The sequence below is a fragment of the Oncorhynchus gorbuscha genome, linkage group LG15 (genome assembly GCF_021184085.1).
Source record: "Oncorhynchus gorbuscha isolate QuinsamMale2020 ecotype Even-year linkage group LG15, OgorEven_v1.0, whole genome shotgun sequence".
In the NCBI taxonomy this organism is placed as follows: Eukaryota; Metazoa; Chordata; class Actinopteri; order Salmoniformes; family Salmonidae; genus Oncorhynchus; species Oncorhynchus gorbuscha.
This window is the reverse complement of record NC_060187.1, coordinates 42,935,686-43,003,405: the sequence shown is the minus strand read 5'-3', so window position 1 is coordinate 43,003,405 and position 67,720 is coordinate 42,935,686. Positions and strand designations below refer to the sequence as shown.

Sequence of the window (67,720 nt, the reverse complement as noted above, 5' to 3'; positions counted from 1 at the left end):
CCCCCCCTCAAAAAAAGTTAGTCCGCTCACAATGTAATACACATTTTCTGTCCACACCCTGATTATTCAAAACACACAACTATCCTCACATTTCTATATTGTTGACAGAGTAGTAGTAGAAATAAAGAAAAGTCCCCTGAGAACTGGAATTATTGGGGAGCAAATGTCACCGGTAAATGTTGTCATTGCTGGTGGTGACCAATATGACAGCCTCCATTTTGCTGAGTCACATCTCACAGGGTCCTTCTAAAAAGAAATCAATATGGCCCCAATTCCGACCCGAGTTAAGCGTGCTTAAATGGAACGTAGTAATTCCATTTTTATGCACTTTTCTCTATGCTTATTCTGACCTTGAACTTAAGCATGAGAATAGCATGCTGTTCACCTGCTATTTGTTTTGGGTGGAGATCAAATAAATGATGGTGTGTCAACAGATGCTGTATTCTGACCTTGACTTAATTCCCTAATAATTCTTCCACCTTTACATATGAGGAAATAATGAATAAGGTCTAGCGAACCTACCGGTTTCAAGTGGAAAAAGCATTACTTAATTTTTTTCCAATAGAAATAACACCATTCTCCATGCACTGTCATTTACAACTTGATAAGCGCCAGTTAAATGTGTAATCTGTCTGGATAAGGAAATAAATATAAATTACACTTGTTTTAGATATATTTTACCTTCCAATTGCTGGAGACAAATGTGAAACCAGTCATATATGGCTTCAAACTGAAGCATATCAACTTTCCCAAAGTAAAGTTTATGAAAGGCCGTGCTATTATGCAGAATTTAAATTGCACAGCCTTTTAACTCTCATAGCTGGGCACTCGGATGTCTTAATTATAGGCTACCACGACTTTCTGTTTCCTATTTCTATCATGTTAAATATTAGCCACTATCAGTATCGACCGTTAGTAGGCTTAATAACACACATATACAACAGCTAGTTTACTGTTAGTTCCCTTCAGTTGGTATAGCATACATTATCATTCCATTTAATGACATTGTTTTGTTTACCTGCATTTGCTTCCTCTGTAAACGCTGTCATGGCCATGTGGTTGTTGCTGAGGATCATTAGTAACAGTTAGGCCAATTAAATCGTTATGGAGCGGAGTGCAGACCAGGCATTAACAGTTTGAAGCCTACGCATGGTGCAATACTCTGCTGTCATCACACAGTACCATGGCTAGTGCAGGCAACAGACGAGGGTATTGTCTACTATTGTACACTATTCTCCCTATTATAATTCTATGTACACTAATCTTCAAACATTACCATGGGTTAAATAACAATGTGGCAATTTTCTGAATGAATCAAACCACTGTTTTCTTTTCTGCGTAAAGGCTCTCCAAACTTGTTTTTATGATTTCATAAATACTTTCCTAACCCTAAATAATCTACAAAATCAGAGTATTTTTTGGAATCTACCAAATGGTGCTGAAACAGAGAATGATATGCATATATTTAGATGGCTTTCTTTCATTGATCACTAATATTCAATATATTCTATTGAGTCTCAACAAAACACTAACTAAAAGTTACACCATATTTAAAGAGATGGCTTAAGATAAATGCACTGAAACCCCTATTGAATGACAAGGGAAGCATGCCTGCAAAGCCCTTTACGTACCTTCATAAGGTAAGTCTGAATACTAACTACTGACAAGTGTGTATGAAAGGCGTGCGTAAGAAAGGCATTTCTTAAGTCCAAATCGGGCCCTATATAGCCTTTAATCAAAAGTAGTACACTATATAGGAGATAGGGTGCCATTACAGACACAACCATGCACTGTTCAGCTGGGAGCCATGCGTTCCAGAATGTGGGGTGTAGATGGAATGTCCTCCCAGTCTTCATACCCCTTGACTTATTCCACATTTTGTTTTTCAAAATGGATTAGATTTTTTCCTCTCAGCAAATTTAGTGAAAATGAAATACAGAAATATCTCACTTAAATATTTACACCCTGTTGATATGACACTACAATACAAATTGAGTTCAGGTGCATCTAATTTCCATACACCATCGCTGATGTCACTACAACTTGATTGGAGTCCACCCATGGCCAATTCAAGTGTTTGGACATGATTTAGAAAGAAACACACTTGTCTATATAGAAAGGTCCCACAGTTTACAGTGCATGTCAGAGCAGAAACTATAACATGAAATCTAAGGAACTGTCCGCATATCTCCAAGATGGGGCATATACTGTATCTGGAGAAGGGTATGAAACTATTTCTAGAGTGTTGAAAGTTTTCTAAAGCACAGTGGTCTCCATATGGAACTACCCAGACTGCCTAGAGCTGGCCATCTGACCAAACTCAGCAACTGGGCAAGAAGGACCTTGGTCAGGGAGGTGACCAAGAACCCAATGACTACTCTGAAAGAACTACAGTGTTCCTTGGCTGAGATGGGAGAACCTGCCAGAAGGGAGCCAATCTGGACTTCATGGGAGAGTGGCCAGACGGAAGCCACACATGACAGCATGCCTGGATCTTGCATAAAGGCACATGAAAGAGATCATAATTCAAAAGATTCTGTGGTCTGATGAGACAAATTTCTTTGGCCTGAATGCAAAGTGCCATGTCTGGAGAACCAGGCAAAGCTCATAACCCATCTAACACCACCCCTACCGTGAAGCATGGTGGTGGCAGCATCATGCTATGGAGATGCCTTTCAACGGCAGGGACTGGGAGATTGGTAAGGATTGACGGAACAGTGAGTGGAGCGAAATACAGGCAAATCCTTAATGAGAACCCACTTCAGACAGTGGAGGCTCCTCAGAGGAGGACCATCCTCCACACAGAATTTCATAAAAATAGTGAAACAAAGAGACTAAATATATTCACGTCACCAAATAATTGATTAAAACACATTGTTTTGCAATGAAGGTCTACAGCACTCTAGGGTAGCATCATGGTGTAGCCGGAAGACAGGTAATGTCCATCCTCCTCTGGGTACATTGACTTCAATACAAAACCTAGGTGGTTCTCACCCCCTTCCATAGACTTACACCATAATTATGTCAACTTCCAGAGGACGTCCTCTAACCTATCAGAGCTCTTATGGCATGAACTGACATGTTGTCCACCCAATCAAAGGATCAGTGAATAAATCTATACTGAAAAAATATATAAATGCAACATGCAACAATTTCAATGATTTTACTGAGTTACAGGTCATGTAGGCAAAACAGTCCATTTAAATAAATGTATTAGGCTCTAATTTATGGATTTCACATGTATGGGCAGGGGCGCAGCCATGGGTGGGCCTGGGAGGGCATATACCAAACCACCTGGGAGACAGGCCCACTCACTGGGGAGTCAGACCCAGCCAATCAGAATGAGTTTTTCCCCACAAGTTTTTTTTCTTCATTCAGACAGAAATACTCATCAGCTGTCCAGGTGGCTGGTCTCAGACGAGTCCGCAGGTGAAGAAGCCGGGTGTAGAGGTCCTGGGCTGGCGTGGTTACACGGGCTCTGTGGTTGTGAGGCTGGTTGGGCATACTGCCTAATTCTCTATAACTAACATTCAATTAACATTCAATTCTCTGGCAACAGCTCTAATGGACATTCCTGCAGTCATATAGAGTGGCCTTTTATTGTCCCCAGCACAAGGTGCATCTGTGTAATGATCATGCTGTTTAATCAGCTTCTTGATATGCCACACTTGTCAGGTAGATGGATTATCTTGGCAAAATAAAAATGCTCACTAACAGGGATGGAATGAGAAATTGAGAAATAAGCTTTTTGTTCATATGGAACATTTTTAGGATATTTTATTTCAGTTCATGGGACAAACACTACATGTTGCATTTATATTTTTGTTCAGTATAGTACTGAAAATGTAAACTACAGCTAGCTAGCAAAAATGAAAGAGAAGCGAGAGCGAGAAGTAGCTATCTTTCTGTCTTCGGCTGCAACACTCACTACCAAGTTAAAAACTGCCTCTGGAAGCAACGTCTGCCAAAGAACTGTTCGTCGCGAGCTTTATGAAATAGGTTTCCTTGGCCGAGCAGCCGCACACAAGCCTAAGAACACCATAAGCAATGCCAAGCGTCGGCTGGAGTAGAGTACAGCTCGCCGCCATTGGATTCTGGAGCAGAGGAAATGCGTTCTCTGGGGTGATGAATCACGCTTCACTACCTGGCAGTCCGGCGGATGAATCTGGCAAAACGCTACCTGCCCCAATGCATATTGCCAGCTGTAAAGTTTGATGGAGGAATAATGGTCTGGGGCTGTTTTTCATGGTTTGGGCCCCTTAGTTCCAGTGAAGGGAAATCTTAACGCTACACTGTATTCGATTCTGAGCTTTCAACTTTGTTGTGACAGTTTGGGGAAGGTCCTTTCCTGTTTCAGCATGCCCCCTTGTGCAAAGTGACGTCCATACAGAAATGGTTTGTCGAGATCGGTGTGGAAGACAGCTGATGTGTTGTGAAGTCAAAAAGTGAGAGGTGGAGAGCGCATAGATGTGAGAAGGAATTATCCAACAATCAAAGGGGTCAACTGTGTTTGCGTGATCAGGGGTGTATTCATTCCGCCGATTCTTAAATGGCAAGAAATGGGGATAAACATCAGTGGTGTAAAGTACCACTTAAGTCGTTTTCTGGGGTATCTGTACTTCACTTTACTATTTATATTTTTGACAACTTTTAGTTTTACTTCACTACATTGCTAAAGAAAATTGCACTTTTTACTCCATACATTTTCCCCGACACCCAAAAGTACTTGTTACATTTTGAATGCTCAACAGGGCAGGAAAATGGTCCAATTCATTCACTTATCAAGAGAACATTCATGGTCATCCCTACTGCTTCTGATCTGGCAGACTCATTAAACACAAATGCTGTGTTTGTAAATTATGTCTGAGTGTTGGAAATTGTGCTGTCTGGTTTGCTTAAAATAAGGAATCTTTTATCATTTATACTTTTACTGTTGAAACTTAAGTACATTTTAGAAATTCTATTTACTTTAGATACTTAAGTATATTTAAAACCTAATGCATTTAGACTTTTACCTAAGTCGTCATTTACTGGGTGACTTTCACTTTTACTTGAGTCATTTCCTATTAAGGTATCTTTACTTTTACTCAAGTATGACAATTGAGTACTTTTGCCACCGCTGATAACCATACCTGAATTTGTCCAATAGAAACTATCGTTTGCATCTTTTGGACTAATGATTACACCCTAGATCAGCTAGATGCAGGCAAGATTGTGCGAGGCAGTATTGAAGTTGTCAATGTCTGTCACCTTGATTACTCAAATTTCTCTCCACCTGTGCACCTACAGTGGGGAAAAAAAGTATTTAGTCAGCCACCAATTGTGCAAGTTCTCCCACTTAAAAAGATGAGAGAGACCTGTGATTTTCATCATAGGTACACTTCAACTATGACAGACAAAATGAGGGGAAAAAAATCCAGAAAATCACATTGTAAGATTTTTAATGAATTTATTTGCAAATTATGGTGGAAAATAAGTATTTGGTCACCTACAAACAAGCAAGATTTCTGGCTCTCACAGACCTGTAACTTCTTCTTTAAGAGGCTCCTCTGTCCCCCACTCGTTACCTGTATTAATGGCACCTGTTTGAACTTGTTATCAGTATAAATGACACCTGTCCACAACCTCAAACAGTCACACTCCAAACTCCACTATGGCCAAGACCAAAGAGCTGTCAAAGGACACCAGAAACAAAACTGTAGACTTGCACCAGGCTGGGAAGACTGAATCTGCAATAGGTAAGCAGCTTGGTTTGAAGAAATCAACTTTGGGAGCAATTATTAGGAAATGGAAGACATACAAGACCACGAATAATCTCCCTCGATCTGGGGCTAAAGATCTCACCCCGTGGGGTCAAAATGATCACAAGAACGATGAGCAAAAATCCCAGAACTACACGGGGAGACCTAGTGAATGACCTGCAGAGAGCTGGGACCAAAGTAACAAAGCTTACCATCAGTAACACACTACGTGTCCAGGGACTCAAATCCTGCAGTGCCAGATGTGTCCCCCTGCTTAAGCCAGTACATGTCCAGGCCCATCTGAGGTTTGCTAGAGAGCATTTGGATGATAAATGCATTAAAAATCCTACAATGTGATTTTCTGGATTTTTTTCCCCCTAATTTTTTCTCTGTCATAGTTGAAGTGTACCTATGATGAAAATTACAGGCCTCTCTCATCTTTTTAAGTGGGAGAACTTGCACAATTGGTGGCTGACAATACTTTTTTGCCCCACTGTATGTTCTAAACTTTAATTCATAGGCTAGGTTGTAGAAACCTCATGATGGGTATAGGGAAACTCTGAGTATCATGTAGTAACCTAAACTTATCGATGTTCTATTGAGCTGGGTGAATGGAATATGAATGACAGTCATCCAATATGCTGTAATAGAAATAAGGCCATGCTCAAGGAAAAAAAGAATCATCCTCCCTCAACTTAAATGACGCTGATGGTCACAGAGTGCGAACAAGCTTTGACTGTGACGAAGATTTACAAGCATATAGCCAAAGTACCGCTGGAATGGCTTCAGAACAAGAATGTGAATGCCCTTGAGTGGCGCAGCCAAAGCCCAGACTTGAATCCCATTGAAAATATGTGGAATGAATTGAAGGTTGCTGTTCACCGCCGCTCCCCATCTCCACGTCGCCAAACGTCCTTCTAAAAAGTATTGACTCAGGGGTGTGAATACTTATGTAAATTATATATTTCTGTATTTCATTTTCAATTTTTAAAAATACATCTACAATCATAATTTCACTTCCTCATTATGGGATATTGTGTGTAGATAGGGAGGGGGAAAAATATATTTAATCCATTATGAATTCAGGCTGTAACACAACAATATGTGGAATAAGTCAATGGGGTATGAGTACTTTCCGAAGGCACTGTAAATGCAGCCACAGTGTCACTTAATGACAATAGGAATGGATAGAAGCAGGCACAAAACACAAGTAAATGTAGATCCTCTTTTGCCAGAGAGCAGTATCATCCATTTCTCAATACAGGAATTCTATTATCAGGATGCTGCAATGCAATACTTCTCTAATTGATTCCCTAAGGTCCCCACCCTTTCTCTACTTCCTGCTTGTGAGAAGGGTATTCTAATAAGGGGGGTGGGGTTGTCATTAGTGTGCTGCTCACCATTGCAGCGATAGCGTAGGTAAGCCCAGATTATGTTCTCCTGGGAGAAGCAGAAGACACCCAGTCTGCCTCCTCTCATGGTGGTGTCTATGATGATACCTGTGTCTGCCACTATCTGAGGACCCTCAAAGAAATGCACTCTGAACATGACACACACATGCATAGAGCGAGACCAGTTAGAAATACCAAAATATGACAAAGGTTGCGTTTACACAGGAAGTTCAATTATGATCTTTTAACCAATCAAATCAGATCTTTTGCCAAAGATCAGAATTAGGCTGCCTGTGTTAATGCAGCCGAAATAAGACCATCTCCAACCCGAATAGTTGTGTCACAACTGGATGATGTAACCTGTTGTGGTAAAGAATACAATATGGATAGTATGATGTATGTATGTATGATGATGATGTATGATGATAAGAGAAAACATGCACGATAGTAATTACATGTTGTTCAAGTTCAACAGTATGTGGTCGCATATGTCAGTCCAATCAGTTGCACAAATAATGCCACAAATTGTAATTTAAAGGTCCAATGCAGCCGTTTTTACCTCAATATCAAATAATTTCTGGGTAACAATTAAATGCCTTGCTGTGATTGTTTTCTGTTAAAATTGTTTTAAAAATGAACAAAAATAGCTTCTTAGCAAGGAGCAATTTCTCAAACAAGAATTTAGCTAGGACTGTCTGGGAGTGGCTTGAGTGGGGAGGGGAAAACTGGATACTTGCTGTTATTGGCAGAGAGGTTTGGAACTCTCTTTCTTATTGGTCTATTAATTAATTTACCACATGGTGATGTCACCATAGAAGGTCAAAACTCCCTCCCACTAAAACAGGCTAAAATTTCAGGCTGTCTTTTCAAAAAGCTTTTACACTAAAATGGTATTATTTAAATTTTCACAGTATCATTCCAACCTCATAGTGTGGAACTATATATAAAATATAGGAAATCACATTTTTGACTGCACTGGGCCTTTAATGTATTATGAAAGGAGAAGGTCACGCCATCGTTGGCAGACTGCACCAAAAGCCATCAGACGCCTACGAGGTGTGTCTGATAGCAGCGCACTACCTGATGTAGCCATCTTGGGGCCTGTGTTGCAAGAACCAGCGGTAGGAAGTCTTGTCCTTCCAGCCCACGTTGCGGACGTTTTTCCACAGCAGCTTCACCTGGTCACTGGTGTCGCCAGTGTGCCACAGGGAGTTGCGTAGATTCTCCCCTGGTCCCGTGTTGGACTTCACAGCCTAGTCGACCACACAATTGCACAGGCAGCACTTTTACAGAACTGTAGATCTCTTCCAATGTATCAATCTGGGCAGGTGTATTTATATTTCAACTCAAAATGTATCTATTTTCCATTGAGCTGTTTTTAGTACAGAGATAGACTTAATATTAGGTAACTGGCCCTATGAGTATTACTTAGAAAGGGCTAGTTGTGTGTAGGTCAGTCTATTAATAGAGTAGTGGCATGTTTGCATGAATTTGAACAGATGTATATAGGATCTAAATTTGATCACCCTGTAGTTGGAGGAATTCAAGGTTTAAAAAGGCTTCTAGAGTTTACAATTTCCATTTAACATTTTAGACTTGATTTGCCCTAACAAAAAATGTAAAGTCATACAAAAATGTCCATTAATTATAATAAAAAATGAATCAATATTTTCTGGGTAACAATTAAGTACCTTACTGTGGTTGTTTTAAATTAAAACGGTCAAAAAGAAGGAAAAGAAATGCTTCTTAACAAAGAGCAATTTCTCAATCAAAGAATTTTGCTAGGACTGTCTGGGAGTGATTTGAGTGGGGAGGGGAAAACTGAAAATTTGCTATAATTGTAATAGAAAAAACAGAAAAATATGATATATTAAAACGCTGTGTTTATTGTACGTCTGATTAAATCACCATAGAAGCATATCAGAGTTGCGGATGTTCCTTCCCAATTATGTTGAACCAACGTGGAATAGATGTTGAATTGACGTCTGTGCCCAGTGTTTTTTTTTCTTCCATTAATTATAATCCACACAATAACTCAAATTTCCTGTTGCTGCAGGATTATTTTCCTGCCGTGAGAACACAAGTGACTTTTACTACATGACTAGATAATAGTCATATAAGATGTGCATATAGGATTTTTTTGTACCTTCAGTTGGATCCCTGGTTCTGCCACAGCTCTGAATGGATTGGCCTGCCAATAGATTTGCTCAACCTGTTTCCACATCACCACGTAGAAGGAGGACGAGTCCTGGTAGCCAAAGATGAACCCTGCATAGTCGTCGTCCATGACGGTATTCACATGGAAAGTCCCTTCGAAGTCAACACCGTTGAAAGCTGTGTAACCTTGAAGGAATGCCGTGAGTTTGGGTTAGGACGTCATGTTTGAGAACGTCATGTACAACTCGGTTTATTGAATGAATCCGACTTGAGACAGCGTGATTGTTGCTCTTACCAACAGCCAGTCCAGGGTCACTGTTCATAGTTTGGACGATCTCTCTTCCCTGTGGAAAAGAGAAACAGAGAAGATTATAGAGCTTAAGCAGTTAACATGTCTCTTCCCACTGGTGACACATTGGATGAATCAACGTTGTTTCCACCTCATTTCAACGGAATTACATCGAACCAACGTGGAATAGACGTTGAACTGACGTCTATGCCCAGTAGGTTGGCACTGATTTGTATCTACTGTAACACCCTTGGACTTATTGTATAAGATTTAATGCATGCATCAATACAGATTTGATGACCATTTTATTGCAAACTTGAAGTCTATTTGAGTTTTAAAAAGGCTTCGAACATTTAGAATTTCCACTTAGAAATTTCAGACTTGATTTGACCTAAGAAAAAATGTACAACCCCTACAAAAATTGCTACAGGATTGTTATCCTATTATAACAAACTGGCTGAAACTATGACCAAAGTCATTACATAACGTATAAAATAAGTCATGGCGTACCAATAGATTGGAACGCCACGCACAGGTCGACACTGGTTAAAGGCAGGGAGGTAACAAGAACGCTAGTAACACCGCTATACCTGTCCTTATTGGTGTCACAAGGGTCTCCGATCAAATCGTTGTCCATATCCAACTGTATCAAACACAAAAAATATCACTCGAACATCGACATAGTTTGTCATTCTGGTAGAAAATGCAGTAATGACTAGGATTAATACAAGTACATGGAAATCAGAAACCAGACCTGGTCAGGGTTTTGAACATAGGGGCAACTGTCACAAGCATCTCCGACTTTGTCCCCATCTCGATCCCTCTGGTTAGCATTGGGAACCCTTTTGCAGTTGTCCAGATTATTGGGGATTCCTAGAAGGAGGTAACAGTAGTTGACATGTCAATTGACATGAATGACCGCAATGGCAGAATTAGGCTTGTCACGGTCCAAACCTCGACATGCATACTTCCTGTCGCCATCAATGTCTTCGTCACATTCGTCACCCAATCTATCAACATCAGTGTCTTTCTGGTCGTTGTTTTTGATCATACGGCAGTTGTCACAGGCGTCTCCAAAGTCGTCTTCGTCCACATTTCTTTGGTTGACATTTGGTACCAGCACACAGTTGTCCTACCAAAGAGGCATCAGAGCCTGTCTTTACACTAAGTTACACAATCAGTGTAAAGACCTGTCGTAAACATGGCACAGCAAAGAATCAGTTGCTGGAGAAAGAGATCAGTAACCTGTGTATTTAGGATTCCATCGCCATCTGCATCCTCATCACAGGCATCTCCTTTGCCATGCTTGTCTACATCCTCTTGGCCAGAGTTGGTACTGTTAGACAGTTATCCTAAAAGTATGTATATAAAGCATATGACAATGACTTAGTTTTTCCACTTTATTTTCCCTTTGCGTTCAAAATAGTATAGTCGTAGACTTCCATAGCCTTTTCAAGGACATTCAAGTGTATTACCTTGGCACAGTTCCTCTCGGTGCATTCCAGTTTCTCATCATCAGGGAAGCCATCAATGTCCATGTCAGAGCTGCAGAAGTAGCCATTGCCAGCCCATCCCAATCCCATCCCATCCCAATTCACACTGTGAATCAGGATCAAGTCAAAGTTATGGACTGTACTCTATTGAACATGGAATGTCAATTTGCATTCAATTCCATTTCAGCTACAGCAGCTGAATCAATAACGAGCCATCTGTATCCAAAAGAATGCTATAGACAACGTGTATAAGGAGTAGTATACATTGAGGCTGTATTCAAATTCATATTGATCCATTGCATCAGAATTGTATCGCATTACCTGACACTCTATTTTCCCATCTCGTTGGACAGTGCACTCTCCGCTGGCATGGCAGGGGTTGAGCTGGCCATTACCACACGCTCTCTCAGGCTTACAGCCCTTGCGCTGATCCCCCACATAGCCTGCCTTACAGGAGCCACACTTAAACGAGCCCTGACAACAACACGCACAACCACCACAGCAGAAACTTAGTTCCCCCCCCCCCCCCCCCTCAAAACCTCAGAGAGGAAAGACCTCTGGATTTCCTAATGAGATATATATTTGGGTGGCATCGACTTTTAATGATACTTACAGGTGTGTTCACACAGTTGGAATTTTCCATACAACCTCCATTCTTGGGTCCTTCGCACTCATTGATGTCCTTACAGACCTGGGTCGGATTCAAATACAAAAGAAAGCCCTAATGCATAAATCTTCCATCTTCAAGCAAAACCTTGCATGTTGCCAGTGAGTCGTTCCATGTAATTTCAGCAAGCCATGATACACACTATCTCAGATTGTTCTGAAATTCTTCCTGTAGTTACAAACAGAGAAGATTTTATCTCAGAAATGTTGCTTAATTGAGTGCATCCAAATTAGCCATTTTAATTGATAAGATTCTGTGTCCAATAATGTCCAATAGATATAGTTCCCAACATCCGATTTGGACCAAACTTTTTCCTAACAGTAAGTTAGACATTAGGAATCCCCAAAAAATGGTCAACAGTCAATCACTGACCCTCTACACTCCATACCAAGTCCACCCCAACAACCAGTACACAGTATCAGTTCTCTGTTTGACAAGTAGTATTAAACTGTGTATTGCTTCTCCATGACTATGTCATGTTTTCCCTGTGAATCTGGTCATGTTTTTTTCCTCCTGTTCAGAGAAATGAGTCATGTGAAAGTATCAGGTTTTACTACTGCGCTGAACAAAAATATAAACGTGACATGTAAGGTGTGCGTCGCATGTTTCATGAGCTGAAATAAAAGATCCCAGAAATGTTCCACACGCACAAATAGGTTATTTCTCTCAAATGTTGTGCACAAATGTATTTACATCCCTGTTAGTGAGCATTTCTCCTTTGCCAAGATAATCCATCCACCTGACAAGTGCTGCATATCAAGAAGATAATTAAACAGCATGAACATTACACAGGTGCATCTTGTGCTGGGGACAGTAAAAGGACACACTATAATGTGCAGTTTTGTCACGCAACACAATGCCACAGATGTCTCAAGTTTTGAGGTTAGCGTGAAATTGGCAAGCTGACTGCAGGAAAGTCCACCAGAGCTGTAGCCAGAGAATTGAACGTGAATTTCTCTACCATAAGTCACCTCCAATGTTGTTTTAGAGAATTTGGTGGTATGTCCAACCGGCCTCACAATCGCAGAGCCCGTGTAACCGCGCCAGCCCAGGAAATCAAAACCTGGATTCTTCACTTGCGGGATCGTCTGAGACCAGCCACACGGACAGCTGATGAAACTGTGAATTTCTGCTCAAACTGTCTGAAACTGCCTCAGGGAATCTGACCTGCGTGCTCTTCACGGATTAATCCCGGTTTCAACTGTACTGGGCAGATGGCAGACAGCATGTATGGTGGTTTGCTGATGTCAACGTTGTGAATAGAGTGCCCCACGGTGGAGGTGGGGTTATGGTATGGGAAGGCATAAGCTATGGACTATGTACACAATAGCAATTTATCAATGGCAATTTGAATGTACAGAGATACCGTGATGAGATCCTGAGGCTCATTCCCGTGCCATTCATCCGCCGCCATCACCTAATGTTTCAGCATGATAATGCACAGCTCAATGTCACAACGATCTGTACACAATACCTGGAAGCTGAAAATGTCCCCGTTTTTCCATGGCCTGCATAGTCACCAGACATGTCACCGATTGAGCATGTTAGAGATTCTCAGGATCGACGTGTACGACAGCATGTTCCAGTTCCCGCCAATATCCAGCAACTTCGCACAGCCATTGAAGAGGAGTGGGACAACATTCCACAGGCCACAATCAACAGCCTGATCAAGACCATTGGTTACATCAGTTCCATGTTATGGTCTCTAATGAACTTCAATAGTAAATGTCCAAAACACAAATGGTAAATAATGCAAGCGACTTCATTGACTAATTTCTCTGAACAGGGGAAAAAAACATCATCAGATTCACAGCGAAAACATTTACATAGTATGGAGAAGCAGAACTCCAAGCCACAGCTTCATACTACTTGTCAAATATAGAGAACTGATACTGTATACTGGTTGTTGAGGTGGGATTGGTGTGTGTGTGTGTGTCAGGGGGGGGGCTTTTGACACCCAAAAAATGAATTCCTCTTACTCATTGGTAGGAAGAAGTTTAGTATATATCGGATGTTGAGTACTATTTTTATTAAATATCTGAATCCTATAAATCAAAATGGCCAATTTGGGTGCAATCAATTAGCTTAATTTCGCAGAGATAAAATTATATTTCAAGAAAATGTATGTTTCAGGAATGCTAATTGTATCTGTTAATTAATTACCGAAACGATTTCAGAACAATCTGAGATGGCGGGTGTTGAAATCCTCTTTCGTGTGTTTTTTGAGGTGGAAAGGCCCCAAAGCCAAGCTCATAAGCTTCTTTGCTTGATTCAAAATTGCTACCTGTTTGTTGTTAGTGGCGTAGGAGAGGCCTATTCCCTGCACCCGGGGGGCGGTGTAGCCAGTGGGACAGGGGCCACAGCGGAACCCTGGAGAGGTGTTGATGCAGCGCACACCCATGTGGCAGGGCTTCACGACACACTACACACACAGGAGGAGAGCAGAGAGAGGGCAGTAATGTACATGTTCAATATTTGAATTGGAATTTGCTATTGAGATAATCTAACAGTTGATTTAAAGAGTGACTGCCTTTTAAAAGTAACAAATCCATTTGAAAATGGCCTGTGGCAGCAATATGAGCCAGAAACAGTTATTCTAGTGTCAATATTGACTACACAGTGTAAATAGGATAATTTGGTCATAAAGTCAATCTCCTCTAAAAACGGATAAATTAAGGTTGTGTTTTCATTTGACAGTGTCCATTTCCCCACTAACATGGGGTGAACAGCTGCAGTGATTGCTGTTAATCCAATAGCATAGACAGTGAGACAGACCTTCTCAGCAGCTCCGACTTTGTTTACATAAGAAAACATGTTTTTTTAGCTTGAGAAATACTGTACCATACACCTTAATTAGATGTAAAATTGCACAACTGAAACATCCTCTGCAAAAACATCAAGATTAATTCACGATTTCTTGCGTTATCTTACAATTATTCTGGGGATTTTGAGGAAGTTAAATAGGCTTCCGAATTTACAGTGTGTCATGAGGGACAAACATCATTAACCAAACGTGGAATCGTCAGGAAACACACCGGCAAGACTGAAATCCAGGTTTTCAAATGAGCAACAGGAAAGCACACATGCCAGTCCGGGTGTTCAGAGGCTCTTTAAAAACCTAACAATATACACAATAGTAACACGTACTGTGTAAATGATCGTATTTCAGTTTAGACCCACTACAGCAGAGTTTCCCCAGTGGCAGTGCGGGTGTTTTTATTTGGCCCCCCCAAGTTTATTTGGCCCCACGGAGCAAAAACAAATAATTATGTTGTATTATTTGGGGGGAATTGTCATTGTTGGACATAAAACACTGTAAAAACCATCAGGAAATCAACTCAAAGTCATTTTAATTTTGGAAATCTGTTCCGAAGTATTCCCACTCATAGTAGAAAGATGTGATTGCACCCCGAGGACCGAGTTTGGGAAACACTGATAAAGTTGATGATCCCTGAAACTACAGAATACTACGTGACCTTTTAGGGATCCTATCCTACCTCATCCACATGTGTGCAGTGGGTACCATTAACCTCCATGCCCTCAGGGCAGGGGCCACACTTGATGCCCCCGGCGGTCTCAATGCATGTTACCCCCATGTGGCAGGGGTTAGGGTCACAGGAGGTGCGAGGGGGACCTTGCATGCCTAGGTGGGAGAGGATGATACACCAACCATCAACCAAGTAGACCTGGAGCACTCTCCTGTAAGATGTCTCCATCTACTGCAGGTAATGAAACATGGCATTTTCTATTTGTTTACATTTCCATTACAGATTCATTTACCATTACATATTCAGATGTTTATGTATGCACTGTACATATTTTTTTAAGTACATGAGAGCACAATGGTATGATTAATGTACCACATTTACATACAATTGAGATAGCAATCATGCTGTTGATATTGATATGTGTATAATGTACAGTGCCTTCAGAAAGTATTCACACCCCTTGACCTTTTCCACCTTTTTCCAGCCTGATTTTAAAATTGATGACATTTAGTTTTAGTCTACACACAATACCCCATAATGTCAAAGTGGAATGATGTTTTTTGAATGATTTAAACAAATGAATTAAAAATGAAAAGCTCAAATGTCTCGAGTCAATAAGTATTCAACCCCTTTGCTATGGAAAGGCTAAATAAGCTCAGGAGTAGAAATGTGCTTAACATGTCACGTAATTAGTTGCATGGACTCACTCTGTTTGCTTAACAGGATTTTTTTATGACTACCTCATCTCTGTACCCCACACATACAATTATCTGTAAGGACCCTCAGTCAAGCAGTGAATTTCAAACAAAGATTCAACCACAAAGACCAGGGACATTTTCCAAAGCTTCGTAAAGAAGGGCACCTATTGGTGGATGGGGTAAAAAAAAAGCAGACATTGAATATCCCTTTAAGCACGGTGAAGTCATTAATTACACTTTGGATGATACATCAATACACAGAGTCATTACAAAGATACAGGAGTCCTTCCTAACTCACATGCCATAGAGGAAGAAAACAAATAAGGGATTTCGCCATGAGGCCAATGGTGAATTTAAAATAGTTACAGAGTTAAATGGCTGGGATAGGAGAAAACTGAGGAGGGATCAATAACATTGTAGTTACTCAACAATACTAAACTAATTGACATAGGGAAAAGAAGGAAGCTTGTACAGAATAATATTCCAAAACATGCACCCTGTCCTGGATACAAGTGGTTTGTTTGGGGCAAATCCAATACAACACATTACTGAGTACAACTCTCCATATTTTCAAGCATAATGGTGGCTGCATCATGTTAGGGGTATGCTTGTAATGGTTAAGGACAGGGGAATTTTCAGGATAAAAAATAAACGGAATACAGCTAAGCACAGGCAAAATTCTAGAGGAAAACCTGGTTCAGTCTGCTTTCCACCAGACACTGGGAGACCAGACACAACTTTCAACAGGACGAAAATCTAAAACACAAGGTCAAATCTCCACTAGTTGCTTACCAAGAAGACAGCGAGTGTTCTTGAGTGGCCAAGTTACAGTTTAGACTTAACTCTACTTGAAAATCTATGGCAAGATCTGAAAATGGTTGTCTAGCAATGATCAACAACCAATTTGACAGAGCTTGAAGAATTTTGAAAAGAATAATGAACTAATGTTGTACAATCCAGGTATGGAGAGCTCTTAGAGACTTACCCAGACAGACTCACCACTTTAATTGCTGCCAAAGGTGCTTCTACAAAGTATTGATTCAGGGGTGTGAATAGTTACGTGTATTTGATATTTCTTTATTTCATTTTTAATAAATGTGCAAAAATGTCTAAAAACATGTTTATGAAAAAATCAAAGCAAAGGGTGGCTACTTTGACGAATCTAAAATCTAAACTATATTTTGATTTGTTTAGCACTATTTTGGTTACTACACGATTCCATATGTGTTATTTCTTGGTTTTGATGTCTTCGCTATTATTCTACAAAGAAGAATTTTTTTTAAAAATAAAGAAAAACCCTTGAAAGATTAGGTGTGTCCAAACTTTTGACTGGTACTGTAATTATATATTAAATATGTACATATTCATGTATGTACTGTTTTAAAAATACAGTAACTTTATTTTGTGCCTCAAAGAGCGCCAGCCTGATTAACAGATACACCACAATGTTTACTGACATTCAACTGGAATATCTATTTCTGCAGGCAGTGTCATGTTTTGTCATTGATTATCATGTCTTGTCCCTGTGCTTCCCCTTCTATTCATTTCCCTCTGCTGGTCTTATTAGGTTCTTTCCCTCTTTCTATCCCTCTCTCTCCCCCTCCCTCTCTCACTCTCTCACTCTCTCTTCTCTCTATCGTTCCGTTCCTGCTCCCAGCTGTTCCTATTCCCCTAATCAATCATTTAGTCTTCCCACACCTGTTCCCGATCCTTTTCCCTGATTAGAGTCCCTATTTCTCTCCTTGTTTTCCGTTCCTGCCCTGTCGGATCCTTGTCTAATATTCACCGTGCTGTGTCTATGTATTGCCCTGTCGTGTCGTGTTTCCCTCAGATGCTGCGTGGTGAGCAGGTGTCTGAGTCTGCTAGGTTCAAGTGCCTTCCCGAGGCAACCTGCAGTTCTTGATCAAGTCTCCAGTCTGTTCTCGTCTTTACGAGTAGTATTATGCCTTTTGTTTTGTAAAGTATCTTTACTGGATTAAAAACTCTGTTTTCGCCAAGTCGCTTTTGGGTCCTCATTCACCTGCATAACAGAAGGATCCGACCAAGGAATGGACCCAGCGACTACAGATGCTCGTAACACTGCCGTCGAGATCCAAGGAGCCATGCTCGGCAGACACGAGCAGGAATTGTCTGCTGCTCGCCATGCCGTGGAGAACCTGGCCGCTCAGGTTTCCGACCTCTCTGGACAGTTCCAGAGTCTTCGTCTCGTGCCACCTGTTACTTCCTGGCCTGCCGAGCCTCCGGAACCTAGGGTTAATAACCCACCTTGCTACTCCGGGCAGCCCACGGAGTGCCGCTCCTTTCTCACCCAGTGTGATATTGTGTTCTCTCTCCAACCCAACACATACTCTAGCGAGAGAGCTCGGGTTGCTTACGTCATTTCACTCCTTACTGGCCGGGCTCGAGAGTGGGGCACAGCTATCTGGGAGGCAAGGGCTGATTGTTCTAACAATTACCAGAACTTTAAAGAGGAGATGATTCGGGTTTTTGACCGTTCAGTTTTTGGTGGGGAGGCTTCTAGGGCCCTGGCTTCCCTATGCCAAGGTGATCGATCCATAACGGATTACTCTATAGAGTTTCGCACTCTTGCTGCCTCTAGTGACTGGAACGAGCCGGCGCTGCTCGCTCGTTTTCTGGAGGGACTCCACGCAGTGGTCAAAGATGAGATTCTCTCTCGGGAGGTTCCTTCCAGTGTGGACTCTTTGATTGCTCTCGCCATCCGCATAGAACGACGGGTAGATCTTCGTCACCAAGCTCGTGGAAGAGAGCTCGCGTCAACGGTGTTTCCCTGCTCCGCATCGCAACCATCTCCCTCCTCTGGCTCAGAGACTGAGCTCATGCAGCTGGGAGGTATTCGCATCTCGACCAAGGAGAGGGAACGGAGGATCACCAACCGCCTGTGCCTCTATTGCGGATTTGATGGACATTTTGTCAATTCATGTCCAGTAAAGGCCAGAGCTCATCAGTAAGCGGAGGGCTACTGGTGAGCGCTACTACTCAGGTCTCTTCATCTAGATCCTGTACTACTATGTCGGTCCATCTACGCTGGACCGGTTCGGGTGCTACATGCAGTGCCTTGATTGACTCTGGGGCTGAGGGTTGTTTCATGGACGAAGCATGGGCTCGGAAACATGACATTCCTTTCAGACAGTTAGACAAGCCTACGCCCATGTTTGCCTTAGATGGTAGTCATCTTCCCAGTATCAGATTTGAGACACTACCTTTAACTCTCACAGTATCTGGTAACCACAGTGAGACTATTTCTTTTTTGATTTTTCGTTCACCTTTTACACCTGTTGTTTTGGGTCATCCCTGGCTAGTATGTCATAATCCTTCTATTAATTGGTCTAGTAATTCTATCCTATCCTGGAACGTTTCTTGTCATGTGAAGTGTTTAATGTCTGCCATCCCTCCCATTTCTTCTGTCCCCACTTCTCAGGAGGAACCTGGCGATTTGACAGGAGTGCCGGAGGAATATCATGATCTGCGCACGGTCTTCAGTCGGTCCCGAGCCAACTCCCTTCCTCCTCACCGGTCGTATGATTGTAGTATTGATCTCCTTCCGGGGACCACTCCTCCTCGGGGTAGACTATACTCTCTGTCGGCTCCCGAACGTAAGGCTCTCGAGGATTATTTATCTGTGTCTCTTGACGCCGGTACCATAGTGCCTTCTTCCTCTCCGGCCGGGCGGGGTTCTTTTTGTTAAGAAGAAGGACGGTACTCTGCGCCCCTGCGTGGATTATCGAGGGCTGAATGACATAACGGTTAAGAATCGTTATCCGCTTCCCCTTATGTCATCAGCCTTCGAGATTCTGCAGGGAGCCAGGTGCTTTACTAAGTTGGACCTTCGTAACGCTTACCATCTCGTGCGCATCAGAGAGGGGGACGAGTGGAAAACGGCGTTTAACACTCCGTTAGGGCATTTTGAGTACCGGGTTCTGCCGTTTGGTCTCGCCAATGCGCCAGCTGTTTTTCAGGCATTAGTTAATGATGTTCTGAGAGACATGCTGAACATCTTTGTTTTTGTCTATCTTGACGATATCCTGATTTTTTCACCGTCACTCGAGATTCATGTTCAGCACGTTCGACGTGTTCTACAGCGCCTTTTAGAGAATTGTCTCTACGTAAAGGCTGAGAAGTGCTCTTTTCATGTCTCCTCCGTTACTTTTCTCGGTTCCGTTATTTCCGCTGAAGGCATTCAGATGGATTCCGCTAAGGTCCAAGCTGTCAGTGATTGGCCCGTTCCAAGGTCACGTGTCGAGTTGCAGCGCTTTTTAGGTTTCGCTAATTTCTATCGGCGTTTCATTCGTAATTTCGGTCAAGTTGCTGCCCCTCTCACAGCTCTTACTTCTGTCAAGACGTGTTTTAAGTGGTCCGGTTCCGCCCAGGGAGCTTTTGATCTTCTAAAAGAACGTTTTACGTCCGCTCCTATCCTCGTTACTCCTGACGTCACTAGACAATTCATTGTCGAGGTTGACGCTTCAGAGGTAGGCGTGGGAGCCATTCTATCCCAGCGCTTCCAGTCTGACGATAAGGTTCATCCTTGCGCTTATTTTTCTCATCGCCTGTCGCCATCTGAGCGCAACTATGATGTGGGTAACCGTGAACTGCTCGCCATCCGCTTAGCCCTAGGCGAATGGCGACAGTGGTTGGAGGGGGCGACCGTTCCTTTTGTCGTTTGGACAGACCATAAGAACCTTGAGTACATCCGTTCTGCCAAACGACTTAATGCCCGTCAAGCTCGTTGGGCGTTGTTTTTCGCTCGTTTCGAGTTTGTGATTTCTTACCGTCCGGGTAGCAAAAACACCAAGCCTGATGCCTTATCCCGTCTGTTTAGTTCTTCTGTGGCTTCTACTGATCCCGAGGGGATTCTTCCTTATGGGCGTGTTGTCGGGTTAACAGTCTGGGGAATTGAAAGACAGGTTAAGCAAGCACTCACGCACACTGCGTCGCCGCGCGCTTGTCCTAATAACCTCCTTTTCGTTCCTGTTTCCACTCGTCTGGCTGTTCTTCAGTGGGCTCACTCTGCCAAGTTAGCTGGTCATCCCGGTGTTCGAGGCACTCTTGCGTCTATTCGCCAGCGCTTTTGGTGGCCGACTCAGGAGCGTGACACGCGCCGTTTCGTGGCTGCTTGTTCGGACTGCGCGCAGACTAAGTCGGGTAACTCTCCTCCTGCCGGTCGTCTCAGACCGCTCCCCATTCCTTCTCGACCATGGTCTCACATCGCCCTAGACTTCATTACCGGTCTGCCTTTGTCTGCGGGGAAGACTGTGATTCTTACGGTTGTCGATAGGTTCTCTAAGGCGGCACATTTCATTCCCCTCGCTAAACTTCCTTCCGCTAAGGAGACGGCACAAATCATCATCGAGAATGTGTTCAGAATTCATGGCCTCCCGTTAGACGCCGTTTCAGAAAGAGGTCCGCAATTCACGTCACAGTTTTGGAGGGAGTTCTGTCGTTTGATTGGTGCGTCCGTCAGTCTCTCTTCCGGGTTTCATCCCCAGTCTAACGGTCAAGCAGAGGGGCCAATCAGACGATTGGTCGCATACTACGCAGCCTTTCTTTCAGAAACCCTGCGTCTTGGGCAGAACAGCTCCCCTGGGCAGAATACGCTCACAACTCGCTTCCTTCGTCTGCTACCGGGTTATCTCCGTTTCAGAGTAGTCTGGGTTACCAGCCTCCTCTGTTCTCATCCCAGCTTGCCGAGTCCAGCGTTCCCTCCGCTCAAGCGTTTGTCCAACGTTGTGAGCGCACCTGGAGGAGGGTGAGGTCTGCACTTTGCCGTTACAGGGCACAGACTGTGAGAGCCGCCAATAAACGCAGGATTAAGAGTCCTAGGTATTGTCGCGGCCAGAGAGTGTGGCTTTCCACTCGTAACCTTCCCCTTACGACAGCTTCTCGTAAGTTGACTCCGCGGTTCATTGGTCCGTTCCGTGTCTCCCAGGTCGTCAATCCTGTCGCTGTGCGACTGCTTCTTCCGCGACATCTTCGTCGCGTCCATCCTGTCTTCCATGTCTCCTGTGTCAAGCCCTTTCTTCGCACCCCCCGTTCGTCTTCCCTCCCCCCCTCCCGTCCTTGTCGAGAGCACACCTATTTACAAGGTACGTAAGATCATGGACATGCGTTCTCGGGGACGGGGTCACCAATACTTAGTGGATTGGGAGGGTTACGGTCCTGAGGAGAGGAGTTGGGTTCCGTCTCGGGACGTGCTGGACCGTTCGCTTATTGATGATTTCCTCCGATGCCGCCAGGGTTCCTCCTCGAGTGCGCCAGGAGGCGCTCGGTGAGTGGGGGGGGGTACTGTCATGTTTTGTCATTGATTATCATGTCTTGTCCCTGTGCTTCCCCTTCTATTCGTTTCCCTCTGCTGGTCTTATTAGGTTCTTTCCCTCTTTCTATCCCTCTCTCTCCCCCTCCCTCTCTCACTCTCTCGCTCTCTCTTCTCTCTATCGTTCCGTTCCTGCTCCCAGCTGTTCCTATTCCCCTAATCAATCATTTAGTCTTCCCACACCTGTTCCCGATCCTTTTCCCTGATTAGAGTCCCTATTTCTCTCCTTGTTTTCCGTTCCTGCCCTGTCGGATCCTTGTCTAATATTCACCGTGCTGTGTCTATGTATTGCCCTGTCGTGTCGTGTTTCCCTCAGATGCTGCGTGGTGAGCAGGTGTCTGAGTCTGCTAGGTTCAAGTGCCTTCCCGAGGCAACCTGCAGTTCTTGATCAAGTCTCCAGTCTGTTCTCGTCTTTACGAGTAGTATTATGCCTTTTGTTTTGTAAAGTATCTTTACTGGATTAAAAACTGTTTTCGCCAAGTCGCTTTTGGGTCCTCATTCACCTGCATAACAGGCAGGCCAAGGCTACTCACCACAGGCTTTACACTTTATCACTGTGTTCTTCAGGAAAACAATCTCTTGGATCTGCATGGAGGTACAAATACACTATTAGTTCACGTTATACTGTATGGCACCATTTACATCCTCAATGAAAGTTACATTTACATTTACATTTAAGTCATTTAGCAGACGCTCTTATCCAGAGCGACTTTTGCCCTATATGTCCAAACAGTGACTTTACCTGTTGCTTCAGCAGTTCTTTAATCTCAGCCAAGGCTTGATTCGTTCCCTTGATCTGATTAATAATTTCCCCATCTGAGTTTGAAAAAACATTTCACAGCGCTTTATTAGCGATGGATGTGCACACACAGCTATGTTTGTTTCATACATTAGCAATGGACAGATCATCTTTGAAAACATACCCCCACATGTATTCCTATTCCGGCACATTCTGTTTCAATCAAAGTCAAAATAACTCAAAGTCAGTAGAGAGAATTGCAATTTCAGGTAAATGGGGTGTTATCATCACAGGTTGCCAAGATAAACGAGCGTCTGCTAAATGACTTAAATGTAAATGTAATAAACTGAAACTAATGTCAACCTCATGTTGAAACTGAACGTCAGGCAGGTCACAAAGCTCCTGCTCGTACCTCATTACTCTTCCTGTGACATTGTCTTGGATGCACATCTGTGGCTGACGCAAGTCATCAGTATGCAATGTGTTGGGGATGCACTATGCAGATGTGCCTTTATAAAACAACATCATCCACTGCCCATTCATCATCTTTACGACCTGCACTACTATCCCCTTGCCACAGGAGCTGGCATTCCAAGACAATCCCTGGGCCTGAATCACATGCATACAGAAATACAGAGACTAAGATGGCGTGGGTTTTGTGCCAAATCGTTTTTCATACCTCTGCAATACCAAATTTTCTCAAATATGGGATGATAAAGAATTTATTGAAATGAAATGTTTTATTTTTCACACTCATTGCAACGTGAAAGGTGTAGAACAGGAGCTTGGAAATAGCAGAGCAGCCACAGCCTGTGGTTTGGTTTAACAGTGGTTGGCAAGAATCATTGGAAACTCGAATCACTTTAAGTCTTCATTTATGGACTCCTGTGGAAGTTAGATTTACAGGCCCTGGGGTCTGGGCCTTTCCAAGGAAGAGGTGTCCCAGATGAATAGGATGCTGGGATAGCCTGGCAATGTGGGGCCTGTTGTGGTGCTCCAACAGGAACCTACTAGATGTATTAATTGACCTGATGTATTAAACTCCCCAGGGAGCTGTATTGTGTCAAAGTCTCCTGAGCATGGAGGAGAGGAAGTGTGGTCTTCCCATTAGGAGCTGCAATCTTTTCTGAATGAATTCCAAGCAAACATGCTTCAAAGATACTGGCAAGAAAACACTACCAATGACACTATCAGGGTGATTTAGTTGCATTGCCTGACCGACAAGTCGCTCAACATAAGCTGCCAATTTGTTTTTCAAAGTGTGAAAGTGAATCAACCCATTGGCCATGTAGAGGATAGGACTTACGAATTCAGTTTTGCAAATCGATGATGAATTCATTTATTGTGTTCTATTTCAGGAATATGCTAAATCAAAGTAGTTACATTGAATCGGGATGATTGCAAATAAACTTTCCATTTTAGACTAATATGATCTGACGTGCCATTGACAAGACATTTATGTGACATTTATCACAGGTATAAAATAGCAGACTTCCAAAAAGTGTTCTCACGCCTCTGAAGTTGGTAGCACAAATGAATTAATAAGCATTAAGAAAGAATTTAGTATTTCATTCATTGTAAACATTTAGATGCATTTATAAGCATTATAAAACATTACAATTCGTATGCATTTATAACATTTATAATCATTTATAAAGCATTTATTAGAATTTATAAATGACTTATTCATGACACTGTTATCATGGTGTTACCAGACCCACTTGAAATAACTTTGGAATCTCTCCAAACATTTTTGACATACATTTTGTGCTATGAAGTTTTTGTTCACTTAAGATACTAAAATATTGATAGACATACCTCTCTGACCAGCTACTAGGTCACTGCTCACACTCAGCGAAATCACCAACACCAGAATCCGCAGCATGTTCTCGTTTGCCCTTCGACGTCTCTACAGCAAAAGACAGGTAAGTGTATATGAAGTCCGGTGCCACTGTGTAAAGTCTGGTGCCGTTCGACCAGGTCCTTTATCCAAATTCTGCCCTTTGTCTTTAAGAAGAATCAGGGATGGCTCCTGTAGCAGGGTTAAGACAGTCTGAGAGAGAGTGGGATCTGGCTCCTCTGCTGCCTGCCTTTTTATACATGTCTCCTAGAGTGACATCACCTCCAACCATGAGGTCCTCTGGAAGCCTTCATTTAGGAATGTCCACGTAACACAGAAGCCCATCACTGGCCCAAAAGCATGGTCCTCTTAACTTTGTTTATTGATAATGATGATACACATACAAGGGATGTCATTTTCTGATTGTAACCAGATTACAACCAACTGGTCTCTATTACAACCAGGTAAAGATATCTCTGTAAAACTTTATCTGGATAGTCCATCTATAAATGCTCTACAGACTATCAGTAACATTTCAACTAACTAACTAACTAACTAACTAACTAACTAACTAACTAACTAACTAACTAACTAACTAACCTAACTTAACCCTAACCCTTGCTCTAAACCTAACCTTCAACCTTATCCTAACCCTAATCTTAACCCTTACCCTAACCCTGTTTTTAACCCACCCTAACCCTTATTCTAAACCTAACCTTAACCTTAGCAAGCAGTTGCTTGTCAACAAGATAGTCCAGATAGTCATACAATCTATCAAATAAAATGTGACCGATATCTCAACCAGTATATACTGAGTGTACAAACATTAAGAATACCTTCCTAATATTGAGTCCTAACCCCCCACCACTGCCCCTTTGCCCTCCGAACAGCCTCAATTCATCGGGGCATGGATTCTACAAGGTGTCGAAAACGTTCCACAGGGATGTTGGCCCATGTTGACTCCAACACTTCCCACAGTTTTGTCAAGTTGTCTGGATGTCCTTTGGGTTGTGGACCATTCTTGATACACCCTGAAAACTCTTTAGTGTTAAAAACCCAGCAGCGTTGCAGTTCTTGACACAAACCGGTGCATCTGGCACTTACTACCATACCTCGTTCAAAGGCACTTGCCCATTAATGCTCTGAATGGTACACATACAGTACATGTACACAATCCATGTCTCAGTTGTCTCAAGGCTTAAAAATCCTGTCTCCTCCCCTTCATCTACAATGATTGAAGTGGATTTAACAAGTGACATCAGTAAGGGATCATAGCTTTCACCTGGATTCACCTGGTCAGTCTACAACCTGACCATCATGTTGATGTCATTACAACCCATTTTGCCTGCTGGAAGAACTAATCAGTTTAGCAAATAAATAGGAAAACGATATAAAGGGAACCAATATGCAGCCCGAACTGATACTAACCATGCCTCAAAAGTCTTCAGTCATCTATAATGTTAGAAAATGAATTTGATTGATGAGTATGTTCCTGATCAGGTTGTCAATTGGGTAGACCTCTCGTGTACTGTGTCGTGTCTGTGACTATCATTAAATGTTATTTGATCAAATCTCTATGTGTAATTATTACGTAATTAATCTAATCATGTAAAGTTGAATTGTAACGTCTGTTGTCGGGAGAAGGAGAAGACCAAGGTGCAGCGTGGTAAGTATTCATAATACCTTTTAATCAATACGAATACTTGAACAAAAAAAACAACAAACGAACAGTTCTGCAAGGTGCAATACACAAAACAGAAAACAACTACCCACAAACACCAGGTGGGAACAAGCTGCCTAAGTATGGTCCCCAATCAGAGACAACGATTGACAGCTGCCTCTGATTGGGAACCATACCAGGCCAAACACATAGAACTATAACACACAGAACAAACATAGAATGCCCACCCCAACTCACGCCCTGACCAAACTAAAATAGAGACATAAAAAAGGAACTAAGGTCGGGTTGTGACATTAATAAACTAGGAAGTCGGGGCACCACGGTGCCACGACTTCCGCCGAAGTCGGTCCCTCTCCTTGTTCGGGCGGAGTTCAGGCTGTCAATGTCACCGGCCTTCGAGCCATCGCCGATCCACTTTTCATTTTCCATTTGTTTTGTCTTTGTCTTACACACCTGATTTCATTCCCCAATTACTTGTTCATTATTTAACCCTCTGTTCCCCCATGTTTGGTTGTGAGTAATTATTTATTGTATTGTGGTCCGTATTTGTGGCCTTGTATTTATAAGACGTGTATTGGGATATATTTGAGTAAAATTGCTTTCATTACTCATATCTGCTGTCTTGCGCCTGACTCATCTCACCAGTTACACACAGACACTTTACACACGGGAAAACGTTTATAGAGTCTCTATTTCCTGAATCGACTCTTCAGATATTTTCATATCTTATCGAGTACAGTCTTGTATTAATGTATTATTACCTTATCAGTTCTCATTACTGAACGTCACAAACCCTTGGATATCTGCATGAACCCTAGCCTCCAAAATGTATCAGCGATATACAAATTGGCTTAATTATTTATTTACTAACTAACTAAACAAATCACAGAAATACATAAACAAACAATATAGTTATTGGTTACTAACACAGTGCATTGATAAGTCCCTAGTGGGCTAAATCGGTATGACGGCTTGGTAGACAATGGAAAGGGGTGGGGACGGATAAAAAGCGGAAAATACTAAATGGATTCACTACACACAGTTGATAATTATATTCAGTGTAATGCTAATCCTTTGCACATGAGAGTGTCGCTCATTCGAAAAGAATTGCAATGTATATATTTGTAACGTTTGTCGTCGGAAGGAGACCAAGGTGCAGCGTGGTAAGTGTTCATGATTCTTTAATTACTCAGAACACCAAACAAAAACAACAAAAAGAATAACGAATGTTATGTTCAGCAGGCTTCACAGAGCAAACAAAAAACAAGATCCCACAAACACCAAAAGGAGAATGACAACTTATATGTGATCCCCAATCAGAGACAACGATAAACAGCTGCCTCTGGTTGGGAACCACACTCAGGCAAAAAACAAAGAAATAGAAAACATAGAAATAAAGAAACTAGAATGCCCACCCTAGTCACACCCTGGCCTAACCCAAATAGAGAATAAAAGCCTCTCTATGGCCAGAGCGTAACAATATTTGCACCCGTATGCCTTTGTTGTCTTCTCTGTTGGAATCGCCGGTCCGTCTGCTGGCAGTCAATTCATCAGAGAGTCTCTGGTTAACTTCCCGAGAAGTCACAAAGTCTTTCATAGTTGTCACTTTCTCTGCGGCTCTGGATAGTGTCTGTTGTAATGGATACATCAGGCATAAAGATGGTCGTTCCATAGAATAGATGTTTCCGCGGTTGTCGGTATTCTCGTACTAGCCTTACGTAATTTCCAGCTGCAGACCAGTAATTCTACGTCTAGGATTTGCTCTCATTTTGTAGTAATCGATAGTCTCAGAGTTGAACCATTTCCAGCCGTGAAGCCAACGCTACACTCTTTATGGTCTCTGCGGCCTATAGAGTTGTAGTTCTTAACCATTTCACATGTAGCGTCAACTGCATGTTTTCTAGTCTTCTTAACCAATTGAGATATCTGGATTACCGTGGGTCTCTTTGGCATGAAATTTACATTTTGTCATGGGTGGTTTTATACTCTGGAGTAGAAAAGGGTGGTTCCATGATGCCTGATGTACTGTCTGGCTCACGGAGGTGTGGCCACTGACTAGTTAAACTTTATATGAAAATCCACACTCTCATTTAGAAGGCGAGCATCACATTACATCTTTTCACAAATAGTTTCATATTTACTCATTCATTTTATCCAACATCTAGATGTACATCTGATCATTGAAAAGTGTACACAAACAGAGGTACAGTAATGTGGATCTCCTGTCTTTCATGAGGTCACCAAATGAAACAACTTCGTCATGACCGTCCCTTAAGTGTCCACGGACCACTCCCACATTCTCAAAAACAGAAATATTGTTTAATTGTTCAAACTTTTGATGACCAAGGGTCTCTCTGTGTTCCACAGTTTACATTCCAATCTCGAACACGACAGAGCATATGGGCAGCGTATTTTATGACCATCATAAAACAGCCGACTTCCCACTCTCCCCCTCTACGAGAGAGAGCACCCTCTAGAGCGAACCCACTGTTACCGGATCCTTCAGATCTTCACAGGAGAGTTATAACAACTGTGTACATCACACCTTTTGTAAAAGGAAAAAGGTACTCATTTACTTGAACCCTAATTTACCAGTGTCTGAATGGAAAGCTGAACTCATTTGCGTTGGTGGATTTGTGTGTTGTATGTCTTGTTTGCCAGTGGTGGAACTAGCAGATGTTGGTTACATTGCAGTGCAGGCACCCCTGAGGTTTTGTGGTGCATGCATCTTGACTGGATTTCATGACTTCCAGTACATTTATCCTAGCTCTCTCCCTACCCCTCAGCATCAGAGAAGCCTCCTCCTTGTCCCTCGCTGGAAAAGCAAATCAAGAATCCCTGACTTCAATGGTGATGTCAGAAAGGAAACAAAATGACACTACATTTGACTGTCTATTCAACTCTCTCTACAAACAGCTATCTGTCAGAGGATAAATGAAAAGGGAAGGCTTGGTGTTGGTGAGGCTTGTAGGCATCTCTTTCCCAAGATGTTGACGTTTCCTTGTTTTTTTGGACATGCACTTGAAGGTTGGCAGGAAACAAGGTGACGCATTACTTGTTCCCTTGCAAGTCACCTTTGATGGTTGAAATTCAACTCTGGAAAAACGTTGCTGTGTGTTTAAAGTCTTAGCTAGGTTGAAGAAACTGAGACCACACTGAATATTTCAACATGTCCTCAATACACTGATTATACCAAACATCAGGAACACCTTCCTAATATTGAGTTTCCCTCGGAACTGCCTAAATTTGTCGGGGCATGAACTCTACAAGGTGTCAAAAGCATTCCACAGGGATGCTGGCCCATGTTGACTTCAATGCTTCCCACAGTTGTGTCAAGTTGGCTGGATGTCCTTCGGGTGGTGGACCATCCTTGATACACACGGGAAACTGTTGAGTGTGAAAAACCCAGCAACGTTGCAATTCTGGACACAAACCTGTGAGCCTACTACCATACCCTGTTCAAAGGCACTTTAATATTTTTTCTTGCCCATTCACCCTCTGAATGGCACACAATCCATGTCTCAATTGTCTCGTAGCTTAAAAATATTTCTTTAACCTGTCTCCTCCCCTTCATCTATACTGATTGAAGTGGATTTAACAAGTGACATCAATACGTGATCATAGCTTTCACCTGGAATCCCCTGGTCAGTCAATATCATGGAAAAGGCAGGTGTTCCTAATGTTTTGTATACTCAGTGTAGCGCTCTTAGTGATGTCTTTTGGTTTCAGTTGAAAAACAGCATTGTTTTCTATATTTGAGGTGTGATTGAGGTACATACAAAACAAGCTAACATTGCTGTGAGGAGGGAAAATAAAGGGAATGCTTGTGTTTGGTCAGTGACCTCTTCTACTGCTGAGATAGTGGAGGCTGCTGATGGGAGGATGGCTCATAGTAATGGCTGGAATGGAGTCAAATGAACGGTATAAACCAAATGGGAACCACATGTTTGATACGATTCCATTGACTCCATTCCAGACATTATTATGAGCCGTCCTCCACTTAGCAACCTCCACTGTCTGAGAGGACTGTAAAGGTCAGAGGTCAGGGGTTGTGACCTTCTGTAAAGTTAATCAATGATGGTTCATCAGCTGTACTACAAAGGACAGGAAGTGGGACTAGGGCAAACAGACACAGAGGTAGCTTCAGGTTACAACACCATTTTGAGTTCAGTACAACAATCCCTGAAGATGCTTTTGTAATGACACTGCACTTTTGAGTAATTTCAACTTCTTTATGGAAAAGTATATCAAGACATTTAACTTTCTCCTTAAATACCTGCATCTGTTGTGTCTTTTAAAAGGTTACTTGTTAAAAAATGTATTTATGTTTATAATCTTTTTTTTTTCAGGGAGTCATTTCATGTGTTGTATGTGGGTACAGTGGCAGCTTCCCCTCATACTATTTAGCTCTGTCTGGTATTGTGACCCTCTCTTTTGTAAACAGAATTAATTGTAATTTTATATTGCACATTTCTGCATGAATGTCCAGCAGTCGCATATATTATTTTGTTTACGGTAACCATTAAACAACATATCCCAATATCATAGTAAACAACTGAATCAAAAACTCTCACCACATAAGAATTCTGACCTGCCTTTATTAATAAAGGACATTACTTTCACTAGTTTTCTTTGTAAAAAGCAGCCATGTATTATTCACATTATATTATTGTCTGATTGATTCTGTGGTCTGATTGTCTGATCAAGGGTCAGATTGTGCTTTTGATCCAATTTCTTTACATTACTGAAATAGGTCTGACTGGGTTTAAACCAAAAACATGTATAGCTAACGGCAGAAGCACTGGAAACAAAGGCCATCCTAAAACAATCAGGTAACTTGCAGTAACACTGTTCACCACATGCTGTTGCACACAGTAGGAGAGATGTTCACAGTGTTCACAATAAATACATAAATAAATAAGTAGATATGTACTGGCTGGGACGATGATTTAAGTCTGAGACTTTGGTGAGCTATTTACAGAATCCCCATACAGTGTGATATGACATAGAAAGCACCATTTCCTTCAATAGAAAGGTACTCATTTGGTAAACATCAAACTGCACCTTTCCCCAGCAAGGAATGGGAGACTCCATCATGTCTAAACAGAAGGCTGGACCATGAGGGGAGATCAGATGCGTTTTGTGGATGGGGTGGGGACCTTTTTTCCCCTTCACTGGTGTAGTAGTTTGCGTGCTACTCTGCTTTCTTGGACTTCCTCTTGCGGGTGCCTTCGCCAAACTCTTCCTTGGTTTTGACTGGTGAGACAGGGGCGACAGGGGCAGGGGCAGCATGGTGCTCCTCCTCACCACCTCCAAGAGGGGAGCCAAAGAGCAAGTGGCACACCCAAGACTCGATGAGGACGAAGGGAGAGCCGTGAGAGTGGCGGGCGGTCAAAATCACCTGAGTGAAATAGAAATCATAAGTGTGAAAATATTTACTTAGTTTGTGCAATTATCTAGTTGAGACAACAAAATCGCTATAGAGTAGGATCCCTATCAAGTTTGTTTAATTGCTGATACTAATAGCAAACAATAGGAAGGAAGAGGTATGTAGTACAGCAGTAGGGATGAGACCAATTCCATTTAAAAATCTGTTCAGAATATGAACTGGATATTGACAATTATTCTACAAAATGATTTGTGTTAATTAATTTGCACAATTTCTTGAGTTAAAGCATATTTGCCCCAAACCCTGTATAAACATATGATGCACACTCTCTAGTATAGACACCAGGACCTACCTTTGTAGTAGCCATGAACGCAGTGAAAAGACAGATGAGGGTGGTCTTGGACACAGGAAGCAAGTGTGTCTCCTGAAGTGTAAACAAAATGGCTCCGTACAGACTGGCTTTAGTAGGGCTGGAGAGGGAAAATATTATGCACATCAGACAAAGTCACAATATTTCTCTTGATAGAAAATATCCATTGTTATACATTTGTCAGCTTTAAAATGCATAGTTCAGCCCCATTTACACATGTATGATTTCTTATAGATACCTGGAGAATCAGTAAATGCATTCGATTGCCTTCAAATACAGTTGTGCAACTAGCTGATACCTTCAGAAGTTGTGGGTGTAAATATCAATATCGGATTATTTGCTGTAATAGGAGTACATTGTCTTGCTGTCAGAAACTAGAGCTGGGAACCCCGTAGGTCGTCCTGAAACAGCTTAGGTTTCTAACAGCCAGACATTTTCTGAAAATCGTCTCCTGCTTGAGGAGGCAGCAAACAAATGTCGACGGCTGACATCAACCACAGAGTCGTGAGGAAAATCAACTCACAATGACATGTTGAGGATTTCATTGGTCTCGGGCCTCCACACACCACGCAGCAGTTGCTCAAAATTGGAAATGAGAGCCACTCCTGACCCTGGGAGGATATAAATAGAAAGTAGAAACAATTAGGACAAAAGGTCTGTATCTCGCTTCTTTACAAAATGGACACACACAAGGAAAGTCCTACAGGTTGCACTAGTAGCTATGGGGGGGGGGGGTGCAGGGAGACCCGAACCTTTGACGTAGCCGATGATGACCATGATGAGGAAGCCGTTATGGTAGGCATGATGGGCATGGTGCACACCAGCTGCGATTTTACGAGTGCGGACAACCTCCTTTAAGGCTACCAGCACCAGCTTTACAGGCAGGAAAGCCACACATTTGTAGAACAGGTTAAGAGGGCAGAAAAAGACGAGGTACCTGTTGTTACATTTTAGTGAACGAGAGAGAAACAAAAGAGTACATTTTAATAATGTTGTGGCAGTTTGTTTTTTTACTTGACAACTACATTTCTAAATCATTTTGAAATAATTACTATCAATGTTGCACCAAATTCAATTTGGCCTATTTCAACAATCCTAGGCATATATAGACACAGGTTTTGCACTTTCTAAAAAAATAAATAATAATAATGTATGTAGATAAGCACATTAACCATTTAAAGGATCTTACCAAATAGCGGAGGCGAGGAGGATGTGGCTGTTGTATTGGAAATAGTCCAGGGGACAACCGCCGAGCAGAACGTCTGCTAAGATGTAGCTCCCAAAGCAGTAGAGCATGGCACAGAGCCATGAGGCCACAGGGCTCTTGCGAGCCACCTCTACTGACCCTGCAGAAGAATCAGGATTTAAATATATTCTCCACGTGAAGTCAGACTGGTAACACGTTATCGTAACATTCATAAATTAAAAATGCTTCATAAATAAATACTCGTGATTTGTAATGCTTATAATGCTTAGAAATGTTTCTGGACGTTAGTAAAATAAATAAATAAATATATATATTAATAATATAAAATGTTCCCATTTTTTTCACAAATAAAATCCCCACACCAGATACAAACATACACATACGAACAACAATTTACAGACGCACACAAACTTGGATATTAGTAAATCATGAACTACACATTTATTAATAGTTTATCAATTGTTTAATAATGCTTATTCATCAAAGTTATTATAAGGTATTACCGTGTGTGTGTGTGTGTGTGTGTGTGTGTGTGTGTGTGTGTGTGTGTGTGTGTGTGTGTGTGTGTGTGTGTGTGTGTGTGTGTGTGTGTGTGTGTGTGTGTGTGTGTGTGTGTGTGTGTGTGTGTGTGTGTGTGTGTGTGTGTGTGTGTGTGCGCCATTATGTTTTGGTTGGTTCTTCCTTAGCTCTCATCCCCACATCAAATGTATACCAGCAGTATACTATTATAGTAATAATCCACTCATGTCACTCCCACCATTGAGTGAGTTACTCAAGGGCAACGTTACAGCACACACCCCACGAGAAAGTCTCTGAATCCTTTTACTCATCCATTACTCAGTTATTAATTAACTCTACTCGTTTGTGTTACTGGGACGAAGAAAGAGAAATCAAGTTTTTCACTTCAACCAAAGTCATTTTAAAAAGCCACATCTACGATAATAGGGTGTTTTAAATATCTATGGATCGTTGTAAGATTGTGGAGTAACGTGTGTCCCCCTATTGGGCACCAGAACGGTCAAGATCTAAAATAACAGGTGTGATTCTGGGTGTAGGAGTGATTTGCCTGCTGTTTGACAGAAAACTGATCCAAAGAAATGCACCCTAAAAATACACGCTGCTCTATTGCTTTCCTGCCTCACAAAGCAACTGGCAGGCCTGACATAAACCTTGACCCTCAACACCCCAGCCTCCAAACTCATTCATGAGGAACCAAGGAACCACTGATAACATGTGACTCAGAGATTGGTTTACATAGGTCTAGGAGCTCACGAGGCTTCTTTGAACCATTACTGGAGAGAGAAAAAAACGTTCCACCTGTCTTTACTAAGATTTGGCCAAAAAGGCAAGGTAGGGAATGAGAGTATTTTGATACCGGGTTTTATAGACCACTGTCATTTACTTGTAACACGAAAATGTGTCAATGAGTAAATAATAAAATATTGAAGTAATTTAAAACTTATTCCACAATGAACAAATGCAATTTCTTCATTCAGTGTACCTTTACTTGTGTGAATACGGGATGTCCAGAAGGTTAGAACAGTGCTGGGATTGTATTAGACATGTTCATTTCGAGGCCAACATACGTGCTTTTGGACATATTTTTGGTCTCTAAGAGGCTTGGCTGCATATATTCTGGAGTATTGTAAACTTCACTTTTGATTAATACAATGTCAATGAGGTCTTACAAACACAATTACAAACGGACTGTGAACAATCCTACTCCGAAGCAAACGGAGACTTTCTGCAGTGTGTAGCCAGCCCAGAGACATCTATTTAAGGACATTCTATTTATTGCACGGGGGCCAAAGCTTTGGTATGCAACGGGTCTCTTCAGATTTCATACAGGAGACCCTTTCTGTTTAAAGGGTTAAATGTTGGGAAATATTAAAGGAAACTGGATTAATCTAACTCCTGTAAGGGTTTCTTAATTCCTCTCTCAAAGTAGGCCAAGCTGCTGCTGCAAATGTTATTCATAGGACAAATTCAAATTCCTCTCAAGTTATCAAAAGTTCATTACGATTTCTATAGTAGGCCTATGTATAAATTGACAAATTAATGTTTGTATTGGTACATGTATCTATTGGTGTTATAATTTTGGGGGGTTGACAACCCATATAGCCTAGGTTATAACCTATTCAACGTTGACCTGTATTATATTCAATAGCCTACCTAATTACAGACTACTCAGACTCACAATTATAAATCCATTACAACTAATGATTTCATTTTTTAACATGAATGTAGGGAAAAAAAATACCACTAACCTGGTTCATACTTGAGGTAGAGTATGGACACGATGTAATAAGCAAGATCAAAAACTGGAAACATTCCCATTTTTGAGAAATTTTGGGCAACGTCGCCCAAATTGAGGACTTCCAACACGTCCATGATTTAAGATCTATAACACTACCGCGTGTATTTTATGATCACTGCGTAACTAGAATGTCAGTTGTCCGGCGACTCGCCACGAAGCTCCACGTCTTCACGAGTAAAAAGACTGTGACACTCAAGCCCTCCTATTAATATACCTCATCTGCACAGCTTTATAATTTGTTCTCGGCCGAGCGTTTTTTCTATTCCAGCTGGTCTTATTTGTCAGCTCCCCATGTAATTCGTCGCTACGGTTGAAAAATGACAGATAGGCTTTTATTTTTGGGTCCCCAATTTTGATCAGATATTCAGCTATATACATGATTTAATCTAATCTTTGAACGATAACTGGCCTAAGAAATATATTTGCGATTTGCCATAGTGCTCTGCAAATAACACAGAGAGAGAGAGAAAGAAAGAGATGACACGATGCGCATGTCACTATACAGGTTTACGGTTTATTTTACGATAACACGTTTTTCTATAGGCCTAAATCGTGGATAACGTTGGCTTTGGAACCTAACGTCAAAAATCAGTGCAGAATCGTATATTGATAGGCTAATAAAAACGATTACAGATTAATAATAATATTTGTATTGAGATAGTCAATTCCACCTGGCACCTGCTTATGGTAGCCTACAATAAAGACATTTGCAATAAATCAGGTATAATATGTTTATGATGTATTATATTCATGTAACCTCGGTCCTTTAGGATTGTATTTGTTTAACAAACTGGCCTAATGATGATAAATGAAGGGTCTGAAGCCTAATTTTATTCATCATGTGCCTCCATAAACCTATGGGGTGGCTGAAATCGTGTGTTCGCGTTGTAGTGCATTTGACCAAGCCAAACCTATGAGATGTAGTTGTAGAAAGAACATATAGCTCTGCAGATTATGTGGTTCCGTGAATATGCTGCGGAATGAGTTTATTGTGAGAAAAAACGGTGCGATAGCTAGTGTAGGCCTACACATTGGCGCACGGGCTTCACTAGTGGCTAGAAAAACTGAATTGTATAATTGATTAAACTAGGAGTCAAAATGATGTCAAAATAGTGCTGAATATAAAATAGGAGTATATGGGCCTATGTCCAAAGCTAATTGTTTCCATGTATTACCCCCTACGTGGGTTGATTATATTTCCATGTGGCTTCCCCTTTCAAAACGTTCTCTCTACTGAACACATTCCATGGGTGTACTCATTAGTTCAACAAGTTGCAAAACGGAACAATTTACAACTAAAACTTTTTTTGGTTGGTCCCATGTTTCATGACCTGAAATAAAATCCCAGAAACTGCCCATAAGCACAAAAATATTATTTCTCTCAAATGTTGTGCACAAATCTTTTGACATCTGTTGTTGAGCATTTATCTTTTGCCAAAACAATCCATCAACCTGACAGGTGAGGCATATCAAGAATCTGATTAAACTGCATGATCATTACACACCTTGTGCTGGGGACAATAAGAGGCCACTCTAAAATGTGCAGTTGTGTTACACAACACAATGCCACTGATGTCTCAAATTTTGAGGGAGCTTGCTACCATAAATGTTTTTTTAGAGTATTTGGCAGTACTTCCAACCGGCCTCACAACTGCAGACCACGTGTATGGCGTCGTGTGGGCGAGCGGTTTACCTGATGTCAAAGTTGTGAACAGAGTGCCCCATGGTGGCGGTGAGTTTATGGTATGGGCAGGCATAAGCGACAGACAACGAACACGATAGCATTTTATCTATGGGAATTTGGATGTACAGAGATACCGTGACGAGATCCTGAGGCCCATAGTCATGCCACTCATCTGCCGCCATCACCTCATGTTTCAGCATGATAATGCACTGCCCCATGTCACAAGAACCTGTACACAAGTCCTGGAAGCTGAAAATGTCCCAGTCCTTCCATGGTCTGCATACTCACCAGACACGTCACCCATTGAGCATGTTTGGGATGCTCTGGATCGACGTGTACGACTGCGTGTTCCAGTTCCTGCCAATATCCAGCAACTTCACACAGCCATTGAAGAGGAGTGGGACAACATTCCACAGGCCACAATCAACAGCCTGATCAACTCTATGCGAAGGAGATGTGTCACGCTGCATGTGGCAAATGATGGTCACACTAGATACTGACTAGTTTTCTGATCCACAAGCCTACCTTTTTTTTAAGGTATCGGTGACCAACAGATGCATAACTGTATTCCCAGTCATGTAAAATCTATAGATTAGGGCCTAATTTATTTATTTCAATTGACTGATTTCCGATATGAACTGTAACTCAGTAAAATGTTTGAAATTGTTGATGTTACATTTGTATTTTTGTTCAGTATAGTATTTAATAAGGGCAGCAGCCTAGTAGTTAGAGCGTTGGGCCAGTAACCAATCGAATCCCCGAGCTGACATGGTAAAAATCTGCCGTTCTGCCCCTGAGCAAGGCAGTTAACTCACTGTTCCTCGGGCGCCGAAGACGTGGATGTCGATTTAAGGCAGCCCCCCGTACCTCTCTGATTCAGAGGGGTTGGGTTAAATGTGGAAGACACATTTCAGTTGAATGCATTCAGTTGTCCAACTGACTAATATGTTTTTGCAGTAGCTTGGTGGTAGTAAATTCAAATGTCGGTACTGTTTTCAGTAATTACTTTTATTTTGCCATGCAGTGGTGTAACTACTGGAACTTTACACTCTTTTTTTGCAAAAATAAAATATGGGTGAGGTAGGCAAGAATTTCCTTTATTTTCCTGCATCAGACCTGCCTAATTCTCACTTGAAACACTTTTTGTGTTTAATAGGCAAAAATCACACATCCTGTTAAAATCTGACTACAGAGTGATCTGTCTTGCAATTTGCAGTCTGACATTTTAGATTTAGATATATTTTTCACCAAGTAGTTTGTGAAAGTATTTTTTGTCTAAGTAACTTTATTTAAGTAAACTATATTTTTCTTTAGGGTAGCTTTAGTGTAGCTTCTTCCAGTGTTAAGTAATTGGTAGCTTCGTAAGCTATATTTTCAGAGTAGCTTTCCCAACACTGCTAACTTAGCAGCAAAGCCTATGTGTGGCTGAGCAAGCCTAGCTAGCACCTTCTTTGCTAGCTCACTAACGTTAGCAAATTACAGTAGCCCAGTTTAGACATAACTACCAGCTATCCTCGTTTACACATACAGTGGGGCAAAAAAGTGTTTAGTCAGCCACCAATTGTGAAAGTTCTCCCACTTAAAAAGCTGAGAGAGACCTGTAATTTTCATCTATGACAGACAAAATGAGGGGGGAAAAAATCCAGAAAATCCAATTGTAGATTTTTTATGAATTTATTTGCAAATTATGGTGGAAAATAAGTATTTGGTCAATAACAAAAGTTTCTCAATACTTTGTTATATACTCTTTGTTGGCAATGACAGAGGTCAAATGTTTTCTGTAAGTCTTCACAAGGTTTTCACACACTGTTGCTGGTATTTTGGCCCATTCCTCCATGCAGATCTCCTCTAGAACAGTGATGTTTTGGGGCTGTTGCTGGGCAACAGAGACTTTCAACTCCCTCCAAAGATTTTCTATAGGGTTGAGATCTGGAGACTGGCTAGGCCACTCCAGGACCTTGAAATGCTTCTTACGAAGCCACTCCTTCGTTGCCCGGGCGGTGTGTTTGGGATCATTGTCATGCTGAAAGACCCAGCCACGTTTCATCTTCAATGCCCTTGCTGGTGGTAGGCTTTGTTACTCTGGTCCCAGCTCTCTGCAGGTCATTCACTAGGTCTCCCCGTGTGGTTCTGGGATTTTTGCTCACCATTCTTGTGATCATTTTGACCCCACGGGGTGAGATCTTTAGCCCCAGATCGAGGGAGATTATCAGTGGTCTTGTAGGTCTTCCATTTCCTAATAATTGCTCCCACAGTTGATTTCTTCAAACCAAGCTGCTTACCTATTGCAGATTCAGTCTTCCCAGCCTGGTGCAGGTCTACAATTTTGTTTCTGGTGTCCTTTGACAGCTCTTTGGTCTTGGCCATAGTGGAGTTTGGAGTGTGACTGTTTGAGGTTGTGGACAGGTATCTTTTATACTGATAACAAGTTCAAACAGGTTCCATTAATACAGGTAAGGAGTGGAGGACAGCGGAGCCTCTTAAATATGAAGTTACAGGTCTGTGAGAGCCAGAAATCTTGCTTGTTTGTAGGTGACCAAATACTTATTTTCCACCACAATTTGCAAATAAATTCATTAAAAATCCTACAATGTGATTTTCTGGATTTTTTTTCTCATTTTGTCTGTCATAGTTGAAGTGTACCTATGATGAAAATTACAGTCCTCTCTCATCTTTTTAAGTGGGAGAACTTGCACAATTGGTGGCTGACTAAATACTTTTTTGCCCCACTGTACCTGACATGCTTAATGCCAAAGTTGGAGTTCTGTGCTGTAATGTGCTGTATTAAAAGTGATAATTTCCAACTATTTCTATGTCATCCTTTTTAGGACCTTACTCATGAACACTGGTGCTGTGTTAAACTTCAAACTGTGAGTATGATACAATTTTTGTCTTGCGCTGAAGACATTGTGCTAGTTGTGCCTGGTAACACTAAACAGACAATAATGCTGGACTTTTACTAGCTCATCAACACAAGACAATAAACACTGTTCTCTATTACAGTAAGAAAAAGGAGTCACAAGGACAATTTGGAGATGAACCTCGTGGACCAACTACAGGTGTGTGATGCATTAAAAAACCTCATCTCAGGAAACTTCACAGATTCATGAAAATGAAAGTAAGGACACTCAAGAGGTATGCATTGAGATAGATCATCTATTTTTAAAGAACATAGGCTGTAGGCTATTTCTGATGTTTCTGCATCGTTTTTACCCCGTCCTCTGAGCCTTTGAGTCAGGCTGAAGCACTTATTGGTACGCTGTATTGCATGGTGGTGAGAGGGTCCCTGGTTCGCGCCCGGGTATGGGCGAGTGGACGGTCTAAAGTTATACTGTTACATTGGTGCCTTGACCCGGATCACCCGGATGATCCGGATCAGCGGTGGTGCTGGCCAAATAGCGTTTCAATCGGTGACGTCACTTTCTCTGAGACCTTGAAGTAGTGGTTCCCCTTGCTCTGCAAGGGCCGCAGCTTTTGTGGAGGGATGGGTAACGATGCTTTGTGGGTGACTGTTGTCGATGTGTGCAGACCGTCCCCTCGCCCATACCCAGGCGCGAACCAGGGACCCTCTGCACACATCAACAACACGCGCACCACCGCTAACTAGCTAGCCGTTTCACATCCGTTACACATGAACACACAATGAAGGTCTCTATAAATCTGAAATGACACCATGGTGTATTTGTTTTAGGTGACAACATCAGAGAGTTCCTCCAGAGTCTACGCTACTTCCGGATTTTCATTTCCTTATGGAACATATTCATGATGTTTTGCATGATTCTGTAAGTAGCTGCCATCTTGTAGAGTCTAATCTACTACTATTGTCATACGGATATGCTTCTGTGCCTCACAAGGTATACCATATTGACTATAATGTATTGTGTATTAATTGCCCATGTCTATTACATTTACAGATTGTTTGGATAGTGATCAACTTAGTTTTTGGATTGGGGGCCCCTGCACAAAAAAATAACTTTTTTCAGTTGAGATTCATGTCGGATCCTGTGACCTGCGACCATTATGTGCAATATCGCAATATTTTTGCGCTAGTTAGTTGTACCTGCATCAAAATTACAGTATTTTATCTTCATCGCTTTTCGAAATAGGGAGCCAATTGGTTTTCAGCCCATTTATTTCCATGACTGACCTAAACTGCTTCTCATGGTTCTCTCGTCACACTGCAGCGGATATATGGTTAGCAATATGTTTGGAACATCGAATCGCAATACATATTGTATCGGCATCTAAGTATTGTGATAATATCGTATCATGAGGTCCCTGGCAATTCCCAGCCCTATTGCTGACCTGTTATCTATAGTCCTCATTTTCTTCTAAAACTTGTGAACAGACAAACTTGTGAACAACCATTTGACATGTTTGATGTTTGTCTTACTAAGGCCTTCTGATGTTAAGAGCATTCAGACTTCATTTTATCATTGCTTTGTTGCATACTTTTGTCTATGATCTAGTTTTGTATAATAAAACTTTACTCTAAAATGCACTTGATGTTTTCATCCATACCCTTTTCATCTTTTCCTTTCCTAATTTAGGATTTGAGTAGTGTGTCATCTGATTTAGTGCTTCTCAACGTTATTTGGTTCCTGCACTCAATCACATTGTGTATTGTTTGACACACACTCACTCATCTGTATAAACATGTTAAACAAAATCATAAAGCAGTTGTGTATCAAGTCTTGATTCATTAATTGAATTAATAAGCATATATAGGCTACACAGTACAGCTTTCACATGTATTAGAATGTACGTGTTGGGCTTCATTGTTCGTGCTAAATGTATTGAATTAAGACAAATCTAACGTTTCAGATACAGTGTTTGGTTACACATCCATATTGTAATAGGATAACCCAGTAATTTAACTACAGGTTCACACAAAGAATATCAGATACATTCACAGTCGACAACGTACGACGTTTTTGTGTTACATTTCCCACGATGCACCAGGAGAGCGTTTTTCAATAGCTCTGTTGTTTTGAGCTGCAGAGAAGCCGATGTTGAGAAAGGCCACAGCGTTGGCTGTTGCCAAAGAGGCAGTCGGACACGAGTATTCGGGAAGAACCTCTATCTGGAGATACGTATTCATTGCGAAATACATGAATACACCTTCAAGGTTAAATAAAGCTCCATAAAATATGGGTCTTTATTTACTAGCACATCTCCCGAAAGGCTTGTGAGTGTCTGCAAGTCACCCACTCGTGTCTAAGGAGGATTCCTCCCCCGTCAACTGATCCGCACCACTGCCATGCAATGACAGCGGCCACGGCAACTCCGCAGCAGATGAGAGACCGGCTGATGCAGGCCATCGATGGCCAAAACAATGTGAGTTAGTAATGTTTCCACGTACTTGAAGGGGACTCTCTCTGTCCACACTATTGCAATGATCCCCTACTGTGAAATCTTATGACAAACATCGACAGCGAACATTAGCGAGCTAACTAACTTGTCTTAGCTAACGTCGTTATCTAAACCAGTGCAGTGGTAACTAACGACGCGGCAGGTAGTTATCTAGCTGGAAGCCTGCTAGTAAACTAACTACATCTATGAGCTTGTTCGTTAAAGTCAATACAGGAACTTAGCTAGTTAACAGTAGTTCATTAACTCTAGTAGTTAGCTAGCTAACGTACATACACACTGGAGTCTCGCCTGAGCCCAAGCATTTCAACATCTTTGGTCAACCTATCTTAGTTCTAGTGATCATAAGTTAGTTGGCTAGCTACCTGCCTGTCATTTAGCTAACTACTGTACCTAATTTAGATAGCTAAAGTTGACATTTTAAACTTCACCTTAGCAAATTAACTAGCTCTACTTTAATTTTTTATTTAATTTAATTAGCTAGTTATACTGTTGCGTAGCGACTGTAACTAACTAAACCAGAGTTAAACTTTGCCGTTACTTTAGCTAGGCCCAAGCATTGTAGCTACCTAGCAGGTTAACTGAAAGGATGATCTTACTACTCTAAACCCACCACCAAGGTCAGCAGTGTTTTGGAGATTAGTAGCCAGCAGATCGGAGCCGCTTGCCTGTATCTGCACTACTTGGGTCGGACAGGCTTCCTGTGTAAATGAACGCTGCCGCGAGATACGGCTCAGACGACATACCTTAATCCAGGGATGAGAAATGCGTTGGACTCTGAATTGTGCCATTATCCCAATTGTACCACTGAGAAGATTGAATGCCTGCTGGTTTTGAAGTTATCAGAAAACTTTTCATTTTCATCCATCGTGTTAGGTAGCAGAAGCCACACAGCCATTTTGGATTGGCAGTGTTAGCCAATCAGCTCTTTTGTTATTCAATGTGACGTGCCATTCCTTAATGGCTACTGGTTGCTAAAATGAAGCCATCTGTCACAAAGGCTCACAGACTATCATGATATGTGATTAACAAACATTGAATTAAATGGCTGACGCAAACAAAAGTGTTGTTAAACTCTTGAAGTGACAACACAGTACAAGGAAGCTTGCTTTCTTCCAAGTCTGTTTGTCAAGGTGTTTGTAGGTCTTTGCAGCCTACATAGCCCTTGATCACGACTCTGTTCCATTACACGTCATTGGATGAATGTGTCTTCTGTACAGGGAGTTTTGTCAAGAGCCCCAACACTCGGTCTGAACATCAACATGCATCACTTGCGGTATGGTATTAGAAACATAAGGACATTATCTTTCATATCAGCAAAAAAGGTTAAATTGATACATAGCTTCTTTTTTTTAAATAAATCCAATTTTATTTGTCACATGTGCCGAACACAACAGGTGTAGTGAACCTTAGTGAAATGCTTACTTTACAAGCCCTTAACCAACAATGCAGCTTTCAGAAAATACTTTTTTTTGAATCTCTTTTTATTTTTAAAGTAAGAGATAAGAATAACAAATAAAGAGCAGCAGTAAATAACAATAGCGGGGTTATATACAGGGGGTACTGGTACAGAGTCAATGTGCGGGGGCACCGGTATTGAGCTAATTATGTACATGTATGTAGAGTTATTAAAGTGGCTATGCATAGATAATAACAGAGAAGCAGCAGTGTGGGGGGGGGGGGGGGGTAGCCATTTGATTAGCTGTTCAGGAGTCTCATGGGTTGGGGGTAGAAGCTGTTTAGAAGCCTCTTGGACCTAGACATGGAGCTCCGGTACTGTTTGCCGTGCGGTAGCAGAGAGAACAGTCTATGACTAGGGTGGCTGAAGTCTTTGACAAATTTTAGGGCCTTTATCTGACACCGCCTGGTATAGAGGTCCTGGATGGCAGGAAGCTTGGCCTGTGTGATTTACTGGGCCGTAAGCACTACCCTCTGTTAGAGGTCGACCGATTAATCGTAATGGCTGGTTAATTAGGGACGATTTTCAAGTTTTCATAACAATTAGAAATCTGTATTGGACCCCCGATTTGGCCGATTTTTAAAAATATTTTATTTTTACTTTTTAATTACACCTTTATTTAATCTTTATTTAACTCGACAAGTCAGTTAAGAAAAAATTCTTATTTTCAATGACGGCCTAGGAACAGTGGGTTAACTGCCTGTTCAGTGGTAGAACGACACATTTTCACCTTGTCAGCTCGGGGGATTCAATCTTGCAACCTTACAGTTAACTAGTCCAACGCTATAACCACCTGCCTCTTGTTGCACTCCACAAGGAGAATGACTGTTACGCGAATGCAGTAAGCCAAGGTAAGTTGCTAGCTAGCATTAAACTTATCTTATCTTAAACAATCAATCAATCAAAATCACTAGTTAACTACACATGGTTGTTGATATTACTAGTTTATCTAGCGTGTCCTGCGTTTCATATGGGGCAGCAGGGTAGCCTAGTGGTTAGTGTTGGACTAGTAACCGAAAGGTTGCAAGTTCAAATCCCCAAGCTGACAAGGTACAAATCTGCCTTTCTGCCCCTGAACAGGCAGTTAAACTCACTGTTCCTAGGTCATCATTGAAAATAAGAATTTTTTCTTAACCGACTTGCCAAGTTAAATAAAGGTTTAAAAAATATATATATATCTGACTGAGCTGTGGTAGGCAGCAGCAGGCTCGTAAGCATTCATTCAAATAGCATTTTAGTGCGTTTTGCCAGCAGCTCTTCCTTGTGCGGATGGCTCGTTGTCATGCTCAAAAAGACCCCAATTTGCCTGGGTGGCCACCAATTTTTCTACCCTTGTATTGGTCAGCCTGCTGCATGCTTTGGTGTGTGTGTTCCAAAATAAGGACCAGTTGCGCTTTGAGGTGGCTGTTGTTGGTGGGATTTGGAGGATGGAGGCAACAGAGGAGGAAAGAGGAAACGGCCTCAGAGCAACAAAGTCCCTTCCACCAGGTGGCTGATGCAATTTGGCAGTTGTGCCAACTTATCTCATCTCCGTCCCAAAGCCCTTGCTTGAAAGTGTACTTGGCCAGACTGCCAAGAACCTTTCCCTCATCCAGGCCAAGGTGGCGAGACACAGTAATGATGACTTCTGCACCAGACAGGATGTTGTTCTCTGCACCAGACAGGATGTTTTTTGCCAGCATACTTGGGGTCCAACATGTATGCTGCGGTGTGTATGGCTTCAGGCAGAAGTCTTCATGCTTATTGATGTATTTCAGAACTGCAGTTTCCTCTGCTTGGAGCAACATTGAAGTTGGCAGGGCAGTACGGATTTCTTCTCTTACATCTACAAGCAGAGTCTGAACATCAGACAGGTTGGCATTGTCTCCCCCAATCCGTGCAATGGCGATCTGCTAAATGACTTAAATGTAAATGTAAATGTAAATATAGGTTTTAGGCTGCTTACCACTCTCTTCCAAAATACATCATCCAGGAGGATCCTCTTGATGGGCATGTCCATATCGGCAGACTGTGATATGGCCATTTCTTGGAGAGACTCCTTCCCCTCCAGGAGATTATCAAACATGATGACGACACCACCCCCAACGGGTGTTGCTGGGCAGCTTCAATGTGGTGCTCTTATTCTGCTCACTTTGCTTGGTGAGGTAGATTGCTGCTTTAACTTGATGACCCTTCACATACCTAACCATTTCCTTGGCTCCCTTGTAGAGTATATCCATTGTTTTCAGTGCCATGATGTCCTTGAGGAGCAGATTCAATGCATGACCAGCACAGCCAATGGGTGTGATGTGAGGTTAGGACTCCTCCCCTTTAGACCAAGCAGCTTTCATGTTCACAGCATTCTGTCACCAGTGCAAATACCTTCTGTCGTCATTGATGACTGCCTTTAGCTCATCTGCAATGTAGAGACCGGTGTGTCTGTCCCTTGCCTGTGCTCTTGTAGAATACCGATTTGAGGGGTGGAGATGATGTAGTTAATTATTCCCTGCCCACGAACATTCGACCACCCATCAGCGATGATTGCAATACATTTACACATTACATTTAAGTCATTTAGCAGACGCTCTTATCCAGAGCGACTTACAAATTGGTGCATTCACCTTATGACATCCAGTAGAACAGTCACTTTACAATAGTGCATCTAAATCTTAAAGGGGGGGGTGAGAAGGATTACTTATCCTATCCTAGGTATTCCTTAAAGAGGTGGGGTTTCAGGTGTCTCCGGAAGGTGGTGATTGACTCCGCTGTCCTGGCGTCGTGAGGGAGTTTGTTCCACCATTGGGGAGCCAGAGCAGTGAACAGTTTTGACTGGGCTGAGCGGGAACTGTACTTCCTCAGTGGTAGGGAGGCGAGCAGGCCAGAGGTGGATGAACGCAGTGCCCTTGTTTGGGTGTAGGGCCTGATCAGAGCCTGGAGGTACTGAGGTGCCGTTCCCCTCACAGCTCCGTAGGCAAGCACCATGGTCTTGTAGCGGATGCGAGCTTCAACTGGAAGCCAGTGGAGAGAGCGGAGGAGCGGGGTGACGTGAGAGAACTTGGGAAGGTTGAACACCAGACGGGCTGCGGCGTTCTGGATGAGTTGTAGGGGTTTAATGGCACAGGCAGGGAGCCCAGCCAACAGCGAGTTGCAGTAATCCAGACGGGAGATGACAAGTGCCTGGATTAGGACCTGCGCCGCTTCCTGTGTGAGGCAGGGTCGTACTCTGCGGATGTTGTAGAGCATGAACCTACAGGAACGGGCCACCGCCTTGATGTTAGTTGAGAACGACAGGGTGTTGTCCAGGATCACGCCAAGGTTCTTAGCGCTCTGGGAGGAGGACACAATGGAGTTGTCAACCGTGATGGCGAGATCATGGAACGGGCAGTCCTTCCCCGGGAGGAAGAGCAGCTCCGTCTTACCGAGGTTCAGCTTGAGGTGGTGATCCGTCATCCACACTGATATGTCTGCCAGACATGCAGAGATGCGATTCGCCACCTGGTCATCAGAAGGGGGAAAGGAGAAGATTAATTGTGTGTCGTCTGCATAGCAATGATAGGAGAGACCATGTGAGGTTATGACAGAGCCAAGTGACTTGGTGTATAGCGAGAATAGGAGAGGGCCTAGAACAGAGCCCTGGGGGACACCAGTGGTGAGAGCGCGTGGTGAGGAGACAGATTCTCGCCACGCCACCTGGTAGGAGCGACCTGTCAGGTAGGACGCAATCCAAGTGTGGGCCGCGCCGGAGATGCCCAACTCGGAGAGGGTGGAGAGGAGGATCTGCTTTCTCTGCTTTCTCTATGATTTGCTTGACCTTCACTTGAACTCTATTGAACTCTGCATCCAGAAAATTAGTAGATAAAGCATGTCTGGTTGGAGGGGTGTATGCTGGGTGAAGAATATTCAGAAATCTCTTCCAATACACATTGCCTGTGAGCATCAGAGGTGAACCAGTTGCATACCCAGCTAAAGCAGGACATTCATCAGCATTTCTCTGACTGTTCCTCCATTGAATCAAAAAAACTTCTGGTTTCAGGAGGACCATGAGCTGTTGCTATCAATAAGGTGTCTGATTCGTCATTTCCACCTCGAATAGAAGTAGAGGGACTTTTGTCAGAGGTTGCTTGTTGTGAGGGCTGAGGGAACTATATGCACTTGGCCAGATGATTCTGCATCTTTGTTGCATTCTTCACACATGATTTGGCACAGTATTTGCAAATGTACACAGCTTTTCCTTCTACATTAGCTGCAGTGAAATGTCTCCACACATCAGATAGTGCCCATAGCATTTTCCTGTGTTGATTTAGAAAAAAATAGTTTAAAAAACAAAACAAATACAATTCCATGTACAGATAAATAGTTAAGCAGTTAGATTAAACATCTCCTTTGTAAGAAATGTTTTCAAATGAAACGTGCATGGAAACAGGTGAATTAACACTCATTTAGCAGGCTCAAGCAAGCTAAAACCCACAAGGTAGCAAAAACTAACTAGCAGAAATTAACAAGTTAGGAATTATTTAAACACATTTAGCTGTAGGCTACTATTTACTAGTTAACAAAAAATCATGCATGTCATAATATATTCACCCCACCTATTATTGTAATCTAAATTTACCAGAAAACATGTAGTCCTAGGCTCAGACAGTGTAGTATTGTAGTCTCAATAGCATCTTTTATTAGTGTGCATGATCTTGAATCAGCTCTACCTGTGGTGGAAGAATGCACTGTGCATGCAGAGGGTTGCAATTCTATTGAATTGGGGATAGTTTAACCAAAATAAGCCACAAGCCCTAGAATTGACTTACCGTAATTGCTGGACTATTAAGCGCACCTGAATATAAACCGCACCTACTGAATTATAAAACATTATGTATTTTGTACATAAATACGCCGCACATGTCTATAAGCCGCATTGTGCCTACCGGTACATTGAAACAAATGAACTTTACACAGCCTTTAAACGAAACACGGCTTGTAACAAAAATAAATAGGCTTTAACGAAACACGGCTTGTAACAACTAAAACAGTAGCCTACCAAGCCTCCTCATGTGCACTGAAACCACTGAAGTCATCTCCTTCGGTGTCGGAGTTGAATAGCCTCAGAATTGCTTCATCCGATGTTGGATCGTTTTCATTGTCGCTCTCATCACTTTCATCCGGAGGCAAATACCGCGCTGAGCTCATGCTGCCCCTTCAACACGCAGCAGTCCAGCCTTTCGAAACCCGTTGATGATAGTGGATTTTTTGACAATGCTCCATGCTGTCAGGACCCACTGGCAGACTTGACCATAAGTTGCTCTTCGCATGCGGACCATTTTAGTGAAGGATTTCTCCCCACTTGTCATCCAAGCCTCCCACTGAACACGGAGCGCCACCTTAAATGCATGATTTACACTGATGTCGAGTGGCTGAAAATACTTTGGGCCATCTGCTTTTCTTCCCTCTGAAAGCCTTTGTTGTCTTTTTGCACTGAGTCAGTTCCTCACGCTGCTGTTTACAAAGTCTTATAATCGACTCATTAAGGCCAAGCTCCCATGCAGCAGCTCTATTTATTTTTCCAACAGCCAGATCGATTGCCTTCAACTTGAAAGCTGCATCATATGCATTTCTCCGTGTCTGCCATGAGGGTGACAAAATTACTTCCGTAATCAGAATGATGGGAAGTTTGAGCGCGCTCGATTTACGTCACATTATGTGACGGTGCTCAGTTTTTTGGCGGTGGCATGAATCTTGCGAAAGCGGGAAAAATCCATAAATTAGCCATGTCATTGTATAAACCGAGGTTCAAAGTGTGGGAATTAAGTAGCGGCTTATAGTCCAGCAATTACGGTACGTGTATCCCACAAAAAAAGGTTCACTGTTATAAGCTAACTTTTTCTGATGAATTTAAGCAAAATTCCCAGCCTTAATTTCCCATGGAAAAGTTCTGGAAATTTACCGGAAAGTTTCCAACCCTTTGCAACCCTCTTGATGAGTTTTGAGGGCACTATGGTGTTGAACGCTTAGCTGTAGTCAACGAATAGCATTGTCGCATAAGTATTCCTTTTGTCAAGGTGGGAAAGGGCAGTGTGGAGTGCAATAGAGATAGATTGCATTGTCTGTAGATCTGTTGGTGTGGTATGCAAATTAGTGGGTCTAGGGTTTCTGGGATAATGGTGGTGATGTAAGCCATGACCAGCCTTTCAAAGCATTTCATGGCTACAGACGTGAGTGCTACGGATCGGTAGTCATTTAGGCAGGTTACCTTAGTCCCTGTGCTCAAGAACACTATGGTGGTCTGCTTGAAATATGTTGGTATTACAGACTCAGACAGGGAGAGGTTGAAAATATCAGTGAAGACACTTACCAGTTGGTTAGCGCATTACTCAGAGTACACACCCTGGGCCAGACGGATTACCAGGACGTGTCATTAAAGCTAAACAAATTGTCAAGGAAAGGGGAACTACCAAGAAGCTATCCAGAGGCTCATTATATAAATAAATTGGCTAAAGGTGTGCGTCCTGCAGACATGACTTGTTGGCGAACACCTTATTTATTTTAATTCCGGTGGTACCCATTGGTCAGTAAATGGTAAGAACCACTATACATCCATTGAACCGTTAGGCCTATTCACTTAAGCCACTGACTATGACCGTCAGTGTGGGTTTTTTAATCCAATTGGAATTTCTTGTTCAGAGTACAAAGAATTCATGCTCATAGAGCCTTTATTTTCTCCGCAACACAGAAGTGGCATAATTGAAGTTCATATTCTACAACTTGGACTCTATCGGATTTGATTGAATTGTTGTATACACTCATCTGTCATTATACATTGAGTTTCTCTTACCATTTCCTGTCTCTTACTTTCATAGTTTTAACATGATTTGTTGTTTACTTTCCAGCAGATCTGCAACATGGTAGCTGTAATGGATGTAATTTCCTATTTGGAGAAATATCCCATCACCAAAGAAGCACTTGAGGTAGGTAATGCTGGGGACAAATGTGCATGTCAGCTCTTGGAAATATGTTGCCAAGAGGGTGTTGTACTAAATATAAACCTTCCTGTTCTTCTTCAAGGAAACCCGCCTTGGCAAGCTGATCAACGACGTAAGGAAAAAGACAAAGGATGAGGATCTTGTCAAGCGTGCAAAGAAGCTTTTGCGCACCTGGCAAAAGCTGATTGAGCCTGGGCAGAGTGAGGCACAGTCAAAGGGGCATAGAGGGCCGCCAGGCGCTGCCAACGGTGCTAACAACCCCTGCCGGACGGCTGTCTTCCCTCCAGCTACCATCCCGCCTTCGGATAAAATGTTTTCGGAGCTCAAGAGTAGAAATGACTTCAACAACTGTTTTTCTCCCAAAGCAGAAAAGTCAGGCAACCGAAAACGCAAAGGGGAGCAGAGGGATGGACAACACCTACCAGCGAAAATCTCTAAAGAAACTGCCTATGAAAGAACACGAAACTCACGGCTGCCAATAAATGGAATTGGGGCCAGTCCCAAGGCTTTTATGGACACACTTGATGCTCATTCACATCCAAAATCAGACAAGGATGGTGCTGATCATCTTGACAATGACAGACTCAACAAAATTCCCATCAACGCTGTCAAACCTCACCCTAGCTCACCGGGACTTGCCAAACCTCCTAGCACTTCTGCATTGCTCAAAACGGCCGTGTTGCAACAGCAAGCCAAAATGGACCTGGTTGCTTCAGGAAGGGGGCAACATCAGCCCAAAAGCCCCCACAGAAACTTGTATAGTCCCAGAAGTACGAAACAGGATGTGGTTGTTAAATTGTCTGCACCAAAAGCAACAACTCTACTGAGCCCTGCTCAGAGTCCCAGGGTTGTGGACAGCTCTGGACTGGAGCCCTCGTCTTTGCCTTCTCCACAGCCTTTAACCTTGTGTATCCAGGGTTCCCTCACTGTTGGGCCTCCGCCTGCAGAGTCCGCCCTTCATCAGGATGGACCGGCAGACGTGGACCAACGCCTTCAACACAGTACCATGAGACCTGACTCTCTGCACAACTCAAAAGCCACGTCACGCAGCAAGGTGAAGGCGGAGGGCAATGGTGCTGCCACTAACACAGTGAGAAAGAGGAACAAATACAGGTCCAGAGACTACACAGTGAACTTGGGTGGGCAGCCCACGGAAGAGAGCACAAAACCATGTAGATTAAAAGACCGTAGACTTACGTTTGACCCTGTAACAGGGCAGATAAAATCCTGGACCCACAAAGAGTCTTACCCAGAATGGGAGGCTACAGTGGTGCCGGTCACACCAGAACCTCGGACAGAACTGCTCAAGCGGAATCAATATGCACAGAATACCCCTGTTACTCCCAGTCCATTCCAACAGACCAACTGGAAAGAGCTGTCAAGGAATGAAATCATCCAGTCTTACCTTAACCGTCAAAGCAATGTGCTCACGTCATCTGGGGCTCAAACCTCGGGGGCACACTTTTTCATGAATGAGTACATGGAACATCATATCAAAGAGGCCAGAAAAACCCACGTGCTGGTACCAAATATCCCTGACATGGACTTACCTGGGGTGAGCCGAGAGGTCATAAACGAGGACCTCGACAGAATACACAAAGAGCACTGGCCTGGGGTGAACGGGTGCCATGACACCAAGGACAACTGGTATGATTGGACAGAGTGCATATGCATAGAACCACATGGGGATGAGAGCAAACTGAACATTCTGCCATATGTCTGCCTAGATTGAGAGTTTAACGAGCTGTTGTTTCTGAATTAAGAGGGATAAATGGCGCCTTCCTTTGCTCCCTTCTTGAGGGTTGTGTAAGTTTGGAGTGCAAAAAGGCACTTGTCGGTGGTAGAACCTACTCACTCCTTTACAGAGTTGGTGTAAGAGAGGCCTTGCTAATTGTGCTGTCTATAAAAAGCAATAGCTGATCAGTGTTTGATGGGAGACAGCTCAGCTGTAGCATCACTGAAGTTCTTTGAGTGGAAGGGTTCCATGCTTTGTGTGCAAAATGCAAAGAGTTTAAGATGCCCTGTAACTTTATTAAGGAACCTGTTTGGCAGGTACAAGCTGGCAAAGAGAATGAAATGTGTGGTTATCATGTATGCATTTATTTATCTGGACTTATTCTCATTATTTTGTTAGTTACATACATGTGCAAAACAACTTTCATTGAAGTCACTTATTCAATCAGTTCTGCTTGTCAGATATGGTAAACCTGTGCTTTGCACATTTTCTCACAAAAATGTATGGTTAATGCGGTAGCAACATTCCATACCATAATACAACTAGAACGGTTCTTGCCCGAACTCCAATTTATATTAATATACCGGAAAACAATTTGCAATTGCAAACCAGATGCTAAAACATTGCAACTTTGTACTGTGAAGAAAAACAGAAAAAAAAACAGAAAAATAAATTGTTTATATGCTGGAAATATACTTGTTACCATTCCTTTAGATATTGTTTGCCTTGTGGAAACCAATTTGTTTCCTAAAATGGAGCCTTAGTGAATGTATAGAAATGTGCCATTTGTGTTCAGTTGAATGCAGAAGAGAACATATTTGATACTTAGTCCTTTTTAAATGGACACGTTAATACAGTATGTGTTAATAAATACAATGCATAAATTGTGAATGTCTTTCTCCCTTTCAGTGGAACAGTGTACCACAGGAGACTTATCTGTCCTGAGATGTTTGCCTTAGTTGAGAGCCTCCACAGTGGCTTGACTTTTAACCTCAACATCCACATTTTAAGTCGTCAAAGGAGCACTCTTTTGAGCCAGTCTTTCTAAAAGTAGTTTACAACATATCTGTGATTAAATATAATATTTAATGCGCTATCCAGATACATTTGGATAATTTCCCAATTTTCAATCTCCGAGTCCCTGGTACATAAACGCCTCCTGGGGTTAATTAGGAGCCACTATCGCTCAGCACTTGGCAGGTGGAAATGTTTTATGTTGAGGGCCCATAAACTCCTTTTGTCTGCAAAATATGTTAAATAGAATAATGTTTTTCCCAATATAATCAAAGAGAATCTGGAATGTAATACCTTAACAGTCAATGTGATTAGATTCCAGTGTTCTATCAACGACAACACTTTGGAGATTTATTTTGTCGTAAATATTGGTCTGGACTGTCAGGCATGTTTGTTTTGCACAATCTAATGAATTGAAAGAAGGCTGTCATTGTAAATAGAAATGTGTTAACTGACTTTCCTAGTTAAAGTTAAACAAGTTCATAATCCTTTCAGTTGCCAGCTACACAGCCATTGAGCTACAAAATATAACGTGAAAGAGTATTTAATGGTGCATGGTAAATATGTCAATATGAGCAGTATAGTTTAAATATTTAAATTATTTGGGACCTCTGCTGTAAGGGGGTGACGCAATCAGCTAGAAGTAAATTGCCGCGTTCATGTGTTAGTTGGAATTATGGAATTCCGACTTGCTAGCTGGTTGTAGTTATACACGTGCTGCATTCAAAAACTAAACAAGTCGGACATTTCAGAGTTCCGACTAGCAAATGAACGCGGCATTTATTCTCAGCGTTGTACGTAGCAGAGCTACGTAGTAGCTGCAGAGACGGAAGAGGAAACGAGACACCCCACTCGCTGTGTCAATGAAAGTCAACTAGACCAGACCAAGTTGCTATTACATCCGTGTCTATGGGAGACACACCCAGTTAAGTAGACCGGAACTGACATTTTTCCCCCAATGGTAAATTGCCTGAGTGAACTGTCTTCATTTTATCCACCATCTTTGGTAGCTGCTCCACGTCTCACTGCCGGTGAATCCGAACTGGAAGATGGCTGCGGTGGAACGTCCCCCAGTCAAGGAAGGGGTCCGGATAGCTTTACTCTGTTTCTGTTGGTACACTGTTAGTTCGGGAGGTAACGTCGTTAACAAAATTATTCTAAATGGATTCCCTTATCCTGTCACCGTTTCGCTCTTTCATATACTCTCAATCGTCGTCTTCCTTCCTACGTTGTTGAAGGCATGGGGAGTCCCAAAAACAGAAGTGCCAACTCTGTACTACAAATGGTATATTCTCCCTTTAGCTTTTGGGAAATACTTCGCTTCTGTGTCAGCCCACTTCAGTATATGGAAGGTACCTGTTTCCTACGCACACACTGGTAAGACTTGTACGAGCTCTGAATCATTGGTTGACGTTTTAACTAACGGAATGTTAGCTAGTTAGCTCGCAACATTAGCAAATCTTTGTATAATGCTTTAGCTTGCTACCAACGACATCGATTGCTTTCTTGTCTTGTCAATTTAGGCAAGCTTTGTTTAAGTCACTTGACGATTAGCCAAGGAGCTTGCGTCCTCCCTTACTTACCAACACACTGGGGTTGTTTGAATACCTTCTTGTTTGGGGGGGGGCTACCTCAACTCCTTCACTGAGATGAGTGCAGACTAGTTTTTGAAAGGAACCTCTGACTCCTACTCCTTCGAGTCGCTATGCGTCGATAGGAAATATACATTCTGAAACCTTTACATTATACCTATGTTTGTCCTCTGTTACATGCCTTTGTTCGCTTAAATTCATACTTTTAATAAAAGGTTAATCAAATACAACCACCGACTGTTTCCTCTTGCTGTTACTTTAAAATGGCAACTTGGCGCGGATGCGCATGTGCCAATTGAATCTCAACAGGAAAACGGTCGGTGCTTCACCTTTCCTGACTGGGTCGTCACTAGTTACCACAGCCACAAAGTCATAAATCCTGGCTATTTAAAAAATATATATCTTCTTAAAATCGGATTTTAAACCTTAACTACACTGTTAACTTTATGCCTAAATCTAACCTTAAATTAAGAACAAAAAGCAAATGTTTGTGTTAATGAATCTCTAGCCAATTTTGACTTTCTGGCCATGGTCACTGGTGGAAACCTGACAGCTCAGAAATGTGGCCTCGGCAACACTTAATGACACTCCCTTTTGTATTATACCATTCACTTCCTAATTAGCTAGGTACCTAATGTATGACATAAGCCTTTATAAAGTTTAACTGTAACTCATTGCTGTCTTACCTCAATAACTGACATGTATAGCTATGGTTGACACAGTGTCATAAGGTTATGATGCAATAAGTTCCACGTTTTGTGTTGACCAGGGGTGTATATGTGACGCACAAGACACAATGAGACTTAAACTCTTGGTGTGTAGCACAATCGCATGGGCTCCTAAGTCTTTAAACCATTGTATCTCAAGTCATGCACCTTTTGTAACCTAGGCTTGTCCAACTCAAGCCCTTGCCCTCAAGTCAAGCACTGAACAGGATCCTTTTATCTATTTTCTTTGTTTCTTTTCACTCCACAGTCAAAGCCACAATGCCTATATGGGTTGTGTTGTTATCAAGGATTATCATGAAGGAGAAGCAAACCACAAAAGTGAGTAACTCAGAGAATTGATAGTGTACAAGTTGCTTTCGAATATATTTTGTCCAAGCAATGGTGAAGTGGCACAATGTGAGCCTGTCTTTTGGCTCATATTACCACCAGCCTTGCAGGTGTGTTTGCCAAGTCGCAGCTTTGAGGCAGGAATAAAACACGCATCCGGTTAACACTGTGTGTGGTGCACAATAAAAATGCTATTTACAGTGCATTCAGAAAGTATGCAGACCCCTATAACTTTTTATTCTAAAATGGATTAAATAATTGTTTCCCCTCATCAATACCCCATACTGACAAAGTGAAACAGGTTTTTAGATATTGAAAATGTATTAAAATAAAAAACAAATACCTTATTTACATAAGTATTCACAACCTTTGCAATGACACTTGAAATTGAGCTGGAGGAAACCTGGCACCATTCGGTGAAGCATGGTGGCTACAGCATCATGCTGTGGGGATGTTTTTCAGCAGCAGGGGCTGGGAGACTAGTCAGGATTGAGGGAAAGATGAACGGAGCAAAGTACAGAGAGATCCTTGATGAAAACCTGCTCAGGACTTCAGACTGGGGCGAAGGTTCACCTTCCAACAGGACAACGACCCTCCGCACACAGCCAATGCAATGCAGGAGTGGCTTCGGGACAAGTCTCTGAATATCCTTTAATGGCCCAGCCAGAGCTCGTGAAGAGGGCACAACAAAACCTATTCCCCCCCAGGAGACTGAAAAGATTTTGCATGGGTCCTCAGATCCTCAAAGTTCTACAGCTGCACCATCGAGAGCATCCTAACTGGGGGCATCACTGCCCGGTATGGCACACTGCTCGGCCTCCGCCAGCAAGACACTACAGAGGGTAGTGCTTACGGCCCAGTACATCACTGGGGCCAAGCCTCCTGCCAAGCCTCCTGCCATCCAGGATCTCTATACCAGGTGGCGTCAGAGAAAGGCCCTAAACATTTTCGAAGACTTCAGCCATCCCAGTCATAGACTGTTCTCTCTGCCACCGCACGACAAGCGGTACCGGAGCGCCAAGTCTAGGTACAAAAGGCTTCTCAACAGCTTCAAGCCATAAGACTCCTGAACAGCTAATAAAATGACTACCCAGACTATTTGCATAGTCACGTGAAGTCTTACCTTGACTAACTGGGGCACATTGACTCTATACCAGAACCCCTTGATTATAGCCTCACTATTGTTATTTTACTACTTGTTTTTTTTTACTGATCTATTTTTTTACTTAACACGTATGTTTATTAACTGCGTTGTTGGTTAAGGGCTTGTAAGTAAGCATGTGACAAATATTATTTTATTTGACTTGAACCCTATCGAAGGTCTCTGGAGAGACCTGAAAATAGCTGTGCAGCAACGTTCCCCATCCAACCTAACAGAGCTTGAGAGGATCTGCAGAGAAGAATGGGAAACTCCCCAAATACAGGTGTGCCAAGCTTGTAGAGTCATACCCAAGAAGACTCGAGGCTGTAATCGCTGCCAAAGGTGCTTCAACAAAGTACTGAGTAAAAGGTCTGAATACTTATATAAATGTGTAATTTAATTATTTATTTTTTTAATACATTTGCTAAAATTTCTAAACCTGGTTTTGCTTTGTCATTATAGGGTATTGTGATGAGGGGGAAAAGAGAAATTTCATCCATTTTAGAATAAGACTGTAAGGTAATAATACACTAGAAAATGTCAAGGGGTCTGAATACTTTCCAAATGCACTGTATGTGCCACAGCCATTTAGAGGGTGGGTTCAATGTGACAAAATGTCCCATAAACAAATTAGCAAAACAACTGCATATGTGTATGGATGGTAATGGTTTCAACCATACTTTTTTGACTTTGGCCTACTTTCTCTTTTGCACTCTTGTCCTGTGCCTGTCTCAGGTGTACGTATCTCTCATCCCCATCATCGGAGGAGTGCTTCTGGCCACAATGACAGAGCTGTCCTTTGATGTATCTGGGTTAGTCAGTGCCCTGGCCGCCACACTCTGCTTCTCTCTGCAAAACATATTTTCCAAAAAGGTTTGTCTTAACAGTCGGCACCCTTTCAAAAGGACTATTGTTTGTGTTGTTAGATGATGGATACAAGTATAGCACATTTTGAAGGAGGACCTTTTTAATGAAGTATGTGTTTGAGCAGAGGTTGTAGAATAAGTTCAAGACATTTTCCTTTTAATAGAATACTGTATTATTTGAAGTAAAAGCACTCCTTGCAATATTCAAGTGAAGACATAATAGACATCACTCATACTAAAAAGGGAAACTCAAGGGCAAGGCCTATTTGTATGAAGCCTTGTTAGTCCTTGCAATACATTTGCTCATTACATACTGTAGATGTGCTGTGTCATCTGTCCTACATTTTCCTGCTGTTTTAAGTGGTCTCCCTTAAACCAATATTTGAGAAGGACACACACTCACCAGCCAGTTTATTAGGTACATCACCCCATTCGCAAAATTGATTGCTCCTACAGACAGGAGTCAGGTGGCTGTGGCTTGCTATATAAAGCTGGCGTCGATGTATCCAGTTACTGTTCGATTGAACACCAGAATGAGTGACCTAAGGAGCTTTGAGCGTTGCATGATCGTCAGTGCCAGACACGCTGGATCCAGTATCTCAGAAACAGCCGCCCTCCTGAGCTTTTCACGCACAACAATGACATCAAAGATTTACAGAGAATGGTGCGACAAACAAGAAAAACATCCAGTCAGCGGCAGTCCTGTGGGCGAAAACGGCTCGTTGATGAGAGGTTGAAGGAGAATCGTGCAAGTTTACAGATGTGCCACAAACGGACCAATACTGGGGCAGTACAACAGCGGTGTGCAGAACGCATCTGGGAACACACAACTCGTCAGTCCTTGTCACAGGTGGGCCATTACAGCAGACGACCACACTGGTTTCCACTCCTATCAGATAAAAAAAAGTGGGCACGCGATCACCAACACTGGTGATTGAGGAGTTGAAAAACATTGCCTGGAACGTGTCAGTGAGTTCAGTTTACTTGATTGACCTGCGCAGTCCCCAGACCTCAACCCAATCGGGCATCTTTGGGATGTGTTATGAATGACTTGATATTATTAACCCTGCAGTCAAATGACTATAATAATTTGTAGTGTTAGACTTCTATACAAGGATGTCTTGTTAATTACCAACTGCTTAGTTACCGGTCTCTCATACTTGTTGATGAAGAAAAGCATCCAACCGACAAGGAATTTGTGACCTCTGAATTTCTAGCGATGTGTCTTTTTGTCTCGCTTTGAGGTGTGTTTTTCTGCTCACTTGATTTCGAACGCCTCGATCAGACAGATTACGTTTCGGTACACTAGAAGCACATTCATTTCCATTGGAACGCTGCTGTTTACCTTGCAGCACTGCAGAGGCAGTTGCAGTGCATACTTTGGATTTATCCAGCGTACGCATCCAATTGCATGCGTAGACTTGACAGAAATAGGAGAAGGTGAATGTTAAACTTTTGTTGCACACGCATTAACAATTTTGGATTACATAATGGAAAAAGTTTGACTGCGTAATTTATTGCGGAGAATTGATGCAGTGACCCTGTCTGTCTGATCGAGGCGTAAGGTCAAGACAACAGTTGTTTTCTGCCTAAGAAATGACAAGGGCCATGAATGAATATGCATTTTTTTTTTTTAGGTGCTGCGGGACACGAGGATCCACCACCTGAGACTTCTCAACATACTGGGCTTCAATGCTGTTTTCTTCATGGTGCCTACGTGGGTTCTGGTGGACCTCTCCTCATTCTTGGTTGAGGGGGATTTTGTGAGTTAAAAAAGGATAGGATACTTTTTTCAGTTTCGTAAAGTGTATGCGCAGGTTCATATTACGCATCAACTAATGTGGTCTAATTGTTGTCCAGCTTATAAGATAGTGGTTCATCTACTGCATATGGTGTATGTCTGTCTTATATCCACATTATATATATTCACAAGTCTACAGGATGTCACACAGTATATATATTCACAAGTCTACAGGATGTCACACAGTATGTACCATAAATGTGTTATCCATTTCCTTTGCCTAATCCTCAATATACCATCACACACAACAAAATCTCTAGTATCCGTTTGCCTTTTGTTCATTTGTCACATTGAGACCACAACTTGGATACTTTCTATTTTCCTAGAAAGTCATGACTAAATCCATTGTTCTCTCCAAATATCCAAGTAATAATTTTCTCCCTCCTCTGCATAACCCCTCCAGACAGGCATGTCTGAATGGACCGGCACCTTCCTTTTACTCCTCGTCAGCGGCTTCTGTAACTTTGCTCAGAACGTCATCGCCTTCAGTGTCCTCAACTTGGTCAGCCCGCTGAGCTACGCTGTGGCAAACGCCACCAAGAGGATCATGGTCATCAGCATATCGCTCCTGATGCTGCGTAACCCGGTCAGCTCCACCAACATCATGGGCATGATGACGGCCATTGTGGGCGTCTTCCTGTACAACAAGGTGACTCCTTCTGACAGGCTTACATATACTTTTTTGCCATTTATCCAGTCAACACAATTACTGCATTCACTTACGGTGGGTAAACCACTCACACATCACAATTATTGCAATGTAAACCTTGAATATAGTGGCTATCTACACAATCAGTGCTACTAAGAAAGAACTTTATAAATATGTAGAACTTTGAAATCACACAATGGTAATTTACATCAATGTGTGTTTTTTTTTGTGATTCTTTGTTGTTTAAGCTAAGCTATTCACTTCTCTTCACTGCCAACAGGCGAAATATGACGCCAATAAGGAAGCTAAGAAGCTGCTGCTGCCTTCCTCCAAGCAGGACACAATGTCCTTCGACAATTTGGGACTGGACAAGACGCAGCCCAATGGTTCAGTGCCTTTCTCCCAAGACTCAGACATTCAGTATGGTCGCAGCAACGTGCTGACCGACCACTTCCAGTACAGCCGGCAGGCCTACACGATGAACTACGGCGCCTCCAACCACCAGTATGTGGTTTAGGCTGGTGGATGCCTACATGGACATGCTGTATAAAGAAAGGAAGGCAAGTACTGTCGTATTGGCGGGAGAGGAAAGTATCAGCGTTTTGTCCCAAAAATGTTCTAACATATTTTCTTCACCTCTGTGTGTTTTTATTTGTTTTGATATGAACACTTAAAGATAGTTCAGTCCAAATCAAAGTTTTTTTCAGATGTTTTCAAACCTTAAAAGTAATCTGACATCGAGATAAGCCCTCATCAACTCTTGTAGCTCAAGCTGTATGTCTCAATCATGAGTGAATGAGAAAGATTGGCACCATCTAATTTCATAATGTTTTGTGGTGTCAATATTTCCAGTTAATTTGGGATTGAGGGATACCATTGGATCTACACAACAGATGGCTTGGAACATAGACTCATCTGACAAATGTTGATTTTGGAGTGAAGTTAAAGATGCAGTACAGGATCCCTATTATACGAATTGAAAACACTTTTTTTTTTTTTTTGCAGGATGTAACATATCATACGAAATAGGTGACGTAGTGCACAATTTACGAGGACGCATTGTGGCTCGTGATCACTACTTTCAAAACGCCTGTCTGAAATTTGCTTGCTGAGGAACGGATGTTGCTGTATTCTTTTTACTGTGGAAGCTTGCTAATGTGGTAATCATTGTTACCGTAGCCACAATGGCATAGGTCCAAATAAATTGAACAGAACATTTACTCTATATCAAAGAACATGAAATGTTTTGAATAAATTACCATGACTGTGATGCTTTGAATCAGGCTTGCACTCAGTTATATTGACCCCAGTTATATTGACCCCAATTTTAGCAGAGAAGACCAGATCATTTTATACTGTTTTGTGTTTTTGCAGAGATTGGCAACATTTTGGTCCTATACATGTAAAAACATTTGCCCAGAAGACATTGTCTTGTTGGTCTTTAACTAGTGATGGAGGCATGGCATGAAAATGTGTGTAAACGATCGTAGTTACAGATAAATTGAGAATCTTTCATTCTGTGGTTCCAAATTTACATTTGAGTTATTTAATCAATTCGTATCTGATCTGGTAAAAGCTTTGTAATATGGGGTTACATGGGTCAAGTAACTGAGATGCACCTAGTTTTATGTGGCAGACCTACTTGGATCAGGTATAAAAGTCAGTAGACTCTACATGCTTTTGCCGGTTTGTCATTCTTCTTCCCAGTATTCCCACTTAAAATTGTCTGAGATCGAGGAATAGTAATTTAGCCTACAGGGAACGAGCTGTTTTTCAAAGCCGATGTGGAGCACCTGAACTAGTTAACTGGTTAAGGTTTGCACATTGTGAAAAAAAAGAAAGATGTGACAGAGAGACTGTGACTAACTCTTGTGTGGAAGCTCTATTCTAGTGTACAGCTGGAGAACGGATGGTAATAATGTTGTTAACCCCATTAACTTAAACGTTATACTTGTTGAATATAAAATTAATATTCTTCTAGTCTACATTTTTCATTTGAGTTTGCTTGTTTCAATTTGTTGCAGAACATCCCAGCATTGTAAGTGGACAATTTCTTTGCTGTATCTTAACTGCAGGGATGTTCGCTCTGACTGTATTATTGCATGTCTAGTGGCTCTCTTGTATATTGGGCAGCAACAAACTACTATTTTGGGCAGCAACAAACTACTATTTTGGGCAGCAACAAACTACTATTTTGGGCAGCAACACATTTTTGCTGTTTACCATCAATCCAAATAATATCATTTATTTGGATATCTTCTCCTATGGTATGTACTGAATAGCACATAGTTCTGGTTGGCTGCACAGAGATGATCCAGGTGGATTTACACATTTGTAGAACTGTGTATCTATGAGCTTGTGTGGAATTCTCAGGTAGTTCCAAGCTTATTTCATATTCCATTTAGTGAAGCTCCCGTCTCATTTGGTTCAGTAGGTTTGGTCTGGTTACGTAATGAAATTCATACTGGCGTGGTGATTAGGCTATTGAGATTTTAGTACATGTGACTCACTTATATGCCTGTTGTCTGCATGTCCTCATGAATTAGAGTTTTGAATGGACCTGTCTATTGGATAGTGTTACAAAGTAAACAATCATTTGTAGAAATCCAAAGACGGTGGATAACCTCAATATTAGGGTTTGATTTCACCTTGGCTTATAAAGTATGGAAGATCAAATGTTGGAGCCATGACTGGATTTGACTAAATCTCATTTGTCACCTTTTAACATGTGAAATTTGAGCCCATTGTATTATTTTGCGACTTATATTTTTATTACTGTGCTGACATTCTGTTAAACTGTCTCAAGCTTTCCTCTTAAATCTGTGGTTGAGTTTGTCACGTCCTGATGCGAGATGCCAAATGAAAGAAGCTACGTGGCTCAAGTCAATATTTATTGGTCGCTTACACACTTATCGCAGGTGCAGGGAAATGCTTCTGTTTCTGCCTCCAACAATGCAGCAATATCTAGCAATACAATAAGAAAACACACATACACCCCCCGGAGGATTTTGACTCCTCTTAAAAGGCTTGTGTGATGCAGTAGCACGGAATCTGATGTATATGTTTGATGTAAAGCCTAATATTTGACTGTACAGTAGGCTAAATAACATTTTGAACATGTGATTTAGAGAAACTATTTTCATTAAATCTGGGATGGCATTTGAGGTTTTGACATTATTTACTGGAATGTACATTTGACTGTGTGGGGGTTTGCTTTGTAAAAGTTGTATAAATGACATTTTTCCTGTTTTTAAAGGATCTTGAAAAACAGTTTTTTTTTACTGAACCAATGTTTATAGATTTTTATTTATGGTGTCTAGGTACAGAAACGTGTATATAAGTGCAACCATGCACAGTCTTGTCTGCTTAAGTTTTTAGATGTAAAAATAAATAAATGCATTGTGAAATGAATATGACTTTCACTGACTTTGGACAGGTGTGTGCTTACATTGGTAAGTCAAATCCCAAATATATTACTATAACTTAAGTACTATTGTTATTGTGGACATTAATTTTATTAGATATTTTATGTTCAATAAATAGTTTTCAATTGTTTATAATAATCAGGGCTAGTGTGAACTTTAACTCAGCTCTACAGCCTATCCAATGTAAAGCTAGTGCTACCTCTGATCAAGAGCAGACTTCTTTTTTTTTTACAAGATCTCAATATTCCCCTTCCATTTCTTACTTTCAGGCACGTCGTGGGTATTTGAAGATTGCTTGGATGAGGTCAATGGAGTACCACCATATGAGTCATAATACCCATAAAACATAGTGGTCAAATAAGGAAATGGTTCCAGTTGTTTTTCCACCATTTATTTTCCCATAGGGGATTTTAGAAGCAGGATATAGGCATATCCTGGTGTGACGTTTTGATAACTGTAAATCTCTCTAGGACATTATTTTTTTCTCAACATATTCACCTGTATTTACCCCCCCAAAAATGCTAATGTGGTTATCATAAAGAATTACAAATGCCATTATGATCTGGACAAGATTGTTGAATCAAGACAAAGGTAAGAATATCTGGATTAACTATCTGTTAGCTAAATTTGGTAATGAATAAATTGTCTAAATGTCTTTAAATTGACCATTCTGTCTTGTGCAAGTTTTAAATGGACATATTACTTGTTAGCAAAGGTGTCAGCTAGAGATGACGTAGTCTCGCAAGATGTCCACTTTGATGCTAATTAGCATGTTCGAATTTGAGAGTAAATAAAGCTGACTCTATTGATAAAAGTGATCTTGTCCGAGAGAGATGTACATGGTTATCCTACATGAAACAGACATTTTTTTAAGTGTTTCTAAAATTACCTGATGAAAAAACTATTGGAACCATTTCCCTGTTTGACTGCTAGGTTTTATGGGTATTATGACACCTCTACTGTGGGGCTCTATAGGGCTTCGTATTGGTGGAAATGTTAACTGTGCCATAGGGGCTAGGGCACGTGTCAAACTCCTTCCTTTGAGGGCCAAGTGTCTACAGGTTTTTGCTCCTCCTTTGTACCCGATTTGATGAATTAAGGTCACTAATTAGTAAAGAACCCCCCCTCACCTGGTTGTCTAGGATTTAATTTAAAGAAAAAAACAAAAACCTGCAGACACTAGGCCCTCAAAGGAAGGAGTTTGACACTCCTTGGCTAGAGCTATGGACTTTCCGTCACATTTCTCTAACAAACTATTACACAAAGACTTGGGCTGCTCCCATATGAAAAAGTCATATATGGCCTTATATATCAAAGAATGTGTGGTTAAAGTACCTAATTGTCATACTTTAGTAAAAGTAAAGATACCTTAATAGAAAATGACTAAAGTGAAAGTCACCTGGAAAAATACTACTTGATCAAAAGTCTAAAAGTATTTGTTTTTAAATATACTTAAGTATCAAAAGTAAATGTAACTGCTAAAGTATACTTAAGTATCAAAAGTAAAAGTATAAATAATTTCAAATTCCTTTATATTAAGCAAACCAGACAGCACAATTTCCTTTTTTAAATTTTTATTGATGGATAGCCAGGGGCACACTCCAACACTCAAACATAATTTACAAATGAAGCATGTGTGTTTAGTGAGTCCACCAGATCAGAGGCAGTAGGGATGACTAGGGATATTCTCTTGATACGTGTGTGAATGGACCATTTTCCTGTCCTGCTAAGCATTCAAAATGTAACGAGTACTTTTGGGAGTCAGGGAAATGTATGGAGTAAAAAGTACATTATTTTATTTAGGAATGTAGTGAAGTAAGAGTACAGATACCCCAAACAACTACTTAAGTAGTACTTTAAATTATTTTCACAAGTAATTTACACCATTGTAAAAAAATAACATGGTATTTTCATCATGCAAAATGTACTCTGAACATTAGGTTCTTGTTCAGTGCATTTATTGCTTTGAAATGTATTCCAGAATTAAAACAATATACATGGCATGTATTTAAAAACCATACATAAATCTCACACGTAGAGATTAATTATTTTCTAATTGCATTTGGCAACATTATGACTACTTTGTTTCTTGTATCTACTGTAGATGATACTTGTCGTCTCATTTTGAGATTAGATTGAGATGGCATAGATAACTATAGTAGGTTTATATTTTGTTTGAAAATGCACAGAAACCTATGAAAGTATGAATATGTATTTTTGCACACTATAGTTGTGGCTGCCTATAAGGTAATGGCATCACATTGTACAGAAAGTCTAAAAGCTGCAACCACGCCCCAGTTCTCATTGACGGTATTGTGGAGCGTGCGCCCAGCTTCAAATTCCTGGGTGTCTACATCTCTGGGGACCTCTCCTGGACCCTCAACACCTCAACCCTGGTCAAAAAGGCACAGCAGCACCTGTACTTTTTGAGGAGGCTGAAAAAGGCCCGCAGGTCTCTCAAGATCCTGGTGAACTTTTACCGCTGCACGGTCGAGAGCATTCTGACTAACTGCGCCACAGTGTGGTTTGGCGGATGCTCCGTGGCTGACCGGAAGGCCCTGCAATGGGTGGTGAAAACCGCCCAGCACATCACTGGTGCCCAGCTCCCTGCCATCGTAAACCTCCAGCGCAAGCGGTGTCTGCGTAGGGCGTGAGGCATCATCAGGGACCCTTCACATCCATGCTACAAACTGTTTGCCCTCCTACCATCAGGTAGACGGTACAGGTCTCTACGTTCCCGCACTAAGCAGGCTCAAGAACAGTTTCTTTCCAGATACTGTAACCCTGCTGAACTCTGTGACACAGCACTAGCTATATCCACCCACCCACTGCTTAGTACTGCCTCTCAGGGACCTTGTTGCATTACTCTATTTGCACTCTTCACTGTATTACTCGACTCTGATATTGCTTTACAAAGTCTGATTAAGGACATTTTTCAGTTGTACATGTACATGTCTACCTTGGTAACCTCATTGCTGCTCTCCCTGTATTTCAGTTGCAGGCCTCCTTGGTAACCTCATTGCTGCTCTCCCTGTATTTCAGTTGCATGCCTCCTTGGTAACCTCATTGCTGCTCTCCCTGTATTTCAGTTGCATGCCTCCTTGGTAACCTCATTGCTGCTCTCCCTGTATTTCAGTTGCATGCCTCCTTGGTAACCTCATTGCTGCTCTCCCTGTATTTCAGT

The 67,720-nt window shown here is 41.9% G+C and overlaps 4 protein-coding genes and 1 pseudogene across 6 annotated transcripts in view; 2 read left to right on the top strand and 3 right to left on the bottom strand.

The window, feature by feature from the left end:
* Positions 1-7,016: 7,016 nt before the first annotated feature.
* LOC123997254 lies at positions 7,017-24,876 on the bottom strand (annotated as a pseudogene).
* Positions 24,877-31,093: 6,217 nt separating this feature from the next.
* LOC123997476 (trimeric intracellular cation channel type A-like) lies at positions 31,094-36,246 on the bottom strand. The gene is made up of 6 exons (XM_046301751.1): positions 35,746-36,246; positions 33,461-33,617; positions 33,024-33,208; positions 32,795-32,882; positions 32,254-32,371; positions 31,094-31,913 (listed from the first exon to the last, which is right to left on the bottom strand). Exons 1-6 carry the CDS (start codon positions 35,867-35,869, stop codon positions 31,707-31,709), a joined length of 879 nt encoding a protein of 292 aa, XP_046157707.1. The 5' UTR covers positions 35,870-36,246; the 3' UTR covers positions 31,094-31,706.
* Positions 36,247-42,412: 6,166 nt separating this feature from the next.
* Positions 42,413-53,884, top strand: LOC123997186 (mediator of RNA polymerase II transcription subunit 26-like). Of its 2 annotated transcripts, none has more exons than XM_046301318.1 (3): positions 42,413-42,816; positions 51,169-51,243; positions 51,341-53,884. In XM_046301318.1, the coding sequence occupies exons 1-3, from the start codon at positions 42,745-42,747 to the stop codon at positions 52,988-52,990; spliced, it is 1,797 nt and encodes a 598-aa protein (XP_046157274.1). In that variant the 5' UTR covers positions 42,413-42,744; the 3' UTR covers positions 52,991-53,884. The 2 variants fall into 2 exon arrangements, with proteins under 2 accessions (XP_046157274.1, XP_046157273.1); XM_046301317.1 differs by having other exon boundaries at positions 42,414-42,816; positions 51,166-51,243.
* A 984-nt stretch (positions 53,885-54,868) lies between these two features.
* LOC123997187 (solute carrier family 35 member E1-like) lies at positions 54,869-64,522 on the top strand. 2 transcript variants are annotated; one of them, XM_046301320.1, is made up of 7 exons: positions 54,870-55,384; positions 56,575-56,645; positions 58,531-58,668; positions 60,299-60,424; positions 60,866-61,111; positions 61,392-61,671; positions 62,117-64,522. In XM_046301320.1, the coding sequence occupies exons 1-6, from the start codon at positions 55,057-55,059 to the stop codon at positions 61,626-61,628; spliced, it is 1,146 nt and encodes a 381-aa protein (XP_046157276.1). In that variant the 5' UTR covers positions 54,870-55,056; the 3' UTR covers positions 61,629-61,671; positions 62,117-64,522. The 2 variants fall into 2 exon arrangements, with proteins under 2 accessions (XP_046157275.1, XP_046157276.1); XM_046301319.1 differs by having other exon boundaries at positions 54,869-55,384; positions 61,392-64,522.
* Positions 64,523-66,121: 1,599 nt separating this feature from the next.
* Positions 66,122-67,720, bottom strand: part of LOC123997510 (prostaglandin E2 receptor EP4 subtype-like) — an 8,933-nt gene continuing 7,334 nt past the window's right edge. Inside the window, exon 2 of the mRNA XM_046301822.1 lies at positions 66,122-67,720. This exon is cut by the window's right edge and continues 5,994 nt beyond it. The gene's annotated coding sequence lies outside the window, so the exon portion shown is untranslated.

Coding starts and splice junctions, on each gene's coding strand:
- LOC123997476 (XM_046301751.1), bottom strand. CDS start 35,869: ATGGACGTGTTGGAAGTCCTCAATTTGGGCGACGTTGCCCAAAATTTC. Junction 33,618..35,745: donor CTACCTCAAGTATGAACCAG/GTTAGTGGTATT, acceptor ATTCTTCTGCAG/GGTCAGTAGAGGTGGCTCGC. Junction 32,372..32,794: donor GAAATCCTCAACATGTCATT/GTGAGTTGATTT, acceptor TTCCCTCTCCAG/CCCTACTAAAGCCAGTCTGT.
- LOC123997186 (XM_046301317.1), top strand. CDS start 42,745: ATGACAGCGGCCACGGCAACTCCGCAGCAGATGAGAGACCGGCTGATG. Junction 42,817..51,165: donor CCATCGATGGCCAAAACAAT/GTGAGTTAGTAA, acceptor TTTACTTTCCAG/CAGATCTGCAACATGGTAGC. Junction 51,244..51,340: donor TCACCAAAGAAGCACTTGAG/GTAGGTAATGCT, acceptor TTCTTCTTCAAG/GAAACCCGCCTTGGCAAGCT.
- LOC123997187 (XM_046301319.1), top strand. CDS start 55,057: ATGGCTGCGGTGGAACGTCCCCCAGTCAAGGAAGGGGTCCGGATAGCT. Junction 58,669..60,298: donor AAAACATATTTTCCAAAAAG/GTTTGTCTTAAC, acceptor TTTTTTTTTTAG/GTGCTGCGGGACACGAGGAT. Junction 60,425..60,865: donor TCTTGGTTGAGGGGGATTTT/GTGAGTTAAAAA, acceptor TAACCCCTCCAG/ACAGGCATGTCTGAATGGAC.